Raw genomic sequence first — 72,089 nt, forward strand, 5'->3', positions numbered from 1 at the left:
TGACTGTCTCCAAGCCAGCAAGTCTGCTATTGCCAAACACTGTATTTCTACTGGTTATTTGATGAAATACAATAAATGACAATCGTGGCTTATAATTAAAACTGCTGGAACTCCATTATCAATGAATCAGTGGAAATATGATAGTCTGAAGACGTTTCCAATGGGTATGGAGCTGCCAAATAGATACTGCATATAATATTGTTATAGAAAAATTTTGTGCTCTGTGTAGTTGGCACTTTACTGTTCAAAGATGAGCATTCTGATATCAATGAGATGAGATTCCTTCACAAATGCCACTGTGAATAGCACACTGACATGCAGGAGGAATTGATGCACTGAAGCGACACTTCTCCAGCAAGAACAGGGTATACCATGCATGCACTGGTGAGGTCTTAAATCGCCAGTATACAACTGAAGATACCCATAAAACTCTGCACCAAACTAAAATGGTACCAACTTACAGACACCTGGCAGTTTGTCTGAAATTTCATGGAACAATCTATGCACAAAAAAAGTTTTAAATTTCACAAACAAATGCTATATTTCTGCCATGTATTACTAGTGATAATAGTTTCAATTATTTGGCATTTAATCATTTACAGTATGGTATTTGATACACTTTGTTTTTACATAAACATGTACGAATATTGCAAACCTAATTATAATACATGTATATTACCCAATTTACTCTCTCCCACATGCACATGTGTTTTTACACCATCTCACTCATGCCACTTTGCACAAACATAATGCACTATGGTTATTTCTGTGTAAACCCTTTTAAACAGTCTGCTGTGTACTTTAAGATAAGTGAACAAAAATGAGCAGCACAGATATTTCCATACAAAACATATCATTTATACTGCCTTTTATTTGTCTCAATGTGTAATTTTTTTTAAATGAAGATGTTCACATTCAAGAAATATCACTCTATATTAAATAGTCTCTCACTTTTTATACTATTTAGACAGGGTGAGATTGTACACACTTTTAATTTACACTGCCTGACAAAAAAGTGAAGCACTCAGAAGGGGAGGAGGAAATGAAACTTCATGGGTTGAGAGAGTATGTGATATTATTTCAGTTATTACAAAATCGAGTCAGTTTGCAAAGAAATTGGCAGTATAAGCTCAATTATCAGTATGATGTTGCACCCCTCTGGCCTGGGTGCCTGAGCTGATTCATTTGGAACGGGTGCCATAGAGCCATCTTATCCACTCCTGAAGCCAACTGGTCCATAACTGTTGAAACTTTTCCTTTATATACTGGATACTGGCACTTGGATAGAGTTGAAATTGGAGATGGTCCGACACATGTTCTTTTGGCAACAGAATTGGGGATCTCACTGGCTATGAAAGTACCTCAACATCATGCAGATTTTTTTTTACAAAAAACAAGGCTGCTTGATTCAGTGACCATTGCTAAATTAAAATTGAAACAAATAAGCCCCCAGTCACTATTATTTTTAGTCTTATTGACCAGGTTTCAACACTTCTAAGAGTGTCTTCATCAGAATTAAAACAATTAAAATGGCCTATAACATAGTTACAAATTTATAGGAAAAGACACTTTTTATATAAAAAGTGTAAGTACTGACTAACAATAAAAGACAGAGGCAATACTTACATGTCACATAGAAAATAATTAACAGACCAAAAGGGCTTTAGTCACAAAATATATGAAGGCGAGCCACTATGGGCTGATCGTACCTGTACAGCCACAGGCTGCAACAGACTGAGGCGCCCTCTTTTATTGTTAGTCATTACTTACACTTTTTATATAAAAAATGTCTTTTCCTATAAATTTGTAACTATTTTATAGGCCATTTTAATTGTTTTAATTCTGATGAAGACACTCTTAGAAGTGTTGAAGCCTAGTCAATAAAACTAAAAATGATAGTGACCGAGGGCTCAAATGTTTCAATTTTAATCATGCAGATCATTCATAGAGACATGTGCCATATGTTGATGAACATTGTCTGTTCAAGAATGGCACCAAAATACAGTTACACTATGTGATCAAAAGTATTGGGCACCTGGCTGCAAATGACTTACAAGTCTGTCGTGACCTCCATCAGTAATGTTGGAATTCAGTATGGTGTTGGCCCGCCCTTAGACTTGATAACAGCTTCCACTCTCAAAGACATATGTTCAGTCAGGTGCTGGAAAGTTTCTTGGGGAATGGCAGCCCATTCTTAATGGAGTGCTGCACTGAAGAGAGGTATCGATGTCAGTCAGTGAGGCCTGGCATGAAGTCAGCGTTCCAAAACATCCCAGAGGTATTCTGTAGGATTCAGGTCTGGACTCTAACAGATGCTCAATCACGTTGGAAGATGCAATCACCATACCCAAATTGCTTTTCAACAGTGGGAAACATGAAGGCACTCAAATCATCAATGTAGGCATGTGCTATGATAGTGCCATGCAAAACAACAAGGGGTGCAAGCCCCCTCCATCAAAAACACAACCACACCATAACACCACTGCCTCCAAATTTTACTGTTGGCACTACACACACTGGTAGATGATGTTCACCAGGAATTTGGCATACTCACACTCTGCCCCCAAATAGCCACATTGTGTACTGTGATTCGTCACTCCACACAACGTTTTTCCACTGTTCAGTCGTCCAATGTTGTTTGGTATTTACTGGCAAGATATGTGGCATATAAGCAGCTGCTTGATCATGAAATCAAAGTTTTCTCACCTCCCACCTAACTGTCATAGTACTTGCAGTGGATCCTGATGCAGTTTGGAATTCCTGTGTGATGGTCTAGATATATGTCTGCCTATTACACATTACGACCCTCTTTAACTGTTGACGGTCTCTGTCAGTCAAAAGATGAGGTTGGCCTGTACACTTTTGTACTTCACATGTCGCTTCATGCGTCCACTTCGCTATCACATTGAGAAAGCATCACTCCTGTGAAATGCAACTCTCCCTTTTTTCACATGATATCTTGCGAACCATGTATGAAGGGTATCAGATGGATGCCATATTCCTAGACTTCTGGAAAGCGTATGACTCGGTGCCCCACTGCAGACTCCTAACTAAGGTACGAGCATATGGGATTGTTTCCCAAGTGTGTGAGTGGCTCGAAGACTTCTTAAGTAATAGAACCCAGTACATTGTCCTCGATGGTGAGTGTTCATCGGAGGTGAGGGTATCATCTGGAGTGCCCCAGGGAAGTGTGGTAGGTCCGCTGTTGTTTTCTACCTACATAAATGATCTTTTGGATAGGGTGGATAGCAATGTGCGGCTGTTTGCTGATGATACTGTGGTATACGGGAAGGTGTCATCATTGAGTGACTGTAGGAGGATACAAGATGACTTGGACAGAATTTGTGATTGGTGTAAAGAATGGCAGCGAACTCTAAATATAGATAAATGTAAATTAATGCAGATGAATAGGAAAAAGAATCCTGTAATGTTTGAATACTCCATTAGTAGTGTAGCACTTGACACAGTCACATTTGGGAGTAACATTGCAGAGTGATATGAAGTGAGACAAGCATGTAAAGGCAGTTGTGGGGAAGGCGGATAGTCATCTTCGGTTCATTGGTAGAATTTTGGGAAGATGTGGTTCATCTGTAAAGCAGACCATTTGTAAAACACTGATATGACCTAATCTAGAGTACTGCTCGAGTGTTTGGGATCCCTATCAGGTCGGATTGAGGGAGGACATAGAAGCAATTCAGAGGCGGGCTGCTAGATTTGTTACTGGTAGGTTTGATCATCACGTGAGTGTTACGGAAATGCTTCAGGAACTCAGGTGTGAGTCTGTAGAGGAAAGGAGGTGTTCTTTTCTTGAATCGCTACTGAGGAAATTTAGAGAACCAGCATTTGAGGCTGACTGCAATACAATTTTACTGCTGCCAACTTACATTTCGCGGAAAGACCACAAAGATAAGAGGGACTAGGGCTCATACAGAGGCATATAGGCAGTCATTTTTCCCTTGTTCTGTTTGGGATTTGAGAGTGGAACAGGGAGAGAAGATGCTAGTTGTGGTATGAGGTACCCTCTGCCACGCACCGTATGGTGGACTGCGGAGTATGTATGTAGATGTAGATGTAGATGTATATGAAACAGTGGACCTAGGGATGTTTAGGAGTGTGGAAATCTCATGTACAGACCTATGACACAAGTGACACTCAATCCTCTGGCCACGTTTGAAGTCCATGAGTTCAAGGTGTGCTCCAGTCTGCACTCTCACAAAGTCTATTGACTACTGAGGTTGCTGATATGGAGTACCTGCCAGTTGGTGGCAGCACAACGCACCTGAAATGAAAAACGTCAGCTATGCAGAGCATGAAGTTAGTGTATGATAGGATTACATACAGTATCTAACTGGAAATCATAATCCTAAATAATAAGGGCTTCAGATCATTGTATTTCCATTATTGCATTGATAATGGCGTTCCTGAAACTTAAGTATGGGCTGTAATTTTTGTTTCATTGTACTTCAGTACTGTCCTGGGACTTGCTGGATGGTGTGACACGAGACAAGATGAACTTGATCCACAGTAACGGCATATTTTTGGGAGTGTCTGGATACTTTTGATCACATAATGTATATGAGAGGTAACACATGAGGATGTAAGATGTCCATGATGTACCATTTTGCTGTCAGAGTTCCCTCAATTGCTAGAACTCATGAACTCAAGTCTTACTCAATGGCTCACCATACCATTACAAGGAATAACATCCCTGTGCCTCTCCAAACCATTGGGAGAATGGGACATCCCTCAGATTGCCACCAAACTCACCAACAAAGGTAATCCAGGGTAGGCCAGAACTACACTGAAAAATGAAAGATAACACATGAGGATGTAAGATGTCTGTGCTGTACCATTTCGCTGCCAGAGTTCCCTCAACCACTATAACTCATGAAGTCAAGTAATACTCAATGGGTCACCACACCATTATAAGGAGTAAGACCCTTAAACCTCCCCAAAACATTGGAAGGATGATACCTTCGTCAGTTAGCCACCAAACTCACCGACAAAGGTCATCTAGGATGGTCCAGAACTGCACTGAACACAATTGCACTTAACAGAATAGAACAGAACTCAATATGATGTCATTCATCAGGAGTCAATGCTTTTGAGTCATGGCATCATTCCAAGCACAGCTGTTGGTGTTGTGGTTTCAACCGCAGCCTGTGTGTGGGTTGATAATTTCCTAGTCCAGCTGCTGCTAGTTTCTGAACAACATTTTGAAATGACAATGAATGTTGCAGGAAGTCCATTATTTATTCTCAGATGGCAGGTGCAGTTGTGAAGATCTTGTGATGTGCAAGGTGCACCATATGACAATCCTCTCTTTTGGTGTTCATATCTGGTTGACTGGAACCTTGACGATGAGTGTGGCTGCCCTTATTTTCTCAAGCAGTCCAACATATGGCTGCTGTCACATCCAAATTCCCTATAAATCTGGATACTGCACAATTTGATCATTCAGCCAAATGTAGACCCACAATGAGGGCCTTTTCCAACTCTATCATGTGCTAATACTGCTGTCCCACATGCCTCCACAGTGATGACTCAACATCTGATGGTGTTCATGCCCGTTATATACCCTTCCTGGCCTGGTAACAACACTAAACACAAATTACACTATTGATCTCTGACACCTATTCTATCTGTCACAGAGAATTGCATCACTAATCAGCTTACATATCCACTGATGGTATATACATGTACATAGTTGCACTGACATTTGACTGTGTCTTCTGGATGCTTCACTTTTGTTATCAGGAAATGTATTTCTGTGTATGTTTGTCTTTTCTATCCTTTTAGTGTATATCTTAGTTTACTGATGTCCAACAGAATGAAGCAAGTGTGGAAACAGCAGTGATTTAGCCAGGCCCTGCAAAAAGTGCTTGCTGACATGTAAGTACAGATTGAGCACGTACTTCATATTGTTTCATTATACGATAAAAAATTTCATTTAATTCAAAAGTCTTCAGTATGAACAGAGAATGATTTTCATAATGCATTTTACAAAGAAACATGAAAAGATAGATACAAACTTAACAATGAAAAATAAATACAATAGAATTAAAATCAAATGATGAAATCAGAAATATAAACTGAGTGGTTTTTGTGATTATATTAAGAATGTAAATGGTCCCAAGAAAGGAACACTTAAATATAGATGACCAAATTCAAATTGAAAATTCGTTGAATGGAGGAAAAAATAAGTTGAAAAAATTGATGGAATTTATTGAGAAATGAAACCATTAACAAGCAGAAAACACTCTAGAGATAAACAATTAAAATTTTTTTATGTGGAAAACTACACACACACAAAAACATCCATCACTGTGATCATTTGACTGAAAAATACAGATATCCATTATGTAATAACTGTATTCTAGAACTAAAAAATTCTAGTTTTGTAGCGTTTTATTTACATGATTTATCAGAGTATGATTCACATTTAGTTATAAAAGAACTTGGTAACAATGAAAAAGAAATACATTTAATACCAAATAATAAAATTAAATATATGAATTTTGATAAACAAACAACAAATCTGAAAATGAGTTTTATTGATGTATTTAGATTTATGCCTTTTAGTCTTTATAAACTTTCTTCAAATTTAAAAAAGTATCAAACGAAAAATATTAGAAAGTTTTTACCCAGAAAAACAAATAAATTTAGTAAGCAAAAAAGGTTTTTAACTTTGTGATTGTATGGGTAATTGGGAAACATCAGAAGAAATAAAACTTCCACCTAAAGCAGGATATTTTAATAAATTAAATGGTTCTAATGTTGGTGAAGAAGATTATAAACATGCACAATTACTTTGGGAAAAATTTGATTTAGAATATTTTGGTGAATGTCAGGATTTATATGTTAAAACACAGTGATCACAATTTTTAGCTGGTGTTTTTAAAAATTTTAGAAAGACTTGTACAAATACTTAATTTAGTTCCATCTTCATGTTGTAAAGCACATGACTTCTTTTTCGGTGCTGTTTTGAAATAACTAAACAACCAATTCAATTATTGCACGTTTACCATACGATTTTAATGATTGAAAAAGGAATAACAGGTGATACATACAAGTCAATGTTGTAAAATATGTGTTAAAGCAAATAGTAAATATACAAAAACTTTTGATAAAAATGTGACATCAAATTACTTAGATTATTTAGGTGCAAATAATTTAAATGGTAATGCCATGAATCCATATTTACCATATAGCAGATTTAAATGGGATGAATGAAAAAATTTCGATAAAAAAAAGTGAAACGTTAAACACTTCCAAAAATGGTTATATTACTGAAGCAGACTGAGAACAGGCAATATATGTACCAGTACATGATTTACATAAAGATTTACCATTTGCAACTGTCAATGAAATTGTATTAGGAAATAAAGAAAAAAATTATAAACTGCTTATAATAGTAAAATAATTATGTTGTTCATTAAAGAACTCTTAAACAGTCAGTCTCTAGAAATCAAAGTAAAAAATCTACTAAAATTTAAACCATCTGATTGATTAAAATTGTTTTAAAAAGTTTAAATATCTCAAAGAATGGATAACAGCCACCTTATCAGAGAAAGAAACCTTCATATCACACATGAACAAAATGGAAACAGATTCCATTTAACCAAAAACATCTACAACAAAAGACCAGTATTGTGCATTGCAAAGTTAAAGCATTACTGCAATGTTATCCATCTGGAGGTCTTGTGTGCTTCTGAATGGCTAGTAATGAAGAAAAATGGCCTAATAAAAAAACTGGAGGCCAAGGAAATGAGTATTTTGAGAAAGATCTTAGGTACCACCAAAGAGAATGGGGAACATAGAAGACGTCATAATCATGAACTTTATTCCCACATAGAGAAGATAACTGATACTATCTGGAAAAGAAGGATTATGTTTTATGGACATAAACCTGAATGAGCCCTGGAAGACACACCAATCGTATGACCACCTACTTTCAGGAGAAAAAAACAAAATGGGCCTGTTTCACAGAGGTAGAGAAAGATCTTATAGGAGTGGGGATCACCCATGTTGACATCTTGGAGCATGTCCCACTCAAGAAGAAACTTAAGGCGTGGCAGGGTTTCCAAGAAAAGACAAAACTAAAAACAGTAAAGGTTTGGACCCAGGAGAGGAAGAAGCATCACGGAGAACGAATGCGGGAGTGGTCCATAGATGGCCTATACAAAATGAATGAATATATAGATTTAAATACAGAAATGAGTGTAAAAGCAAAAAACGATTCTGAAAAAGATTTCTACAAATTGATAAATACTCCTGTTTTTAGAAAAAAGTATGAAAAATATAAGAAACTGAGTAGATACGAAATTAGACTAAAATGGCAAAAAATATAATAAATTAATAAGGAAACTGCATTTAATAACACAACAGTAGTTAACAAAAAGTCAGTTGATACCCACATGAATAAAACTAAAATTTGTTTTAATAAACCTGTTTATTTGGGATGGCTATACTTGATCTATTGAAGGAATTTCATTTTCACTGTAATGCTATGTAACTCCAAAATATAAAGACAATATTGAACTTTGTTATCAAGATAGGGATAATTACATCTGTAATATAGAAACTGAAGATTTTTAAGAAGATACAAGTTCAATGATTGATTATTTTTAGAAAGTCAATATGCAGAAACTAATGTTTGTAATTTATTTCAATTTAATAGACATGTCTTGGGAAAAATTAAAGATAAATGCAAAGGAAAATTATATGAAGAATGTTTAGGTTTAAGAGCGAAAATGTATGTTTATAAAGTTGATGATTAGGAAGAGAAAAAGTCAAAATGAGTAAAGAAATTTGTTGTTAAAGATAAAAATATGTTAAGATTATAAAGGTTGAAACTATATGTTCTTTCATTCAAAAGCTATATTCCCAGCCACCATAATTTTCTTTTAAACTCATAACATCAATAGAGTCTCAAAACATTTTTATCATCATTCTCAATGTGTATGTGATAAATAACATTTTCATAGCATTTTCATATAGCACTTTTGAACTTTCTTTTAATATATATTTTATCATATAATTTTCTAACTATTCTGACATGTTAAAAAACTGATTTACATAGTATTAATATTTTTTTTTACTTTTGTTATGTTCTACAACACGCTTTTTACATGTATTTGAGTACCTGTTGTTGTTGTATTTCTACAAAAGAAATTTAAATCTTTAATTTCTTGACAGTTTATATAGTTTTTCCGAATTTGTGTCAGATAAAGAAGAATAATCTTTTTTATATTTTCCAATGATAACTATATATTTGGATGTTGTTCACTTGGAAATCGTTTGAAACGTTCTTTTATGATAATACTTAGAAACAAGTTTTCTACATACATGAAGAATTTGATTTTGATTGTATATTTTTTATGATATTCATTTAAACAAGGTCTACACATTGTTGTATAACTGTCTATTGTATTGCCCTGTGAATTAAAGTTATGAACTGATTTCTCAAGTAGAACAGTTATTATGAATCTTGGAGGGATAACTTCCACTTATATAGACAAAAATGTGTTTATATTCCTTTAATTTAAAAAGTGTTTTAGAAATAGTTAGAAAAATAAAAAATGGAAAGAATAAAAGAATTAAAACATAAATTCAACAAGTATTCATCAGTGAAAATAAAAATGAAAAAAATCTTTGCATTTTTAAATTAAATATTAAAATACTTAAATTTTTCTGACAAATACAAATAAAAATGTTTTATCCCACCGTTGAGCATATTTACATGCAATTGGTGTCATCAGTGTTAACATAATAATAATAATAAGAATAATAACAATGTTAATAATATAAACTTTGACATGACAAACGTTATTAACTACAATACAGTAATCCAAGATGGATACAATACATATTTTTTCAAATGTCAATAACATGAAGAAGTTTCCAGATAGATTAATTACAACATAAATGAACTACATAGTTCAGTGAATGACAAATAAATAATCAAATAGATAATTAACAATAAGTACATGAAACAGTAATAAAATGGTTGCACAGTGTGGGATATGTATAGTTTGCTATTAATTTATAGTCTATTCTCACAAGGAAAATGGGTCATTTGTCATGTACTCAAAGAACTCTTGAGTAGAGTAAATTACTTTAGTACTGATCCACCTCAAAAGACTGGTTTTAAATTTATTTACTGGCACTGTTAGGCATTTTCAGGTAATTTGTTTAAGTAGACAGGACAAAGATATTTGTAGCTGTTATGTGTCTTTCCAAGCCTAGCATATAAGCCATATTAATTGTATGTCCACTTCTTATGTTATGGTGTGAACTGTTCTCCTTAAGTAAAATTTAATCAGGTTTTCTTTAACTAAGACAAGGCAGTTGTAAATACACAGGCCAGGCACTGTCATTATATTTACACTACTGGCCATTAAAATTGCTACACCAAGAAGAAATGCAGATGATAAATGGGTATTCATTGGACAAATATATTATACTAGAACTGCCATGTGATTACATTTTCACGCAATTTGGGTGGATAGATCCTGAGAAATTAGTACCCAGAACAACCACCTATGGCCGTAATAATGGCCTTGATATGACTGGACATTGAGTCAAACAGAGCTTGGATGGCATGTACAGGTACAGCTGCCCATGCAGCTTCAATATGATACCACAGTTCATGAAGAGTAGTGACTGGCGTATTGTGACGAGCCAGTTGCTTGGCCACCATTAACCAGACGTTTTCAGTTGGTGAGAGATCTGGAGAATGTGCTGGCCAGGGCAGCATTCGAACATTTTCTGCATCCAGAGAGGCCTGTACAGGACCTGCAACATGCTGTCGTGCATTATACTGCTGAAATGTAGGGTTTCGCAGTGAACGAATGACGGGTAGAGCCAAGGGTCATAACATATCTGGAATGTAACGTCCACTGTTAAAAGTGCCATCAGTGCGAACAATAGGTGACCGAGACGTGTAACCAATGGCACCCCATAGCATAATGCCGGGTGATACACCAGTATGGCGAAGACAAATAAATGCTTCCAATGTGCGTTCACCACGATGTTGGCAAACACGGATGCCACCATCATGATGCTGTAAACAGAACCTGAATTCATCCGAAAAAATGACGTTTTGCCATTCGTGCACCCAGGTTCGTCACTGAGTACACCATCGCAGACGCTCCTATCTGTGATGCAGCATCAAGGGTAACCACAGCCATGGTCTCCGAGCTGATAGTCCATGCTGCTGTAAATGTCATCAAACTGTTCATGCAGATGGTTGTTGCCTTGCAAAAGCCCCCATCTGTTGACTCAGGGATCAAGTCGTGGCTGCACGATCCATTACAGCCATGCAAATATGATGCCTTTTATCTCAACTGCTAGTGATATGAGGCCATCAGGATCCAGCATGGCGTTCTGTATTACCCTCCTGAGCCCACTGATTCCATATTCTGCTAACAGTCTTTGGATCTCAACCAACGCGAGCAGCAATGTCGCAATACGATAAACTGCAATCACGATAGGCTAAAATCTGACCTTTATCAAAGTTGGAAACGTGATGGTACACATTTCTCCTCCTTACATGAGGCATCACAACAACATTTCACCAGGAACACCGGTCAACTGCTGTTTGTGTTGGAAACTTTCCTTGCGTCAGCACATTGTAGGTGTCGCCACCGGCCCCAACCATGTGTGAATGCTCTGTAAAGCTAATCATTTTCATATCACAGCATTTTCTTCCTGTTGGTTAAATTTCGTGTCTGTAGCATGTCATTTTCATGGTGTAGAAATTTTAATGGCCAGTAGTGTAGTTTCTTAAAATAATCTCGACATGATTCAGAGGGTCTATGTTCTGCTATGCACCTTATGGTTTTCTTTTGCCATTTAAACACTAATTTTGAGCCTATGGAATTACATCATAATAGTATTCCATAACTCAGGTGTGAATGGAAGAATGCAAAATATGCATATAACAGAAGTTCTTTATTGACACTGCTCCTCAGCTTGTACAGCCGATATATGACATGTGCCAGTTTACCACATATCTTCCCTGTGTGGTATCCCAGCTGAGCTTTTGAGCTATAAGAAATCCTAATAATTTTACTGTTTTGTTATCATAACTGGAAGCATTGAGGTTGAATACAATAGCTTCAGTTTTACTATCATTCTTCTGCAGTACATTTGCCTCAAATCAAGTAGTGCACCTCTCCACTGCCACAGCCATGCACTGTTGCACATTTTCAAGATCGGTATCACATGTGATGAGTGTTGTTTCATCAGCATATAGCACTGCATCACGTGATACAACTGCAGGCTAATCATTTATATAAATAATGAAAAGGAAAGGTCCAAGAACAGATCCTTGAGATACTCCCTTTACAACTAGGAGACTTCTGATATTTGATTATTTACCTTAACTAAATGTTTTCTATTGTCCAAGAATGACTGCATTAGGCATAGGGCATTCTCTCTCACTCCATAATTGTAGAGTTTTTTTATGAGAATATTGTGGGAGACCATATCAAAAGCTTTCCTGAGGTCTAATAGTGTTGCACAGATAATATCTTTATTTTCAAAACAATTGTATGTTTTTGCTACCATACTCTCAACTGCTTTGACTAGAAAGGCTGGATCTGAAACCATACTGTGAAGAGGTGAGTATATCATTATTTTTGAAATATTGACTTGTCTGTTTATGCATGCAGTATTCTATTATTTTTTATATTATGGGTATAAGTGATATTGGTCGATAGATATCTGGTGATGCTACGAGGCATGCTTTTTAAGTAAGGTCCATTTGAACATAAATACACAACAAAAGGTTATTTCAAAAAAGTAAATTTATTTTTAGAAAGTACATACTTCGCTCTATTTTTTGACATAGTTGCCAAGTTTGCTGAAACACATATCATACCTCTCAACCAATTTTAAAATACCGTCTTCATAAAAACTTTCCGCCTGCTCCAATAATCAAGAGTTTACTGCCGTTTTCATGTCATCATCATTGTAACGGTTGCCACTGAGGTGGTGTTTGAGATGGAGGAACAGGTGGTAATGCTCAGTGCAAGATCAGGAATGTAGGGTGGTTGGTCTAAAACTTCCAGCCAAAACTGTCCAATAAATCGCGGGCCTGACCTGCGGTGTGAGGTCTCGCATTGTCATGAAGAAGGACAATTCCCTTTGTCAGCATGCCACATCTTTTGTTTTGAATCGCTCTGCGTAGCTTTCTCAGGGTTTGGCAGTATGCTTCTGCATTGATAATGGTTCCTCAATGCATGAAGCTGACCAACAGAACACCATGCCTATCCTAAAACACCGACGCCATGATTTTGCACTGGGACAGAGTTTCCTTGGCCTTCACCTTTACAGGTGAGTGTGTGTGTCTCCATTCCATGTTCTGTTGCTTTGATTCGGGCGTGATATGCGAAACCCATGTTTCATCTCCAGTTATGATCTGACTCAAGAAGCCGTCACCTTCTTCGTGTTAACGAGTCAAGAACTTCATTGCACACTCAGATCTTTGGTTTTTGTGGTCCCCTGTTAGGAATTTCGGGACCCAACGGGAGCACAGTTTCCTAAACTTTAGGTGTTCAGAAACAGTGCTGTAAAGTACTGATCTCGACACATCAGAAAATTTGTTTGAGAGACCTGTTATTGTGAAATGCCTGTTCTCACAAATCCGCACTTCAACTGAAGCCACCAGATCGTCTGTAACTGAACGTAGGGTGACTGCAGTGGTCCTCATCATGGATGTTGTCATGGCCATCTTTGAATTCTTGTACCCAATCACACACCTTGCTTTCACTCATAATAGTATCACTGTACACTTCACAAATCTGTCGATGAATATCTGCAGCAAACAGGTTCTTTGCTGACAAAAAGCGTATCACTGAGCGAACCTCACATGAGGCGGGCGAGTTGATAGTCTTAAACATTTTGAAAGCACAGAACAGAACAGTACAGGTTAGCTACAGAGCTGGAACTGTGAACAGTTGTTCCCGAGGCATGCCGGTACATGATGCACACACTTGTTTTGGTATGCACGCGAAGTACTAGTGTCTACAACAAAACGGACCTTCCTTAAAAAACACGCCTTGTGTATCTCCTTTCTTATGTACAGGTTCAACTACAGTTATTTTTAAACATTCTGGATAATTACCTTCATTTAAAATTTTGTTGATTGTCTTAGTCAATGGTTTTACAATTTGATTTCTGATATATCTAATAACATAATTTGAGAGACCATGGTAATCCTCTGCTCTAGAATCACTGAGCTTAGTTATTGATTCATTAACCATTTTCTCAGTTACCAGTGTGTGATTTGTGCTTTTACCAGTGGGGGGGGGGGGGGGGGGGGATGTCTTAGGGGGCTAGCATAATTATATATGTTACTAACTTGGGCTGTGGTGTTACCCATGGTTAAAAAGTTATTTATAAATAGATGTTAATGCCAAAACTCACTACTCACGCATTTGCACTGTTAGAAAAGCCATCCCTTGTTATATCTTTAAAAGTACATTATAGGTAAAGCTTATTTACAAAATCATCTACATACAGGTATACGAGGGGAATTCAAAAAGTAAAGGCACATTGGTGAAAAGCTGTACTTATTCTGATGATAGAAAACTGAAACATGCGTTATTTTTCAATGTAACCTCCCTGGACTTCAATGCAGTTTTCCTGATGTTCTATGAGTTTTTTTTTTTTATTTCATCAGAAAATACTTTTTTCGGTTGCATCTATAACCAATTTTGCACCGCAGCAATGACATCTTCATCACATTCCAGTCTTCTCCCTGTAGTCCTTCCGTTAAGGGTCCGAACATATGAAAATCGCTTAGAGCCAGGTCTGGACTGTATGGTGGATGTTCCAGCACCTCCAATCTCAACTCCTTTATTGCGTCGGCTGTCCATTTGGTAGAGTGTGGGTGAGCGTTATCTTGCTTCAGGATGACACCTCTTCACAGTTTTCCGCGACGTTTGGATCTGATTGCAGTTTTTAGTTTTGTACACAACACATCACATCCACCATACAATACAGACCAGCTCTAAAGCATCGTTTATGCTGGGGCGATGTCTTGCAACATTGTGGCATGCTACGGAAATGTGGCGTGCGTCGTCTTGTAGTATGCTACAACAGGCAACATCTTGCGGCATATGTGGCATGTGGCAGGTTAATTTATACCAGAGCAACAGAATTTGTGCCACACGTATGTCGGTCTTGCAGTATAATGGATGATAAAGTGATCGCAGCGGCGGCCTACTTGGTACTTACACATGCAGCTGACAAAGGAAATGAAAACCAAAGGAAAAGAAAACGATGGTGGAAGAGAAGAGTATTTAAAGAAGGTCCATAAACTAGTATCCTAGGAACTGGAAGCAGACGATGTTGCATTATTTAGTAATTTTACGAGAATGTCGACTGAAGGCTTTAAATTACTTACTGCAGTTAACTACACCTCTTATTGTAAAGAGAGATAACAACTGCCAAGACAGTATTTAACCAAGAATTTGATGGGTCATCACATTACGATTTTTAGCCACTGGCGATTTGTACAAGTCACTAATGTATTTGCCGGCCGAGGTGGCCGAGTGGTTCTAGGCACTACAGTCTGCAACCGTGCGATCGCTATGGTCGCAGGTTCGAATCCTGCCTTGAGCATGGATGTATGTGATGTCCTTAGGTTAGTTACGTTTAAGTAGTTCTACGTTCTAGGGGACTGATGTCCTCAGAAGTTAAGTCCCATAGTGCTCAGAGCCATTTGAACCATTTTTGAACTAATGTACCTATTTAAAGTATCATATTCTGCTATTTCCCTCATAGTGCCAGAAGTATGTGAAGCTATTTCATTGGTGTTGAAGAATTACATAAAGGTAAGCACACAATATTCAATACTGATTTCATTTAAGTAATGTTTTATTGGCATTTTTAAGCAAATTAAAATGGATATTAAAGAGCTGTTAAAAAATACTTATTTCTAAAATCGAATTAATTCAAGCTCTTCTGTTTCTGTTTGAACAAATTCGTCACAATTACTATTGTCCACATATACAATTTCACAGCTAGGATTTGCAACCAATGTTTCGATGCTCGGAGTTTGCTGTTCATACTCCCCCAAAGGCCGCTTTAAAAAGAATATTTGAAACTATGTGCTTGACATATGTGAGAGGTACATGTTCTTCAAGAGCTACATCGCCATCATCTTTTGATACTGCATCCTCTGTGTCATCAGTCTGAAAAAAATAGGGAAAGCAATGAGTATGTTTTACTTTTCAGATTCCAAAGGATACTGAAGAATGGCAGAAGGTAGCAAGAAATTTTGAAGTGAAGTGGAATTTCCCTCACTGCATAGGGGCCATATATGACAAACATGTGCAAATTATGTGTCCTCCGAATACTGAAAGTGAATACATCAACTACAAAAAAACATTCAGCATTGTCCTTATGGAACTTGTAGACGCAAATCACTGCTTTCAGTATGTAAATGTTGGATGTCACAGGGACAGAAAGAGAGGGGAGGAGGAGATTGACTTTGAGGAGGAGAGAAATTGACCTTAGTGAAGGGGAGAGTGACGGAGGGGGTAGGAGGAGATAGAAAAGAGAAGCAGATGGACAGAGAGAAGGGCAGGAAAAGATGGGGAGTGGGACAAGAAGAAGATGGAGATAAGGGGAAGGTAGAGACATCCGGGCAATGCCGAGTTTATTTACCTCATTTATAAAATTAATAAATATTCATATGTTGGTGATTAACAACTTTGTAAATGTTTCATGTAATATACGATACTCAAACTATACTAAAATATGAGATGAATAAAATGTAAAATTAAAATTTTTGTGTTGTTTTGTGCTTAATTTTAACACTCTAAAATTATATTATTTGTTAAATCATTGTATTATGACAAAGCCATAGCAAAGGGTGGCTGGCGTCAAAGGCGCTATGGTGCTGAGACTTGATCCACCTTGCTGCACTTTTTCTGCATTGAAGTAATGCAGTGGAGATCCATTTATTGAAATGAAAAGTAGGTTTAAAAGTGTCGGAATTCGTAAGTGATTTCTCAGATCAGTCAGAGTTCAATTCATGGCACTAAATCCACATTCACATTCAGCCATAGATATAGATACAACTTCAACTGCTTTCACAAGTTCCTTCACAGAATTGGGCATCTGTTGAGGATTTTCTTTATAGATTCCAAATCTTTAACTAGTGACGCACACGTGCTTTCACGTAATTTAAAATCCACATTATTACACAAGTGAGAAATTGACATGTCACCATAAAACACACGTTCATAATCATCTGAAGGCCATGTATCTGAATTTAATATGGCTACATCCTAAAAGAAATCCAGGTCCTCAAAGCGGTTTTTTATATTGTCTACCAAAGACAGAAAAAATTTCTTCCGAAATGTCTGAAATCTGTTATATTCATCGCAAGATGGTTCTTTAACTAATACCCCTTTGAATGTGCACTTTTCCTCCAACTCTTGTACTATCATCCTAATTCGTGGTGACCATTTGTTTTCAGTGTTTCAAGAGTTCTTATAACCACATCAATTTCCTGTTATGCTTTAAGGACTGAAGAATTTCTGTTCTGCATAATGAATGATAATACTTGCAGAACTTCCAGGGCCTCATAAAGCATAACTAATTCCATTACAAGCAACCACTTTGTGAGATGTTTTAGTAAACCTTCAAATTTAGATCCCTCCTGAGTTGATCGGGAACCATCATGTCTCAGTTTTTCAAAAAGATGGACAAGAGAACTGTGACTTTCAAGAAGAGCTCGAACAGCATTAAATGAGGAAGCAACCCAACCATCATGGTCTGGGATCAGACCATCATCAGGCCTAAAAACCATCTCAGCTATGCATCAGCGTAATTGGAACAACAGCTGTCAGGTGTACATTGTTCCATCATTGATATTGGATGTATGTACATAACATAATGTCCATTTAGCCTCACTAATACTTTATTGTGTGGTATACTTATGCACTTCACAGTCCAAAATTGATTGTTTCTAATAAACTATTCTGTAAACAGCAGAGTCTTGCATTCATTAAAGCTGTACACCACAACCTCCATAAAATAAATGCTGAAATGCTTAACACATATTTGTTTACAATGTGAGAATTGTCAGTCAAAGGTAAAGTAAAAAGAAAAAATTTTGGTATATTTTGATGGCTTTTACCCAATAATATCAACCAATATCATATGTTGGGGTAGCTCAAGTGTAACAGGCTTCATTTACCATAACATTTTATGGTCACCTTGGAGAAGATTGTTCAATAAACTGGGTATATTAGCCACTGGTTCTAAATACATCTGATGATTAAATTTTTCTAAGGTGTTGTGCAGCCAGATCAAGCGTCCAGATAAAGGTCCCCATTTCTATCCCCCAGTGACCAATTTATTTATGGAAGATTTTGAAGACAGGGTGCTGAGGACAGAATTTGTAAAAACTTTCTGATTTTGGAGGTATGTCAACAATACATTTATGGTATGGCCACATGGAACAGATGCTCTGAATTGTTTCCTGGATCATTTTGATTGCCTTCATTTCAGCATAAGGTTTTTGATGCTGAAAAGGGTGGAAAGCTTCCATTTCTAAATGTAATGGCCTACAGAAAGGACAATGGGACACTGGGACACAGTATCTATCAAAAACTGATGCACACAGACTGTTGTGTGAAGTGGTATGTACTGAGTAGTTTTTAGGTTAAAAGGTCTCAGGAAACAACAAATAACATTTTAGTCTCTAAAGGTGCAGTTCGTACACAGGACAGGAGTTAACATAGGAGCCATAGGTATTATAGTCTTGAATTTTTGTAGCTGTGTTGGGAAAAAATCAGAGCTGCGTGCACTGAATCAAAAATTGTTACAGGTACTGACACCTGTCTAAAGCTGGCTACAACTTCAGCTGAACAGTTTGCATAGGACCCTACGGTGTTGAGAAAAGATAGCTTAAATACAGCTGAGGTGTCATGTTTGTTGCTATCAGAAGTAGTCTGTCTTGCACTGAAAGTGAAGTAGATAGTGCATGAGAGTTAGTATGCGTAGATGACGTACTTGACAACCAGAATAAATTAATAATTTGTTCCCATTACCAACCTCCAAACTCAGATGATACAGTTACTGGAGAGTTCAAAGAAGACTTGAGTCTCATTTGAAATAGGCACCTCCCCCCCCCCCCCCCCCCTCATACAATTACACTTGGTGGTGACATTAATCCACCCTCAATATGTTGGCAAAAATACACATTTAAAACCAGATTTAGGCATAAGAAACTGTCTGATTCATACTAAATGCTTTCTCCAAAAATTATTTTGAGCCACTAGTTCAGAAGCCCACTCAAAGGGTAAATGGTTGCAGAATTATTCAACCTCTTAGCAACAAGTAATCATGAGCAAATAGAGAACATTATGACAGATACAGGGATTACTGACCACAGAGTAGTTGTAGTGGGACTGAATGCTATAACATCCAAACCCAATGAAAATAATGCAGAATAGATATATTAAAAAAAAAATTCTTTGATGTCTTCTTGAGAGACAGCCTCCATTCCTTCTGAACTAACTATGAAAGTATAGACAACATGTGGCTCAAATTCAAAGAAACAGTACTGACAGCAATGGCAAGATTTATACCAAATAAGTTAATAAGAGATGGAACTGACTTCCCACCACTATGGTCTGCAATACAGGTCAGAACACTATCGCAAAAGCAACAAAAGAAGTATGCCAAATTTAAACAAAAGTGAAATCACCAAGAGTGGTGAAGTTTTAAGGCAATTCAATCAATGCGTGATGGAAGCCTTTAAGAGTTTCCACAATGAAAATCTGTCTTGAAATCTAACAGAAAGTCCAAAGAGATCCTGTTTGTATGTGAAATGCAACAGTCGTATGACATAATCAGTATCTTCACTGTGTGATAGTGATGGTAATGTTACTGACGACAGTGTCACTAACCAGAGTTACTAATTATGGTTTTCTGAAATTTCTTCACCAAATAAGACAAAGCAAATATTCTAGGAATTGAATCAAGAACTGCTGCCAACCTGAGTAACTTAGACACAGATATCCTCAATGTACCAAAGCAGCATAAAACACTTGATAAAGGCAAGTTTTCTTGTCCAGGTTGTATACCAATTACATTTCTTTCAGAGTGTGCTGGTATAGAGCTCCATACTTAACAATCAGATACAACTACTCCTTTGATGAAAGATCCATACCTAAAGACTGGAAGGTTGCACAGGTCATGCTAATACTCAAGAAAGGAAGTACAGTAACCTCACAAATTACAGTCCCATATATGTAGTAGGATTATGGAACACACACTTGTACCATTACAACAGGGTGGACTGAATTTGACACGTCAGCTGTGGGCTGGGGCGAATGTATGTTGGGGCAGCCAACTGTCAGATGGACTGTGAAAGATGAGCAGAGTGCAGGAAAAGTGACTAGCAAGCCACAAGGCCCAGTGGTCACTGGGGTTTTCCCACATGGAAAGAGGTGTGTCCTGGCAGCATGGTCATGAGATGAGCTAAGACTGAGGGGCCTGTGGCTTTGGATATCATCACTAATATAATTTTAATGAAGATACGTAAAATTCCTTACAAGTATGCTAGAAAGAAACCAGTGGCAGCAAAATTATTAATGTTATTACCACTACTGTTTATAATAAATTGTAACAACTGAACCTACCACAAAAATCACTCTTATAATATACCAGATTAAAGAGGATAATGATATAAACAATTTATTTACATAAATAGTTCCATAAGTGTGGAATCCTCAACAGAGACACACATGATCTTATTGGCATTGGTTTCCTTCTTTCATATTCCCATAACTTTCAATGTATATTTAATTATGGTTTTGATTAATAGAATAGATCAAGTCAGTGTTTTGACTCAAATGCCAAATGTAGTGGTCTAAATGTTTGAGATTTGTTTAAAACTGTTGAAAAAATACATGAGTAAGTTTATTATTAGGTGATGGTGTTTTTGTAGGTTGTAAGTTATCTTTCAGTGTATTTCATGCAGGTGTTTTAGGACATGGTAACGTTTGGATAACGGATGTTATTGTCAGGTGTATTTCTGTTGCAATGGCTTGTCTTGAATGTTTCAATGAGAGAGATGTGATCGTGCATAAGATCTTCCACATTCCTTAATTTTCCAATAAAGACTTTGATGAATTTATGTATCAGAGTGATGCTCTGCACGTGCTGTTTCCTCAAATAGGAGAGTTCGTAGAGCTTAGAGTGTTTCTCGTTGGATGAAGGGTCATAATACTACACAAGAATTTACATTAATTGTAGATGTGCCAATGTATTATCATTATTAATAAAGATTAGTTCCAATAAAGAAAACAATACATTGATCTCAATAAAAGCTGAGAAATGATTCTTCTTGGAATTGTAGCTCTCTGGGCTGACCTGGAACAGAATGTGTATCCATAGTTGATTCAGTAGCAGCTAGTATAAGTTTTTGATATAAACATTATTATGTTCAGTTGTTGGGCTACAGAAAATCAATGTACAGTCACCCACTATTGATGATAGTGAGCCATATCCAGAGATAATGGCCACACATTGGCCAGACTCTAATGGGATTACTATTGCATCATAATTGTTTGTGCCTAAAGAGATATAGAATGTGAGCAGGAGCAAGAACCCCAGGAGTAATGTTGCAATTGGGTTTGTTTGTCCTGGACTAGACTGCATTTCTATTCTATTGTGAATTATTTCAGAACTGGTTGTCCCAATATCCAAGCCACAGTAACGAGCAATTACCACGTGGGATCACAAGTTTCTTTGTAGCATGGATATGTCCAAAGCAGGAGCAGTAACAGCACAATTGGTGCAGACAATAGACCTGACAGTGCTTGTTAGTAACAGCAGCGGCAGATGATGGCTACACCATACATTGTCAGTATAGCAGTTCTCATGGGTAAAGTCACAAACCTGTAGAGGCAGCGTCTTCACAGTGTAACATGCAGGCAGTGTTGCACTGGAACCAGGCAGCAGAAGCAGTATCTTCAAAAAACATCACACATGGGTGGCATCACATTGTTCCTAAACAGCAGAAATGGTAGCTTCACACAGGATCATATGAGGCAGACAGCAGTCCATGTTGTGGGCAGTATTGCACTGGCACTGGACCAAACACAGAGCAGCACAGGTGGTGTACGTCGGCTGCAAAACACAAGTACAGTCAGCAGCTGCATTGTAAATTTGTTTTCTGATCATCAGCCATGGCTGATGAAATTAATAATTTGCAATGTGAGGAGGTGATATTAGTAGTGTTATCATGCCAAAGAGAAGAGAAGAAATAGGGTTGTGCCAAGAAGTGATCCGAATGCATTTTTTAAAACATTCAGTAAGAAAGTAGAAAAGACAGATTCGTAAATGGGGAGATAGTTGGCGATACAGATTCAAAAATGGAGAGTAAAATTTGGGAGTATAAAAACCGAAATAGTTGGGAATATTGATACAAAATTAGGGGAAATGCAATCAGAGCTTGATGATAAGTGGAGCGAATGGGAAATTTGAACAGCTAGGTATCCAATTCACTGAGCTTTGAAATAAAGTAGAAAATAATGTTAAAATGGTCATTGGAGTTAATCTTAGAGTTGATGGTCAAAAAGGGATTGGTACCAAAGGTGGGAATTGTCGAAGATCATCCTGAGGCACAAGAAGAGAAGTACATAAATTATAAATTACAAACAAATTTAGAGTTTAAATCACTTACTGTAGGCATTGCTGAACGTTATAAAAGTATAGGTGAGAAGCTAGAAGGTGATTTTAGCAAGAGAGAGAAACAGATACATGAATTGAAGGAATCAATAAGTAATGTACCAGTTGAACAAGGGAATTTAATGATGGGGCATCCCATGGGTCAAGGATTCTGTACAAAACCATTCAGTGGAGAGGGTAGGTAGCCTGCAGTGGACTTCTTGACTACATGTACATTCACTGGAGGTGCTTGCCAAATCTCATCAATGGAAACACAAATGGTTCTGGGCTAAACTATTACTGTAAAGTAACATTTTTTGTGGTTAAGTGCAATTATTTATAACAATCATAATAAACGTTTAGGAGTGCACAGCTCCCCACCTCCATCCTTGTGACAACAGGTCCTGCTATTTCTTCTGGTACAAATGTGGTTGCTGTGTTCCTGCCTGTAGAGAGATTACTTTGACAGGACAAAATGCCAGTTTACAGTAGAGGAAACGAGTCATGGAAGACATGGAATCATTTCGTGCATTTAGAATATTTCATCCAAAAAAAACATTCCATTGATACGGAAGTTTGAATTAATGTTCTTTCTTGGGCTTTAAATTTCTTGTACCGTATGGAATAAGTGCAAAAACATATTTTTGCATGGTTTTGAGAATCATAACATAAGCTGCTGCAAAGTCCACACACATTCCTGTTTACGAATACGATTTATAACCTATCTGCTACGTGCACTAATGTCTCGACTACATTTTTAGTCACATGATGCAGAAAGAAAAGTGTTAATGCCAGCAAAACTGGAGAAAATTACACTAATCACTTAGGCTAACCTTGTCTGAAGGTAAGTTTGTTTTCTGGTTTGAGTATATTAGGGCCTGTTGTTGATTTCATAGTGTTGTTAACTACCTGACCCACACAACTACTTTCATTAGTGGAAAAATTTTCAGTTCTGCACTGAAAGTAACATTGTTACTAACAATAATAGTAGAAAGTTATAATACCCCTTGTGATTTTCCAGGTATAGTTCGCACTCAGACTGCAGGCTCGTATCCATGTCCATCATCATCTGGAAGAGAACATCCCATAGGTGTAGATTTAAGGTAACACTTACAGTACTTGTATTCAAAGTTGGAAATTGTTATAACTTAAACATAGGTGTTCAAGCTGTGTATATAAACTAAATTCATTGCGTGAACCGAAAAGGATGATAAATAATTGTTAAATATGTTGTGAGTCACTTGTCCAGCATAATGAAAATTCCATTTGTCTCTTGACTGTGATACAATACCATAGGCTACCCCAGAATCATCTGCTATATAGTTATTGGTAATAACTAGGTTATGAGGAGAGGTAGATATGTTAAGGTTGATTATATCCTAGTAAGTACAACTGCGTTGATGTAGATTAGATTCCAGAGAAAACAGTGTGGTACAGATATTCCAGTTAAAGAGATTGCAATTTGAATATGATAGCTTAAGTGTTGTAAGGCCTACTCGAGGAAATAAACAAGAAGTTTAACTGTGCACATTATTGAGGTATTGAAGAAAATGTCCTCCTGGGTTATACACTAGACATACTGTAAAACAGCTGCCAGATAAATAAGTAAGCATACAAATTTTGCAGGTGAAATTACATTGTTGAACTGCTGCAGAAGTAGAGTGAAGTATACATTTGATTTGACAGTTTCAGGTTAGTTGCTTCATTCCATTTCACCATACAGAAATTTCTAAGTAATAGGCCCACTGCTATGGAGCCACTGCCAAGTCCTGTAAACATTCTCTCATTTTATAGTAATTTTGCCACTGCTGTTATATTGGGGCAGAATCCAACACACTTTCAACAGTATTTGTCTACAAAACTGAAATGCTCAGTGGAGAAATGGCACTTGTTAATTGTTTACTTTTTAAATCAATGTCATTATGAGTAAAATTGACAACCAAACATCTTGTAGAAGCCTCTTCAGGGACCTAGGGATTCTTACACTTCTAAGCCAATATATATACAAGATGCCCCAAAGTATGTATCCATTTTTATTTTCCAGATGGGCTACAACAAAATAAACATTATATTTAGAGACAGTAACTAATACTGTTCAACATGTCCACCTTCACTGGCAACACAAATCATCTTGTGGTTGTGTGGAATGTTTGAGGGGTTATTAGCAAGCATGCCTCTCATATACACCATTTCAGTTCATTCAAATGTGGTACCCTGGTAGCATAAACTTGGCTCTTGATGAAACCCCAAGTAGAAAAGTCCAGGTGAGTGAGGTCGGGGAAGCGAGCAGTCAACAGGCAACTTGCAGATCTTCCTATCCACCTGTTAGGAAAGGTCTCGTTCAGGTAGTACCAGACAATATTTGCATATGGGGTGGTGCCCCTTCTTGTTGATACATGACAGAGGCAAGGATACCATTCTACTGCAACTGTGGCTCCAAGAACAACTGCAGCATGTCCAGGTAGGTTGCTCTGGTAATTGTCTTTCCAGCAAACATAAACAGCCCATAGATCCTATCTTTCATGAGACGAAGCCACACATTGACATTAGGGGAGTCCCTTTGCCACTCAGTGCATTCATGGAGTTGCTTCTCTGGCCAGATCCGGCAATTGTATTTGTTGACGACGCCACAGACATGAAATGTTGCCTCGTCGTCGAACATAACGTAAACGATGTTCCAGAATTGTGATTCTTTCGGCAATTGTTAGCATTGTGATGTGTCTTCACAGTACCTGTAAGAGAAATAATCCACATGTATGTTTCCTGCAAAATGGATACTTACTTTATGAGCACCCTGTAGGCCTACAACCTAGTGGTATAACAAGAGCGAATTTAGGATGAACTAAACAATTCACAATGACAAGACTAGAATTAGAAACAATTTTTGTGTAGATGTTGTAATGAGAATAGAGTTTTATATTGTGGTGCAAAAGTCTACAGCAAGTTGTCACCACATTGTAGGTGGGAAACTTAACATCCAAGATATTTAAAAACAAAGTTAAAGAATATTCCATTGGTCACTTCTATAACTCATCAAAATATTTATACTTGAAAATCTAAAATCTGCATAACTCTTAAGACAGGGTATTCCACATAAAACTTTTACACCTCATGCCTGAGATTCAAGAAATAGTGAAGTAACTAATAAAGAATAGATAATAGTAATGTTAAAAAACATGTAGGTACCTGTTCATAAGGGAAGCTGAAAATGGTGACCATGGGCATCCAGGCATCACTGACTTTGTATGACGAAATTACCAGCAACACACTATAATTCTGCAGGTTTGATGTTAATTTCTTCAGTAATGTTCTGTTTAATATTGTCTATTGTGTGGGGATTGTCAGCATATACTTTAATTTTTAGTGTTCACCATAAACAAAAATCACATGATCTTAATTTCAGAGACCTTGGGGGCCAGAGGTCTTTATTGACAAATCTGTGTTCAAGAAACATGTTGGTGATGTGGGCCATATTTTTGGTTGAATTTGTGAGCAGTTGCTCCATCTCGTTGGAGTCATGCATATAGCTTCTCAGCATCTGTTAATTGAGTCTTTTTTGACACAGCGCAGTGAGCCTTGAGCAGCCGCTGGTGAAGTATCAGTGCAGCAGCAGTGCAGTAGTGAGTCGCATATTTAGCTTTCATATTTGTTTTGTAGTTTGATTCTTAATTTCATTCTGAGTGTTTGTGCACTTGCATATTTAATTACATAAAATCCTTGCATATTCCCATATTTGAGAGGAGTTATATTGCTTATTGATAGCTGTAAAGTATAAATTCTCGGAGTCGTTAGTCAGTTGTTTGTTTTGGACAGCCAGTGCTTTCTGTTTATTTTGTAGAGTCAGTTAGCAACAGACAGAGGCCAGTGCAGTTTCATCTGTGCTTCCAGAGTGACGTGTGCAAGCAGCAGTAGCAGAAACTAGTCGTATATTCAGTTTTTCATATTAGTTCCGCAGGTTTAATTCAAATTACTTTGTATGTTAGCGTGGTGCAATTTTTCGGATCTTTCGAATTGGAAAGGGGTAGTATCAAATTTTAATAACAGTAGAGTGTAAAATTGCATAGGCGGTTGTCATTTGTACTAAGACAGGGGTAGGATCGCATTGTAATATCTGTATGGTGGCGTAGTCGTGGTCATTTGATTGCTTAGTTCGTAAGTAATTGTTCATATATCACAGCTCAATCTGGCGCTGGTGACACAACTGTGCATTCTCATATTCCTGTTTTATTTGTCGCAACTCTATACATCCAGATATTAGCAGTAGGATGGATAGGGTGTGTGCAGGCACAGGAGGAACTGGCCGCGGTTCACGAGCAGCTGAGGGTGCTGTTGGCCACGGTGAGCTGCCTTCAGGCTGCTGCCTCAAGGCGCAGGGACGGTGGAGGGTCTGGCATGTTGCTTGAGACACCCCAGGTGTCCCTTGCTGCATCCACTGACTCAGCCACCGAGGCTCCTTCTAGTGTACCCGGCACACTGGGGCGTCCCTCACCTCACGGTGAGTGGCGGACTGCAACGCATTCGCGTCACTCGAGGCGGAGGGTCAATGTGGAGGCTGGCCGGCTGGCCTCGCCTGTTCATCCTGTCAGTGGGCAGGTGGCCACTCCTTCAGCAGGGCCCGAGCAGGCACATGGGAGCAAAGACTTGCTGGTTATTGGGAGCTCCAATGTTAGGTGGGTGATGGAGCCCCTCAGGGAAATAGTGTACAGGGCTGGAAAGAATTCCAATGTGCACTCAGTTTGTCTGCTGGGGGGTCTCATCGAAGATGTGGAGGCGGCCTTGCCTGCGGCTATCGAGCATACGGGGTGCAGTCGTCTGCAAGTAGTTGCTCACATCGGCACCAATAATGCCTGCCGCTTGGGTTCTGAGGCGTTCCTCAGTTCGTACAGTCAGCTGGTGGATTTGGTGAAGATCGCTGGCCTCGCATGTGGGGTGCAAGCAGAGCTCTCTATTTGCAGAATTGTTCCCAGAGTCGATCGTGGTCCTTTGGTTTGGAGCTGAGTGGAGGGTCTCAAACAGAGGCTTTGTCGATTCTGTGATGGTCTTGGCTGCAGATTTCTAGACTTGTGCTATTGGGTGGGGAATTGTAGGATGCCCCTAGATAGGTCAGGGGTGCACTGCACAAAGGAAGTGGCTACTCGTGTAGCAGAGTACCTGTGGGGGTTTTTTAGGCTAGGCAGTAGTGCGAGGTAGTCCGCCCCCGGTAACTGAGTGGTCAGTGCGACAGACTGTCAATCCTAAGGGCCCAGGTTCGATTCCCGGCTTGATCGGAGATTTTCTCTGCCCAGGGACTGGGTGTTGTGTTGTCCTAATCATCATCATTTCATCCCCATCAACGTGCAAGTCACCGAAGTGGCGTCAAATCGAAAGACTTGCACCAGGCAAGCAGTCTAGCTGACGGGAGGCCCTTGTCACACGCCATTATTATTATAGTAGTGCGAGGTGTCCTGATGAACACTCACCAGTCGATGAGCAGGCAGGGAAATCAGGACACACTCAGTGTAAAGACACTTCAGCTATCAAGATATTAGCAGTAAATTTTCAGAGTGTTCAGAATAAAGTTCCTGAATTTACTGCCCTCCAGGAAGCGTGTGGCACGCAAATTATTCTCGGGACGGAGACCTGGCTGAACCCTGAGATAGGAAGTTCTGAAATATTTAGTGAGGGTTGGAATGTGTATTGGAATGACAGATTAGACACTGTAGGAGGTGTAGCAGTTGACAAAAATATTGTGTCTACTGAGGTTGAAGTAGAGTGTGATTGTGAAGTTATCTGAACACGTCTAACAGGGCTAGGAGAAATAAAGTTAATTGTTGAGTGTTATTACCAGCCAACAGGTTCCGACCTGACAGTTCTACAATCATTCAAAGGGAGTCTACACTCTGTATCGCAAAAGTACCTGGATCATGCTATATTAGTCCGAGGCGACTTCAACCTACCTAGTATAGACTGGGATGTCTATGGATTCATTACAGGTGGTACAGACAAGCTGTCATGTGAACTACTTTCGAACACATTATCTGAAAACTGTCTTGAGCAGCTAAATCAACAACCAACGCGTAATGGAAATATTTTAGGTCTGGTTGCCACAAACAGACCAGACCTCATCAACGGTGTCAGTGTTGGGACAGGGATTAGTGATCATGATGTTGTCATTACGACTATGGTTACGAAAGTTAAAAAGTCAGTCAAGAAGGCTAGGAGAGTATTCTTGCTAGAAGGAGCAGATAAGCAGTTGTTAGCATCCCACTTAGTAAATGAATCAACTTCATTTACCTCTGGTAGAATGGATGTGGAAGAATTATGGGCAAATTTTAAACACATTGTAAATCATGCATTGGAGAAGTATGTTCCGAAAAAGTGGGTTACGGACAGAAAAGACCCACCGCAGTTTAACAGCGCAATTCGGAGAATGCTCAGGAAGCAAAGACAGTTGCACTTCCAGTACAAGGAAGGTCAAGAGAATGAGGACAGGCAAAAGTTAGAAGAGATTTGTGCTGCTGTAAAAAGAGCAATGCGCAAAGTATACAACCACTACCACCATCATACATTAGCAAAATATCTTGCTGAAAACCCAAGGAAATTCTGGTACTATGTAAAATCGGTAAGTGGTTCGAAGGCTTCCATCCAGTCACTCACTGATCAGTCTGGCCTACCAATGGAAGACAGCAAAACGAAAACTGAAATTTTAAATTTAGCATTTGAGAAATCTTTCATGCAGGAGGATTGTACAAACATACCGCCGTTTGAGTCTCGTACAGATTCCCGTATGGGGGACATAGTGATAGACATCCCTGGGGTTGTGAAGCAGCTGAATGGGTTGAAAATAAATAAATCGCCAGGTCCTGATGGGATTCCAATTCGGTTTTACAGAGAGTACTCTACTGCATTGGCTCTTTACTTAGCCTGCATTTATCACGAATCTCTTGCCCAATATAAAGTCCCGAGCAACTGAAAAAAAGCACAGGTGACACCTGTATATAAGAAGGGTAGAAGGACGGATCCTCAAAATTACAGACCAATATCCTTAACATTTGTTCTTGAACATATTCTCAGTTCAAATATAAAGAATTTCCTTGAGACAGAGAAGTTGCTGTCCATGCATCAGCACGGCTTTAGAAAGCATCACTCCTGCGAAACACAACTCTCCCTTTTTTCACATGTATCTTGCGAACCATGGATGAAGGGTATGCGACAGATGCCATATTCCTTGACTTCCAGAAAGCGTTTGACTCGGTGCCCCACTGCAGATTCCTAACTAAGGTACGAGCATATGGGATTGGTTCCCAAATATGTGAGTAGGTCAAAGACATCTTAAGTAATAGAACTCAGTACGTTGTCCTCGATGGTGAGTGTTCATTGGAGGTGAGGGTATCATCTGGAGTGCCCCAGGGAAGTGTGGTAGGTCTGCTGTTGTTTTCTATCTACATAAATGATTTTTTGGATAGGGTGGATAGCAATGTGCGGCTGTTTGCTGATGATGCTATGGTGTATGGGAAGTTGTCATCGTTGAGTGACTGTAGGAGGATACAATATGACTTGGACAGGATTTGTGATTGGCGTAAAGAATGGCAGCTAACTCTAAAAATAGATAAATGTTAATTAATGCAGATAAATAGAAAAAAGAATCCCATAATGTTTGAATACTCCATTAGTAGTGTAGCACTTGACACAGTCATGTTGATTAAATATTTGGATGTAACATTGCAGAGCAATATGAAGTGGGACAATCATGTAATGGTAGTTGTGGGGAAGGCGGATAGTCATCTTCGGTTCATTGGTAGGATTTTGGGAAGATGTGGTTCATCTGTAAAGGAGACTGCTTATAAAACACTAATAGGACCTATTCTTGAGTACTGCTTGAGCATTTGGGATCCCTATCAGGTTGGATTGTGGGAGGACATGGAAGCAATTCAGAAGCGGGCTGCTAGATTTGTTACTGGTAGATTTGATCATCACGTGAGTGCTACCCAAATGCTTCAGGAACTCGGGTGGGAGTCTCTGGAGGAAAGGAGGCATTCTTTTCATGAATCGCTACTGAGGAAATTTAGAGAACCAGCATTTGAGGCTGACTGCAGTACAATTTTACTGCCGCCAACTTATATTTCACGGAAAGACCACAAAGATAAGACAAGAGAGATTAGGGCTCGTACAGAGGCATATAGGCAGTCATTTTTCCCTCATTCTGTTTGGGAGTGGAACAGGGAGAGAAGATGGTAGTTGTGGTATGAGGTACCCTCCACCACACACCATGTGGTGGATTACGGAGTATGTATGTAGATGTAGAAGTGTGGAAGATCCCTGGATATCTAGCACTGTTCAAGGTGTAATTGACGAATATGTGGTCAGTAATACACGTCAGACAACACTCACCAAACTCTTATCTTCTCTAAGTGGGGAGGCTCTTCATGGAGGATATGTGGGTTGTCCTGCAACCAGTATCTGCAATTCTGGGAGTTAACATGACCTGACAAACAAAACTAGGCCTCATCTGACATGTAGTAAAGTAATTGTTAGCAATTGATTTTAACAGCCAGTTACAATAATGAACTGTTTTTTTCCTGATACTCAAATTTCAACTCTTGCACCACACTCACATTATGGGCTTTTAATTCCATATCTTTTAGTACATGATGACACAATGTATGAGATCCACCAACCTGCTGTGATAATCTCGTTACAGGCTTACAGGGATGTCTTGTAGTGTGTGTGTGAATTCTGTCTATAGTTTCCGGGCTCTTCACTGCAATGTGCCCATTCCTCTGCACATTCTGAATTGATTCTACAACCCTCCATTTCTTGTACATATCTTGAATAGTCCTGGTCGTGGGGAATTTCCTACCAGGATACATCACTTGAAACATTTCTGTACATTGCTTGATGGAGCCTGTCTTTATTTAACACTCCACAATATCAATTCACTGTTCTTATGCAAACTGGTCTATTTCTGTAACAACTCAACAATATGAGCTTCTCACAACTGATGATGAACACACAGCTACACTCAACTTTCTGATAAAATTCGGCGTAGCCAACTTTTGACACAGTGTCGCCTGTTCACAAGTGTATATCTGGTGGGCTTGAATTAATGTGCCAAGTGGCCTGATTGGATAACTTCAGTGAAAATTAACAAGGAAATGGTGCAGTGTATTGAATTTTTTTCAACATTTGTTTCTCAGCGCAATCTACCCTGCAACACCCTCAAAAACTTTTCAGACTGTTTCTAACCACCCTGTATAAAGTATTATAGAAGTAATTACCACAATTATTAGTTTGAATAGATTAGCACTAGTCACGTTTTGTTGTTAGTATAGTTTATAATGTGATTTATGCATTTGTTCATCCAGGGATCACCTTACAGTGCTATAGGATGAAATGAAAATAAATATCTCAGAAATACACATAACCGCAGAATATATAAGTATGCTTTTATGAGGATATCAGGGGTGGTTGGCCATAGCCTTGAGGAAGGAACCCTACTGGCATTTGCCTGAAATAATTCATGAAAAGCAAAGTTGGAATTGCCAGACAGATAAAGTTCCATCCTAACAAACATGAGGCCAGTGTCTTAACAGTTGCACTTCCTCATTTGGTTGGTCCCTATTGACAATGTTCTTTAATGTATGCACAGTTTGCTGCAGATAACATGTAATATGAAAAATTGCTTTAGTGCAACCACAATGGAGAGGCCAGAGTAACCTGTGCTTCATGGAGAGAGGCAACAGCTTTTGAGTAGTTGTTAGGGGCAACAGTCTGCATGATTCACTGATCTGACCTTCTAATGTTACTCAACATGGTCTTGCTGCACTGGTACTGCAAATGGCTGAAATCATGGGGAAACTACAGCTGTGACTTTTTTCTCCCAAGAGCATACTTCTGCACTGTATGGTTAAATTGTGATGCCATCCTATCAGGTAAGGTATTCTAGAGGTAAAGTAGCCCCATTCAGATCTCTAGATGAGGTGCACTCAGGAGGATGTCATCAGGAAAGACAAATCTTGTATTTTATGGGTCAGAATGTGGAATGTTACATCTGTCAGTTGGTAGGTAGGTTAGAGAATTGATAGGTTGAAGCCAGACATAGTCGGAATTAGTGAAATGCAGTAGCAGGAAGAACATGAGTTCTCGTCAGGTCAGTAAAAGGTTGTCAACTCAAAATCAGATAGGGGTAACGCGGGAGTAAGTCAAATAATGATTAAGAAAAAAGATAGAGATATATGTTGCGTCTGTTCTTTCAGTAATAAGACACCACACACCACTAACATAATTAAGATGTTACTGGCCAATAACTATTCCAGTGCAGATGCACACCATGCTTGAACTCTTACGGGAATCGGTGAAACTCCATGAGCGATGAGGATAATGGGCAGGAGTACTAACATCAGTAGGGTATGGATAAGTTGAGAATTATGGTCTGATGGAGGGCGTGCCAGGATAGTCTGTGCAGTTGCGATGACTGCTCTGTCTGCATGGATTAGTGGTCAGAGCACCCGTCTGGTGAGCAAGAAACCTGGGTTCAAATCCCAGCCTGGCACAAGCTTTCAACTTTCCCCATTGATGTAAATCAACACCCACTAGCAGCTAAATGTCATTAATTCTATGTAAAATTGAAGTTAGTGGGGTGGGGGGAAGGGAAGGAATTACTGATGTCAGCGGCATTGGGACATTATGCAGAATCAGTGAAGACAAACGAAAATGTATACCGGACCAAGACTCGAACCCAGGATCTCCTGCTTACAAGGCAGGTGCATTAAGCATTGTGCCATCCAGGACAGTGTTATTGCAACTGCATGAACAATCTCAGCATCCCTTATAGCTGACTCACATTCCCACAGAGTGCCATTTATTCTCAGTCCTTGTCCATTCCCTCCATGCTCGCTACTCTGACATTGCTACAGGAGGTTGGGCGTACTTGTGCACCCGTACTGTAGAAGGTAAATGCATTACCCATCTAGACAATCAATTATATGAATGCATTGTGTCTGTCCTTTTGGACATGTTTGGCTGAATTTAAAGAGGAGATCACAAATGATAGCACAACGCAATTTGTAGAGCAGCACTAAATATTGATCCTCTTCCTGCCAGAATGTGATGATACACAACATGATCAGATTAACCTTCACTAAATTGCAGGTTAGCTCTTTCTTCTGTGAACTGCTTCAGTTGACAAAAAGAGAAAATGTAAAAATGCAGCAAATGAAGCAGGCAAAATGAAATATAGACACCTAAAATATGAGATTGAAAGAAGTGCAAAAACGTGAAGCAGGAATGGTAAAGGAAAAATGTAAGACTGTAGAAGCATACATAACTAGAGAAAAGACAGGTACTGCCTAGAGGAAAACTAGAGAGACGTTTCATCATGAGTTCAGATAGCAAACCAACACTACACAAAGAATTGAAAGCTGAAAGGTGAGATGAAAATGAAAAGAAAGGCTATCCTACATTTATTGTGTTTGTAGATTTAGATACAACTTTTGTTGATTTGGACTGGACTACAATTTTTGAAGTTTTAAAAGTAGCAGGGATAAAACACAGGAAGTGAAAGGTTACTTATAACTTACACGGAAACCAGACTGCAAGTATAAGACTTGAAGGAAATGAAAGGGAAGCAGCATCAGAGATGGGAGTAAGACAGGGGGTAGCTTATCCCCGATGTTATTCAGTCTGTACTTGAGCAAGCTGTCAAAGATCCTGAGTTCTCATTTAAGATGTTTTTAACAGGAAACCAATGTAGGAATGGAAAGTAACATGTAGGATTTGATTCCCACCTCATTTATTATCCAATCAAATAATTTTAAATGCCATAGCTTAAAAAATTTCACTCCAGCCCTCAATTGGCAGAAATCAACAAAGAAACCTACGTGGTGCCAGTTCAGTAGTAGTAATTTCTTTATGAAACAGTGAGTGTTTGTCTCGGGCCAAGAAAAATGCATCATCTTCCCAGACATACTCAAGTACAGCTCCCAGTTAATTCTTAAACCTCTTTCTTGTCCAGAATGAGATTTTCACTCTGCAGCAGAATGTGCGCTGATATGAAACTTCCTAATATATTAAAACTGTGTGCCAGACTGAGACTTGAACTTGGGACCCTTGCCATCCGTGGGCAAGGACTCTACCAGCTGAGCTACCCAAGCACGACTCATGACCCGTCCTCACAGCTTCAATTCTGCCAGTAGCTCATCTCCTACCTTCCCGAGGCAAAGGTCCCGAGTTCGACTCTCAGTCTGGCACACAGTTTTAATCTGTCTGGAAGTTTCTCTTTCTTGTCCTCCTTTTTCTGTACTGGAGCCCTAAGTGGGGACCAATTTCATCATGTTCTCAGTACAACCCTGTATACCTACATCACTTGAATGATGAGTTCTATGATGATGGTGTTTACCTTTATTTTTTGTAAAAATATGTAAATGTTCAAGAGTGAAGCATATTGTTTCACAAATATAGCCACACAGCAGTGGAAAGACATTGTTTTGCTTAAACAAATGTAAGTGGTGGAAGAGAGAGGGATTTGTTTCATTATCCATTTCATTCATTAGTCATGAGACTAATGCCTCCAAATTTCTTATGTGAAAACTCTTAAAGCCTTTTTAAATAACAAAATTGTTATTAACACTTAGCATATTTATTGTTCATGTCTACATAGTCACCCTGGCAATGAACACATTTCTCCCAGTGAGAGATACTGTCACTGTTGAATGTTTGTTTTGTTGACAGCACCATGACCTCACCTCTGCTTGCACCGCTTCATTGCTATCAAAGTGATGTCCTCAAAGATGTCCTTTAAGTTTTGGGAACAGATGGAGATCAGATGGGGCCAAGTCAGAACTGTATGGAGAATGATCAGTGACAGTGAACACAAGGCACTGCATTGTTGATGTCACAGTGCTTGTAGATGGTCTGGCATTGTCATACTGATGGATAGGGTGCTCTATGTGTGGACAAACTCTCTGAATTCAAAACTTGATTACATCACACTGTTTCTCATGTAGTTACATTAGATACTGCCACATTACATGCTACAATTTGGAGCCATCAATAGCCAGTTGGCTGAAGATTTAACATGTAGAATGTTAAAAATTCTGGAATGTAAAATGTTAATGACATTTGTTTTATTCAAAAAGCATTAAGGGTTTTCAAAAAAATCTCTGAGGCATTAATTTTCAACACACCTTCGTATTTTTGTGAGTGATACCCCAGAAAGAAATGCAGTATAGGATTACTAAATGTACAAGGCACATTTTACTGATTTTATGTCAGATACTTTCCTGAGAATACTAACAGCTTAGTACAATCTAGTCAATCTGTTTAATTACTTTTCTTTAAGTATTTCCCATAGTAAAGTAACATCTGTCCACACTACAAGGAATTTTGAGGTTACTTTTTGGTGTTTGTGCACATTTTCCATCCTGGTGTTACCTATTACATGTTTTGTGATTAGACCAAGTTTGTTAACAGTTTTTTCCTTATTCTGTTACAGCTTGTTTTTATTTAACCAATTTACCAGCATGTAGTTTGTATCAGCAGAGTTTTGAGTTGATGAAAACAGTTTCTTAGTATCATCCCCAAATATTACTGGCACACTTTTATGAATAGTTAGGGGCAGATTATTGCCAGATATAATAAACAAATTTGCACCAAGTGTGAAAAATTTAGGAATACCTTGTCTTACTACGTGCTCCTTTGACTGAATGCTTTCACCATAATTTTTAGGTGGTTATAGTGTTCTGGATTCTGGACTCTTGTTATGATCTGAACCAGTTGTTGTGTTTCCCCCAACTCCTTACAGCCATAGTGTCTCAAAAAGTAATGCATGGTTGAAACAATCAATGGCCTTTGTCAGATTGAGGAATACATCTGTTGTATGATTTGTTTCATTGAGTCCACTATAGAATTAACTTCAAACGAATAAAAAGACCCATTTATCGATATGCTTCCCCAAATTCCAAGACACTATAAGCAATAACTTTCCAGGAAGCCCTTCATAACAGTTGTTGTGCATGCACCTCGCCTACTGGCAGTAGTTCACATGGCTTGCTTGTACTGGGGCATTGCATTTAATTTAAAGTGCACTAGTGCAGGAATTAGTTGTCAAAAATTAACAGAATTGTTGAAAATTATTAACAACAGTCCTTTATTATGTTTGAAACATGGTTAATCACTTAAAATGAACTTTGAGTGTTTTAAAGCAATCATAAAAACAAAGACCTACAGTACAGGCTCTTCCTGTGAGTTTCCAATAGTTCTGTTACAAGAGACAGCTTCAAATTTGTATGTGTTTCCTCATTTCCTTTTTCAGTGTCTTCATAAACAACAAATGCATTATGCACTAAATATTTACTATTTTTCTAAATATTTTCACACATCGCTTGAAACATATTTTCCTTTCCATGAGAACAACTTGTAGTTCCTGATTTCTTCTGACTCGCTCACTTCGTGATAAAGGTCTTAACAATACATTGTGGTGTAACTATTAGGCTGTGCCATGTACTCCAACCACTGTAATGTACACTGAACACAATAAGACAAGGCAAATATATGCAAGCAGTTATAACATGATAACTGAGTGTGAGCATAGCGTGGCAGGATTTAAATAGCCACTTGCCCATGGTGGGCTCTATCGGATGTTCATAGTATTGCTGTTTTGCGACACTCTTTCGCTAATGACAACACAGTGCTAATGCATGTGGCTTTCAAGCGTGCAGTTATTACTTCATTCCTCTTCCCTTGGGGAAGAGTTCAAATTTATGAGATGTCCATCGCATCTTCCTTCACAAAGCTCTGACTGAAATGTTGTACTATTACTGGGGCATATGATCGCAAGTACTTGGGGCGGGCAGCATCACAGTCCGCCTTCTCATGTCAACCCATATGGTAGGATGGGTGATGTCAACGCAAGCTCCATATCCACATCAGGTCCAAAGCCTGGTGTTGTTGATGCCCTTGCAGTTGGTGGTTAAGATGGAGAAGACAGCTCTGGTGTGGACAGCAGCTGCATTGGTACTGGTAGTGGTGCCAGCAAAGCAGTGCTAGGTTCATCCACCAGTCACGGGGGACCCCTCGTATGTTGTAGCAGGGACCCAGCCACATCAGGTGATCCAGAAAGTGACACAGACTGGCGGGATGACTTTTGCATCTTGGCTGGGGTTGTTCAGGCCCAACTGGTTGTAATGACATGCACAGTGGCCCTCATCCATACAGACGTCACAGAAACAGTGGCTGCGGCATTTGGAGATGATGGTAGGGATCCATTTTGGACTAAGACCAAACCCGTATACTCAGACAGACAGCCCGGGCCAGGAATAGGATGATGGTTGCATGGGTTGACGTATCTGGCTGGGCTGCGGGAGATTCAGCACTGTCTGGTGTTTATACCTGTGGAGCAGTTCAATGGGGCTGTTGTCATCATATGGTTTGAACCAATAGGGAGGCAGAAGTCGATCCAAGGCAACATTGGATGGGGACTGTGTCACATACTTTTTCATTTGTGTTTTGGATGTTCTAACTAATCTTTCAGACTCACCACTGGACTGCAGGTGGAAGGGTGGGTTGAAAATATGGCGAGTGCCATGGGCATTGTGGATAGTGGATAGGCCAGCCATAGCTTGGTTCCCTCATATTCGGCAGCTTAAACGAATGTGCTGGCGGCATCTCAATGCTCTTCGTTGCTTGAATCACACCAGCTGGGGTGCCGATTGGTCTACCCTTCTATGACTGTATCAGGCATTGATTCAGTCCCATCTAGGTTATTGGAGCCTGGATTATGGTTCGGCATCGCTTTCCGCATTGCAGTTGCTTGATCCCATACTTCACTGCGGGATCCAACTTGCAACTGGAGCTTTCCACACAAGCCCTGTTGACAGTCTACTTGTGGATGCTGGTGTCCCTATAGTGTGGATCCGGCACTGACGACTACTGAATGCTTATGCTGCACATGTTTGTAGTTTGCCTGGACATCCAAATTACCATCTCCTACTCCCCAATTCAGTCGTCCATCTTCCAGACCGGTGGCCCCAGTCAGGGTGTATGTATGATTGCGGTTTGCATCCAGTCTCCTCTCTGTGGGCTTGAGTTTTTCCCTCTCCCAGCTCTTTTCTGGGCTCATTTACGTATACCCCCGTGGTGTGTGCGCTGCCCATCTTCAGCTGGATTTGGCACAAGGCCTGAAAGACTGAGACCCTCCTGAGACCTTCCGCTGACGCTTTATTTCCACCCTTTCCGCATTTCACAGCTCTGACGTAGTCTTTACTGACAGTTCTATGGTTGCTGGTCAAGTTGGTTATGATTTTACTCTTGGGGATCAATCTGAACAATGCTCATTGCTGGATGGCTGCTGTGTTTTCACTGCAGAGCTGGTTGCCATCTCTCGCGCCCTAGAGTATATCCACTCTTGCTCAGGTGAGTCCTTTGTTATCTGTAGTGACTCCCTAAGCAGTTTAGGAGCTATCAACAAGTGTTTTCCTTACTCTTGTCTGGTGACGGCTATCCAGGAGTCCATCCATACTCTTGCCCGTTGCAGCCACTCCATGGTTTTTGTGTGGACCCCAGGTCACGCCGGCATCTCGGGTAATGAACGTGTTGACAGGCTGGCCAAACAGGCTATCAGTGAACCAACCCTGGAGATTGGCCTTTCGGAATGTGATCTCCAGTCATTATTGTGGCAGAAAGCCCTTGGTACCTGGGGTGATGAATGGTGCACCCTGCCTTCACCCAACAAACTTCGGGTCATCAAGGAGTCTACAGGTGTGTGGTGCTCCCCTATCCAAACCTCTCACAAGGAGTCTGTTGTTCTCTGGCGGCTATGCATTGGCCACACATGGCTGACACATGGTCATTTATTGCATCGTGAGAACCCACCTCTATGTGGCTGCGGGTCAGCATTGACAGTGGTCCACATCTTGTTAGACTGTCTTCTTTCAACTGCGCTCAGACAGACGTTTGCGCTGGCTGATATGCTCCCTGGTCTTTTAATGGATAACTCTGCAATGGCAGGCTTAGTTTTGAGTTTTATTTGAGCAGCGGGCTTTTATCGCTCAATCTGAGGGTTTGTCTCTTTTTTTGTGTTGAGTCTGGCCTTTGGCCTACAGTGTTAGATTGTCGTTTTTAATGTGTCTCTTGGTGGTTGGATTTTCCTTTTTTGTTTCCATGGTTGGCCAACCACTGTACAACTCTGTGTGCTTTTAATTCCTTTTTTGCTGGTCTTCGTGTCTTTCTTGTTCTGTGTCGTCCCTTGTTATGTCCGTTGCTTGTTTTTATTCCTTGTGGATTTTTTTTCATGGTTGTGGATACAGGGACTGATGACTAATGACTGATGACTGATGACCTTTGCAGTTTGGTCCCTTCAATCCCCCAAACCAACCAACCATAGGCCAGCCATGTTGTATTCAATGTATCACTTTCCATAAAATCAGGTCAGTTGTCCAACCCTGTGTGACCCAAGTGCCAGTGATTAGAAAACCATCAATAGTGTGTTCAATGCATTTGTCAGAGTGGATACAGAGTAACTCCTTGCAATAAGAAATGAGGTCCTGACCAGCTGAAATATGGGGAGCACCTCAGCATTCACATGTTTAGCTGTGGGGCGGAAGTGAATCTCATTGCACCAAGAGAGGAACATCACCCAATATTGAAGGCGATGCACTGCTTTGTCTGCCAGCAATGCTCAGGGGCTAAAAAGTGAAACTAATGGCTTATGATCCATGATGAGATCAAATTTTGCACCATACAGGAAAACGTGAAACTTCTTTACGATATAAACAATGGTGAGTGCTTCTTTCTCTATATGTGAATATCCAGCCTGAGCCAAATTAAGTTCAAAATGGTTCAAATGGCTCTGAGCACTATGCGACTTAACTTCTGAGGTCATCAGTCGCCTAGAACTTAGAACTAATTAAACCTAACTAACCTAAGAACATCACACACATCCATGCCCGAGGCAGGATTCGAACCTGCGACCGTAGCGGTCGCTCGGTTCCAGACTGTAGCGCCTAGAGCCACATGGCCACTCCGGCCAGTGCCAAATTAAGTGTTTTCAACAAGTATGCAACAGGCCACTCAGTCATCAGAATATTTATGAGCTAACACCATACCCAGGACTTTCTGGGATGCATCTGTTGGCAGCACTAAATGTTGATAGGTTATGAGGCAATGTGCACATTGTAATATAGACCTCTGTTTCGAAAACACCATTTCAGTTGCCTGCAACCAGTGGAAAGATGTTTCCTTATGCAGCATGGCATGTACTGGTTGTGCAGTTGATGCCACCCCCAGAAAAAATGATGATGATGATAACAAGCAACCTTACCTCTGGAGTTCCTTGATTGACATAGGATGTGGAAGAGCCACAATGGCAGAGACATTCTAATGAAGGGATGTGATACCAGCACTAAAGACCTTGAACCCAAGATAAAAAATTAAAGGCTGAAAGAAGCAACACTTTTCCAAATTGCATTTTAATCCAGCAGCCTGTAACACCAAAAAGAGTATACCTAAGTTGGTGAGATGTTCAGCAGTGGAGGAGCCAGACACCACAATATCATCAAGATAGCTGGTGCAGCCAGACACAGATCATGTGAGTTGCTTGAGAAACTGTTGGAAAATCGCCAGGGCACTGGCCATGCCAAATGGTAGCTGCAAATATTGATACAAACTGGAAGGCATGTTAACCACCAAGAGCCATTGAGAATCAGCATCAACGGAAAACTGCATATATGCACCAGAGAGGTCAATCTTGGGAAAATACTGATCACGATCGAGCTTAGCAAAAAGTTCATCAGGGCATGGTAAGAGGTATGTGTCAATAAGAGACTGAGCATTGAGAGAAACTTTAAAATTGCCACAAAGATGTAACCGTGCTGACGGCTTCTTGACAATGACTAAGAGGGTAGCCCATTCACTGGATGTGATCAGTTGGACAACCCCAGAGGCTGTGAGGCAGTGGAGCTCTGCCTTAACTGAACCACGGAGTGCGAGCAGCACTAGGCAAGCCTGAAAGAAGCAAGATTTGGCTGAAGGTTTCATGGTGATGTGGACCTTGAAATTATTGGCACAACCCAAACCCACAGAAAATGGGGAAAATTCAGAGCATAAAGTGTCAAGTTGTGTATAAGGCACGTGATCAGAGACAAGATTAACTTCATTGGAAATAGTAAACCCAAAAAGCTTAAAGATATCAAAACCAAACAAATTTTCAGTGCATGCATTGTTCACCACCAGAAAAGTTAGCAGACAAACAACAGGTTTATTTGTGACTGGGGCAGAGAAACAATATCGGAATGGAATACTTCGATTATTGTAGGTGACTGATGTATGCTATACTGGTGCTCAAGGTGGTATGTTTGCAAGTTGAGTAATGACACAGCAGCACCAGTGATTCCTTGCATGTGCAAATCCTTTTGATAAACCTTGACATTAATAAAAATCGTATTGGGTGAAATGAAGATTGCTGATACATTACTTACATCCATTCAGTGTCTGCAATAGGTTGCTGGAATTTTGCATTACACACAGCAACAGTGTGGCCCATTTTGTTGCACTGGTGGTAAATGGCCCACCACTTAGAACAATCTAGCCTATCATGAATGGCAAAACACAATGGACAAGAGGGAAGTTTGGAGCACTTGCGTTTTTGTTCATTACCAAGCTTGCTGTGCTGCTGCTGTGGCCATGGCTGCCGCATTGACTTGGTTTGCCTGCCGTGATGTTTTGCTTGCGTGTACACTACTGCCATCATATTGGCCCCCTGTGAACCTACCGACAATTGGCACATGGAAGCGGGTTGAACTTCTGCAACTTCGTACTACAATTCAATTTGAGTACCTGCAACCCTGGAATCCTGAAACGATTGTGCAATAGTCAGAATGTCAGAGATGGATGTGTTATAACATTGAAAGGCCCACTCACAAAGCTAACAATTGGGACAGACCAAATGATTGCATCACGAACCATTTGGTCAGCATACAACTCCTTATATACATCAGTGACAAAGTGACAATGGAGGCTTAAACCATGAAGCTAAGCTGCCCAAGTCTTATAGGAATGTTTCAGTTTCTTGCAACAGCAACAGAACTCAACTCAAGTGGCAATTACCTTCATCTATTTACAGTAGTATTTGGAAAGAAAGTTGCACATATTAGCAAAAGAGTGTGAATATGAATCCTGCAGGAGGGGAGGGGGGGGGGCAGTTGGCAAAGGAGTTGATATATGAGAGATGATTATCAAGACAAAAAGAAAGCTTGGCATAAGGTAACATCAATCAATTCAAATACATGAAAATGCTGCCACAACTATTTTTTGCAGGACATTTTTCAACAGACTCATAGCAAGCTGGAAATGGTGGGAGATAAATGCTGGGTAGTGACAGGTGACATAGATTGAGACAGATACAAACTGGCCAAAACAGAGGCAAGTGTTTGCAATACCTAGGTTTGATTGCATTGTGCTGTGGCAAACACCGCCTGCTGTTGACTGAGACGCTGCAGTAAGAACGCCTTGCTGATAAACCAGCCAGTGGAAAAACTCATCAGTAGCACCACCAGGCATCTTAGACACAAGGGAGGATCAACCAGAGACTGAAAATCATGTGGAGAACAGTCCCACACTTGTTGTCACTTGTGTTGTAACTTCGACACACAACTCAACCAAGAATGTAGTACAAATTTATTAGGCTGTGGCATGCACGGCAACCACCACAACATACACTGAACACAATAAGATAAGCCAAAGGTATACAAGCAGTAATGGCATGATGACTGAGTGCAAGCATAGCACAGCACGGTTTAAATAGGCACTCACCCATGCCAGGCTCTATCAGAAGTTCAAAATATTGCTCTTTTGCGGCACACTCTCGCAGATGACAACACACTATTAATGTGCGCAGCTTTCAAGTGTGTGTGCATTACTTCACATTACAAGTGTATGACTTCACTTAGCTGAGAAAATAGTAAACAAATGGTAGAGCAATACGCTCTCACCTTCAATACTGCAAATGGTGTGTACATGGCCGGATTATTGTCAGTCGAGATGCTCAGTGCCACACAAGTAGGCACTTAAGTTGTTGGCTTGAGAGGTTATAACAAGGTCATATACTGCATCCTTTACAACTGGAATACGTTAGACAGAGTATAAATGGACCTTTAGTTATTAACATGACTACTGTCAGCTACTTTGAACAGGAGAACTTCGGCTACTTTGAAATTTTTGAAGAAATGACCTGTCAATGAAGAGTAGACTCTTATATCTGGCAGGCAATCAGCCACATGTCACTCATTTCAGAAGATAATCAGCAATATTACCCCAAACACAGGCTTGATTGTTTGGTTTCTGTGTTGCAATACTTCAGATTTCGCTAGCTGTGACAAAGTGAAGAAAAAATTAACTTGGTAACAGAACCATATCTGGAAAATGACTGGGTACAGGAAGACTGGTAAAAGAAGAAAATTTGTCACCAATATTTGTGAAGTGATTGTTGAATATTTCACATAATTATTTATAGTCAGAGATAACACAGTCTTCGTTCTTAATGCATATTACTGAGTGACTCTTGCCTTTCTCACCAATTATCTCATTGATGACTTTCCACATGGCTTTGAATGTATTACTGGACTTGACTATAGTCTGCCAGTTGTACATACTCTTGGCTTCACAATGAAATTGTTTGGAATATTTTTTATATTGTTTGAAACCATTATCAAATAACTTGCTGCCACTACGTTCATTGTAAGCAAACAGCAGTCTTCTTTTGTACAAGAGGTTTACATTTATTATAAGACATTTTGCAATATGTTTGGCATTGATCTAAATTATATTGGAAGTGCTACAGAATACTCAAATTCATCAAGCTTACTGACAACACCATTAGCACAATAGATGCCCCCTCTAGTCAGCTTTATGAAGCACATGTGTGAAAGTTACTATACTGTTTTTTCAATCGTTTATATACCAGTGCATGTTGGAAAATTTCTTTCTGTTTGGTTATACCTAGCACTACTGTACTCAATATCAACCAGTTGTGATCTGATATACCATTAGAAATTAGGTACACTCTGTAACAGGTGACCTGCTGTTTTTTTTTTTTTTTTTTTTTTTTTTTTTTTTTTTTTTTTTTTCTTTTTTTTTTTTTTTTAAAAATCAATTGCAGAAGTGCTAGTTGTTGTTCATGTAGGTTTATTGTTCATGTTCTACATGTTACTATCATTTTAGCCTACTGTGTTCACAATTTCCTGCCAAACAGCTGCTTTTCTATCTTAAAGTCTCCACATAGCAAAATACTGGGGTATTTTGAACTGTCTAGTTTTACAATTATGTCTAGTTTTGACATAAATATTGAAATGTAACCAGTAGGATGACATCAAGGAAAGGAAAAATCTCACAGTAGCTCAGAGACAGACAGCTCCATTGAAACTTTCTAAAGCACATACTCCAATTATGTTGAGGTAGTAAGCTGCACACAAAATGTAATGTATTTAACCAGTTGACATTGGTAATGCATTTGTAACAACATGATACATTTGATGCATGCCATTAAGTTGTCATTATAACAGTCACATTTGCTTAGCAACTTTACTACCTCATATAACAAAATACCTGATTAGCACATTTACTTGATGAATGAAACATACATTATGGGCTGAATGAGCAGTCAGAGAAAGTTTTCAGCTTCCTATGGAAATTGTGGAAAGCAAACAGGACAGCTTGTTTTGCCTTCCATTACCATAGTTGGCTTAATGAGAACCTGGTAAATAATCTTGTCCTCCACTTATCTAAAATTCCCAAGTAGTTGACATTATATTGAGTAAAAAGGAGTTCAGTAGCATCAAAAATTGTGCTTCTCTTGCAGTAGCCACCAGAAAGATCACGGGAGGCGCACATCAGCACGGCGCGGCCACAAGTAAAGTTCCGTCCACCGGAGGGCACACGAGAATTCGGCTTCGTCCTTTGCCGGCGGAAAAACAACAACTCAGGCAGCATGGACTGTGCCCAGTCAGTTTCACATTGGGCATGCCTAGCAGACAGTTTCTGCCTACACTATGTGAAGTGCGACGGAAAATGTGAATCATGTTAATACACAATTGGTGATGAGTAGGGTCGTTCTTTCGCATGTTGCGTCGTTGTTTCAGTTTTGCAGCTTATCCGTGGCATGGAGGAGATAGTGCGGCTTTTGGTTGAGCAGCAGGCGGAGCTCATGGCAACCATGAAACAAGCGCTTCCGGCGTTGCTCTCCACGCAGTCTGCTCCAGCGCCGTTCCCTCCTCCCTTTGACCCGTATCACGAGACAGCAGAGGATTGGGATGCACATGAACATTGTCTTTGGCAGCATTTCCAGGCATTTCATGTTGTCGATGCGGAGGTGTGTCGTGCTCTTTTCTTGTCTTGGATATCTCCCTTGCTGTATCAAGTTTTGCGGCAGCTAGTGTCGCAAATGTAATAAAAAAGGCCACATTGCTAAAGTTTGCCGCTCAGCCTCAAAAGAATTGAAGGAAGCAGGTACAGCATACATGGACGTTGACATTCAGGAAGTTTCATCGGGCCAGGCTCCCTACGCATTGGCACATAAACTCTTTATCAAGGTGTCGGTTCGGTCGCGCTGATTACAACTGCAAGTAGATACAGGCATGGCAGTTGCCTTGTGGAATGCACAAACTTTCTCCGACATTGGATTGGCGCCAGTTTACCGGCGTCTCCGTGGTTATGGTAAACAGTTCATTCCCCTACTGGGTCAATTCACCACCAATGTTACTTACAAATCAGTCACTCGGCCTCTTACTTTTATTGTTGTAAGTGATGCGAGCTCCACTAACCTTTTTGGATTGGATGCCTTTCAAGCTTTCAGTTTTTCTATCGCAGACACCATACAGTTGGTCTCCAAAGACATTCCCTATCAGTCATTGGAATCTTTGAACTCTGACTTTAAGGATATCTTTGAGTAGGGCCTGGGGTATGTTTCAGACTTTGAAACTCACTTAATGTTGAAGGCGTCAGCTCGCCCGCGTTTTCTACGCACGAGGCAGTTCCCCTTGGCTATCCGCCCTCAGATAAAAGCAGAGCTAGACCGGCTGACAGCCCTCGGGTTTGTTCTTCCCATTTCTTCTAGTGAGTGGGCTTCACCCCTCGTTATTGTCAGGAAACCCTCGCGAAAATTACGTCTTTGTGGCGATTTCAAGGCCACCATTAATTCCCAATTGGTTGTAGACACCTATCCCTTGCCCCCTTGCCTCGTTCTGATGAATTGTTCTCCGACGTGGCGAGAGGCCAATATTTTTCGAAAATCGATCTTACGGAGGCTTATCATCAGATACCACTTGATGAGGACTCCAAATGGCTGTCGGTCGTCAACACCCCTTTTTGCCTTTACCAATTCCAGCGGTTGGCCTTTGGAATATCCAGTGCCCGGCAATATTTCAGCATTATCTTGAGCATGTCACATCAACAATCCCTCATTGTATTAATTACATGGATGACATAATTGTCACAGGCTGCAGCACGAAGGCCCATTACTCCCAGGTGGAAAAAGAGTCTTTGGCCTTTGTCTACGCTGTTACCAAGTTTCACCCTTTCTTGTATGGCATGAAGTTTCAGTTAATCACTGACCATAAGCCATTAATATCGTTATTTGGCCCCACCTCTCAGATTCCGGATAGGGCGGCCCACAGACTGCAGCGCTGTGCCTTGTTCCTCTCTAAGTACCATTATGACATTCATTTTTGCCCTACCGGACAGCATGCCAACACCGACGCTCTTTCCCGTCTTCCGGTGGGCCCAGATCCTAAGTTCGATCGGGAGGAGATTATGTTTTCATTTGGATGTGGCATCCCACCAACTGGTTGATGGCTTCCTGATCACTAGTTCTAGAGTCGCCAGGGAAATGGCAGCTGACCCGGTTCTCCGGCAAGTAGTTCGCTTTGTTCAGCAGGCCAGGCCTCGGAGCCTCTTCATAATCATTTTGTACTACGAGACCGCCTTTCAGTCTTGGAAGGAGTTCTCCTTCTGGTTACTGATGATACAGCTCCTTGCATGGTTGTTCCTGCAGGTTTGCGAAGGGAGGTCCTCACGTTAGTACGTGAGGGGCACTGGGGTGCGTACTGGCCCAGTATTGACAGAGAAATTGAGCACTTGGTGGCTGCCTGTCCCCAGTGTGCGAGCCAACAGGTGTGTCCCAGGTCAGCGCTCTCTTCATGGCCGCCTGCAACCCAGGCATGGGAACGTGTTCACATAGATTTTGCGGGCCCGTTTCTCAGTGGCTTTTGGCTCATTGTCATTGATGCTTATTCCCGATTCCCATATGTGGTTCGCTGCTCCTCGACCACTTCAGAAGTTGCAATCCAAGCACTCGCAAAAATCTTTTCTATCGAAGGTCTGCCAGTCACCCTGGTTTCGGAAAATGGACCTCAGTTTATTTCGCAGACCTTCCAGGATTTTTGTAGGCGCTTCAGTATTCGGCATGTTTGCTCTCCCCCCTTTCATCCACAAACGAATGGGGAAGCCGAGTGCATGGTGCGCACATTTAAGACACAGATGAAAAAGTATGTGCACAAATTTCCTGCGGAGGAGGCGTTGACGTTTTTCCTGACGGCATACAGGACCACACCGATGGGAGAATGCAGCCCACAGAGCTCCTCCATGGGCACCAACCTAGGACTCTGCTGCACCTCCTCTGGCCTGGTCCTCGCCAGTCTTTGTAAAATGGGGTACCCGGCTTTCCACCGGGTATGTCAGTCTGGGCATGTGGGTTTGGTCACAATCCACGTTGGATACCAGCGGTGGTCCTGAGCCGCAATGGCCGCCAGCTCTATACCTTGCAGGCGGGGGACCGGGAGGTATGTTGTCACCAAAATCAACTACTTCCACACTTGGGCACCCACCCTCTGACCCCTCAAGCGCCGGCTTCCCCATTGCCAGAACCTGTGTTGTTTCTCAGGGGATGCTACCACTCCTCCCACCTGTGACTCTGCCACACTGCGATGGTTCTCAGCCTTGGCGGCCTCCAGTAGCACCAGCATCACGATCGTTAGAGATGGCCCGGTGAGAGGCGGCCCCCCTCGCAGTCCCAGTTTCTCAGGAGGCTGGTTCACCTGTGGTCATGCCTTCCCCATCATCCCCGCCACTGGGTCTTGCCCCTCTCAAGGTGGAACGGGATCTGGAGTTCGACAGCTTGTCATCCATTCTGTCCCGGGCTCCAGTGGTGGGACGATGGGGGCCTCTTCGTGTGGGTCACTTCCAACCGTATTCGAAGGTTCTGGCTCGAGGGTTGGCAGATCCCCCCCGACTCCAGCATTCCAATGGACGTGGAGGTCATCGCTACTGCACGATGCTCTGCCTTCTGACGCAGTGGATCATAGTGGCTTCACCCCCCAAAGGAGGAGGAGAGCAGTAGCCACCAGAAAGATCGTGGGAAGCGCACATCGGCACGGCGCGTCACGGACTGTAGTTGCCGCAAGTAAAGTCCCGTTTACCAGAGGGCACGTGAGAATTCGGCCAGCAGAACAACAACAACTTGGGCAGCACGGGCCGTGCCCAGTCAGTTTCACATTGGGCATGCCTAGCAGACAGTTCCCGGTCTACACTATGTGAAGTGCGACGGAAAACATGAATTGTGTTAATACATCTCTTATAACTTATTTACCAGTAAAATCAAACATTCTCTAATATTTCATAATAACTATACAGAAATGTTTTCTTCATACAGAGAAACAATGGAGGAGTATATTCCATAGTTAACATCTTGATGTAAAATATGATGCCTTAAGTGACATAGCATCATTGGCATAGATGCAATTTCTGACTTCAGAGAGCATCAGTACATAATTAGCTTCTGTTGACTTCCACCTTCAGTTTGATAGGTAGTGATGTGAAAAGACATATGTGAAAACTGTTCAGATATGCTGAACCCGCAGAATAACGAATATGTTGTGGCAGTTAACAGTTTGTGCTCAACTATGACTCAAAACATAGATTTATTGCTGTTTGTGAGCAGCCACCTTGGCCATTAAACTATCTGAGCATGCCTGTAGGCCTGACTCAAACTTTTGTTGTCAACAATATTTCTGAAAATTAATGCCACAGGAATTTCATGGCAGATTAAAACTGTGTTCTGGACTGGGACTCAAACCTCAGACCTTTTCTTTTCACAGGCATGTGCTCTACTGACTGAGCTATCCAAGCACAACTCATGACCAGCTTCACAGCTCCACTTCTGCCAGGGGATAGCTCAGTCAGTAAAGTAATTTTTTGCCAAAGACAAAGGTCCCAGTTTTGAGTCTCAGTCTGGCACAGTTTTAGTCTGCCAAGAGTTTCAGATCAGTGAACACTCTGCTGGAGAGTGAAAATTCATTCTGGTAATATGACAGTTTCTTGCACTGGGTATGTGGGAATGGCACTGCCAGGGAAACAGAGGTGGCAGGGGACCAATGCTCACCCTGACACAAGGGATACATATGAAATGAACCTAAAGTAATAAAATGAATTTTAGTGTCAGAAGGCATTCTCATATACCCTAGTGTTTAGGGCAACCAAAGAAGGAAATCTAGGTTTGAGTAGGGATCTGCTACAAATTTTCATTCAGCACAGCATATTGATTACATTGTGGGTTTGGCATACCTGAAAGATTTCCAAAGACACCATTTCATGTCAATCTATCTTTGTTGCTCTTATTACCACTGATCTATTAATTTAATTTAGTTTGTTTGAGATACACTCCATGTTACAGAGTAAGCCTCTGGAATTATTGCTCAGAAATCATAGGTGAAATATGACTGACAATTAGTAGGAGTCAAGCCTTTACGCATACACACTTATCCTAATGGCTCACGTGACTTCTCACTGAAAAGCTTAAAACCATGATTTGATTCCCATTGTAGCATAAATTTTCAGTTATCACAACAAATTCATTAAAGAACTTTTTATTAGTGACTCAGTCTTACAATACAGTCTGTTTACAATTTTCAAACTCTATATTTATGTCAGCGAAACATCAATTACTGTGCAGAAAAACTGACTCCCTTATAGCAGCTGCAATAACTTGTGCAAAATGAGATACACTAGAGATGTATTTTAAGTTTCATCAGTTGTTGCAAGAAGACATGATCAATACAATGAAAATCTTTTCCCGCATACTTAAACCACATTTATAATTATTATAGTATGACACAGGGGATCGAGCACTTCACACTGACTAATGGATGACATATTGTAGACTGCTAGAATGGTAAAGAGGGACTCCAGTGAAACATAAAGCAAGTGGACGTGCAGATAAAAATAATTAGACCTCAAGAATTCCAAGATAAGAGGCATTTGGTTAGAGGTCTTAAAGTTACTACAGTGAACAGTTTTTGTTCCAGTACCACTTGTTCCCCAAAAGGATTAACTGCTGCTTTGGACATGCCAACATATCCATAATCCTGTTTTCCCCCCTCTGTCAGATGTCAGTTCTTGTAACTTGTTTTGCCACTCGGGGTAAAGCTTGTCACATATATGTTATTCTCAGTGAAACCATCTGTGTGCCTTATTGGTCATTGTAAATGGTGAATACCTTGGGTGCTTAGCCTTCATTGGCTTCTTGAGCCCACATTTACTGAGCTGGGAACTTGTAGTCACTGCCATTTTCCCTTGCTTGCTGAATGCAAATAGAGACTTATTCTTTCTAAGAGAAACTCTGCCAGAGTTGTTGGAACATGTTTCGCTCAATGTGCGACAGAAAATGTAGTACCAACACAATGGTGCACCTGCACGTTTCACACATGCAGTGTAAATGCATGTGGATGAAACCTTTGGTGAGATCTGGATAGGATGCAGTGTGCCAGTGGCATGGCTTGCACATTCCTCCAACTTGATGTCCACTGATTTTATCTTCTGAGGCCACCTGAAATCTGTTGTCTATGAAACATCCATTGAGTCTGATGAAGAGTTGATAGCACACATTATGGCAGCTTCCGATGCAATTTCCATTTTGCCAGGAGTATTTGAAAGAGCATGACAGTCATTCCAGCGTCATTGTATGGCTTGCATTCAGGCTGGAGGATGTAGTTTTGAGCACTTTTTGGAACTGTTTTCAAATAAAGGTTATAAAACTTCACCTCTACTTCTCATTTACCTTGATTCCACAAGTACATTGAAATTGTTGCCCTGCAGACCTGCTACCATGAAGTCTCAGATGACATGTTGTGTGCCAACCATCTTGGCGGCATATGACTATGTTTGATGATGCAATATATATATAAGCAAACATGCTCTTCTCCCTGTCTCTGTCCATCTCCTCCTCCCCCCCCCCCTTTCTATTGCACGCAATCACTACCCTTCTATGCCTTGCCCAAGACTTCTGCATTCCCCCTCCTCACCTCCTCTCTGGCCATTTGTGCTTCCCCTGTCTCTGTCCACATATTCCTCCTCCCTCTCTCTCTCTCTGTCCATATACATCTCCTCTTGTCCCACCCTTCCTCTCTCACTATCCACCTCCTGCTTCCCACTTCTCCCTACTGATCTCCCCCATCTCCCTTTCCTTATCCATCTCCTCCAATCCATCTCTCTGTCCTTCCCCTCCTCCCCCTCTACCCCTTACCTCCCACCCTCTGCCTTCCAACAAAAAGAACAATTTACCTTGTTCACACAGTCAAATACCTTAGATCACAGAAGAGAGCAGCCAGTGGTGTTTTGTTATTTAACGATTGTAAATGGCATTCGCAGGAGAGCAGTTCTTGTGAGATCAAAACTACTGAGGATATTATTGTTGCTAAAGTTTTCTAGGATTCATCACCACCTCAAAAGTTTTAGAAAATTTTCAGTGGTGAAACAAGTCAGTAGTCATTGACATCTCTTCTGGCACCTTTCTTATAATGGGGTTTAATAATTGCATATTTCAATTTCTCCATCGGAAACACCATCAAATTCAAATGAGCTTTCATTTATGAGGGACTATATAATTTCCTTGATTGCATAGGGAGAAGTTGGTGATAAGTCATATGACTGAATTTTATCAGAGTTGCTTTTTTTCATTATACTGCTGTGCTTCTTCTCTTGGACTGTTTGTCCTGATATTTTCTACTACATTTAAGAAATGGATATTAAATGCATTTGCTACATGTGACTCGTCATTTATGGCCCTTTCAATTTAAGTTAGTAGTGATGTTATCCTGTTCTTTTAGTCATCTTGCCAGGTGTGGCCATGTACACAAAAGTGAAATACAGCCCCAGGCCATAGACTTTGAAACACACAAAATACCGAATTTGACAGTGTATAAACCCTCAAAGGAAATATTTTCAACTTCATTAACAATTAAAGGGTGCACTCATAAGGTTTACTGTCACTACCTGAAGGATTGTTATATATGGAGATTTCAATAATGGTATTGATTTTATCTTTATTGGTACTGATTAACTGCAGTTAAAGATAATAATGTCTAGCATTGGTTATTTAATTTGTTTCTAAATTCAGCAGTTTTTTTAAATGGATGTGAGCCCCATAATTAATGGTTTATCTGAATTTGATGGTCAAGAGGTAGCAATAAAGTATCTTCATCAGTCAGCTTTAGCAAATAAATGGAAAGTATATGTTTACAAAAGCAATATATATCAGTTCTGTAATATTATTCAGACAGAATTTGCAGGATGAACAATGGGAAGACGTATCTCATATTGAGAATTAATATGGAGTTATACCAAGAAAATGGGAGAGGACAGGGAGAAAGAAGAATCACAGAAATGGGTACTGCAACTAACAGGGTAAATGGCATATTTGAGATGATGACATTAGTTTACATTAAACACTAAACTAGCAGTGTGCCCAGAATTTGTAATGACTGTTTCTACAATTAAATGGGCTACCCATAGTTTATTGACTGGAAGAAAATTTCGAAGGGAAAAAAATGCATATGAAACTCATCCATTGGACTTACAGTAATCGAAAGCATTCATTTTCACTTTGTCATCTTCATAGGCAGCAAAGAGATCAAACTCCACTCAGTGCAGTAGTCACCATTACCTGCCCCCCACCCCCTCCCCCCGGGTAAGAATAGGCCCGAGGTATTCCTGCCTGTTGTAAGAGGTGACTAAAAGGAGTCTCACATGTTTCAGTATTTATGTGATGGTCCCCTGTAGGGTTTAACCTCAATTTTTTCAAAATTTTCCTGAAGAGCGAGACAATTGGGGAAGGGTGCCTTACATGGTGCATCATACATTGAGACCTTCAGCCCACTTTCTTATCGTCGCATAGCAATCCTACCCATTCTCCATCTCTTGGATGAGGACACCTTACTGGGTGCATTTTCCACCACGCACTATGCAGTGTCACTTTCTGTGCTGATGATGACCATGGACTTCTTTGCACCTCATATCCAGCATGGTAGCCAGTCTTTTGTTGTGGGGCCACCATGTACCCTGTTGGTTGTAGCCCCCTGACAACACACTGCTGATGCCTGTGCCATTAACTCCCCACATATGCCAAGGAATAGATGTCCGTCACCCTGTGGCATTGGGACTCCAGGCAATGGCCATCCTGCCAAGTGGCCTCTGCTGCTGCTGGGTGGCGCCTGTGGGCAGGGACCCTGGTCAGAATGGGTGGCATCAGAGCAGATGACATGCCATGAAGTGTAGTACATGATCTCTTGCTGGTGGTCTACCGCCAGCAGTCTCTAAGCGGAAAAAGTCTAACTTTAATGCTAACAAATATGACCCCAAGTCATTCCCCTCTCTGACCACACCATGGGGGGAATGCCAGGCTAAGGATGGCAGTGAAGTTTATTCACCCCAGTACCTCGTATGTATGAGAGTTGATGGGGAATCTTTCATGTCCATGAAGCCCCAGTTTTTTTTGGAATATTTGGAGGAGAAGATTAGGGAGGAGGACAGCTTGTCCAAAATGAGCTCTGGGTCAGTTCTGATGAAAACAGCATCCTCTGCCCAGTCACAGGTATTACTTGCTTGTGGCAAGTTGAGGAATGTTTCTGTTACCATCACACCTCGTAAGAGCTTCAATATGGTTCAGCGTATTATATTCCACAGGGACCTTCTTTTGCACTCTGATGATGAGTTGCGTGCCAATTTAGAGTAGCACCTGGTGCGTCCGTCAGAGGGATAACCAGGTTGCCATCGGTGCCTTCATCTTGGCCTTCGAGGGTGATACATTGCCCGAGAAGGTGGGTGACTGTCTACCGCTGTGACGTCAAGCCATATATCCCTTCCCCGATGCAGTGTTAAGTGCTGGAAGTTCGGCCATGTCTTCCCGCTGTACTTCCTGCCCACCTGTCGAGATTGTGGACGTTTGTTGCATCCCAATACTCGGTGTGCCCTGCCTCTCATTTGTGTCAACTGCAGAGAGCATCATTCACCTTGCTCGCCAGACTGCAGGATTTTAAAGAAAGAGAGGAAAATCATGGAATAAAAGACCATGGAGTGACTGACCTACACTGAGGTTAAGAGGAAATTTGAGCGCCCACATCCTGTGGCTATGACCTCCTCATATGCCGCCACTACAAGAAGAGTTGTAGCCCCATCAGTTCCACGAATTACAGTCGGCTCTCAGAGCCAGAAGGCTGCTCCGCCCCATTGATGGTGGTAGGCACTTCCCCCCCTGTTGCTCACCACCTTGGGAACACTGCCCCTGCAACCATCGGGGACACTAGTCCCCACTTCCTAGCCAAAGAATCGTAAGTACTCTTTGGCTCCTCTCGCCAGGAATGGGTCCCTTGTTTCACTCCCTTCCCAGGTTTCTGCTGATGGGAACGATGACGCCCGCCAGTGGCTGAAGAGCCCAAAAGGAGCTCGTTGTCGGGCTTCATGCTCATTCTCAGTCATGGAGACTGATTCAGTGAAGTCCTCCCCACCAGGGAAACGCAAGGAACAGCGCGAGAAATCGAAAAAGAAGACCCCTAAGAACAAGGAACTTGCGGTGGCACCCACACCACCACTACTTACAAGCTCTGCGTCTGCGGATGGGGTGGAGATTCGGGCGTCTGATGAGGACCTGGGTCTCGTCGGACCCTCAGACACAATGGATATAGACTGCTCAGGCAAAAAGTCAGTGGCAGCAGGTGACCCTGAGGCATAAACTGCCTCATTGAAAGTTCCATTCCTTCCCAGTCTCACGATGATGTCATCCTCCAGTGGAGTTGCGACGGTTTTTTCCACCGCCTGGCTGAGCTATGGCAACTGCTAAGCTTTACACCTGCTTTCTGCATTGCCCTCCAGGAAACCTGGTTCCTGGCAATGTGAACCCCTGCCCTCCAAGGCTCTAAGGGATATTACAGGAACCATAGCGACTATAATCAAGTGTCAGGTGGAGTTTGCGTTTATGTCCTAAACTCAGTCTGTAGTGAACCCGTGCCCCTTCAAACCCCTCTTGAAGCTGTGGCTGTCAGAAAACGGACGACAAATGAAATAACTGTCTGCAATGTGTATATTCCTCCAGATGGTACAATACCCATGAATGTATTAGCTGCACTGATTGATCAACTCCCTAAACATTTCCTACTTTTGGGAGATTTTAACGCCCATAACCCCTTTTGGCGGGACACTGTGCTTACTGACCGAGGCGAAGATGTCGAAACTTTACTGTCTCAGTTCCATCTCTGCCTCTTAAATACTAGGGGCGCCACACATTGCAGTGTGGTTTGAGGTAGTTACTCGGCCATTGATTTATCAATCTGCAGCCCAGGAAGTCTCCCATCTATCCACTGGAGAACACATGACAACCTGTGTGGTAGTGACCACTTCCCCATCTTCGTGTCACTGCCATGACGTCAGGCCCACGGACGCCTGCCCAGATGGACTTTAAACGAGGCGGACTGGGAATCTTTCACGTCTGGTGTCACCGTTGACTCTGCCCCACATGGTAACATCGATGTGATGGTTGAGCAGGTGACTACCACAATCGTTTCTGCTGCAGAAAAAGCGATCCCTCGTTCTGTACGGTGCCCCCAGCGAAAGACAGTCCCTTGGTGGTCGCCGGAAATCGCTGAGGCAATTACAGCGCATCAGCGAGGTCTACAGCGACATAAGCGACCCCCTTCCCTAGAGCATCTGATAGCCTTTAAGCGGCTCCGTGGCTGTGTACACCAGCTTATCAAACGACGGAAACAGGAATGTTGTGAGAGGTATGTGTCGACTGGCTGCCATACGTCACCTTCCCAAGTCTGGATGAAGATCAGGAAGATCAGACGTCTTTTTGGGTACCAGACTCCAACAGGTGTCCCTGTCGTTACCATCAATGGCATGCTATGTACCAATGCAAAACCGATTGCTGAGCACTATGCTAGAGCCTCTGCAATGGAGAACTACCCCCAGCCTTTCGCACCCTCAAACGGCGGATGGAAAGCAAAGTCCTCTCATTCACTACACGCCACAGTTAACCCTATAATGAGCCATTTACGGAGTGGGAGCTCCGCAGCGCACTTGCACATAGTCCCGACACTGCTCCTGGGCCAGATCGGATCCACAGTCAGATGATTAAACATCTCTCATCAGACTACAAGCACCATCTCCTCGTGATCTTCAACCAGATCTGGTGCGATAGTATCTTTCCATCACAATGGCAGTAGAGCACTATCTTTCTGGTGCTCAATCCTGGCAAAAACCCGCTTGATGTGGATAGCTATCGGCCCATCAGCCTTACCAACGTTCTTTGTAAGTTTCTGGAACGTATGGTGTGCCAGCGGTTGGGTTGGCTCCTGGAGTCATGTGGCCTACTGGCTCCATGTCAGGGTGGCTACTGCCAGGGGCGCTCTACCACTGATAATCTTGTGTCCCTTGAGTCTGCCATCCGAACAGCCTTTTCCAGATGCCAACACCTTGTTGCCGTCTTTTTTGATCTACGCAAAGCATATGACACCAAATGGCAAAGACATATCCTTACCACATTATACGGGTAGGGTCTCCGATGCCCACTCCCGATTTTTATCCAGAATTTCCTGTTGCTCCGTACTTTCCGTGTCCAAGTTGGTGCCTCCCATAGTTCCCCCCACATCCAGGGGAATGGGTTCCTGCAGGACTTTCTGTTGAGTGTACCACTATTTTTAGTGGCCATTAACGGTCTAGCAGCAGCTGTAGGGCTGTATGTCTCACCCTCTCTGTATGCAGACCACTTCTGCATTTTGTACTGCTCAGCCAGTACTGGTGTTGCTGAGTGGTGCCTACAGGGAGCCATCCATAAGGCGCAGTCATGGGCTCTCGCCCACGGCTTCCAGTTTTGGGCCGCTAAGTCGCATGTTATGCACTTGTGTCCGTGTTGTACCGTTCATCCGCTCTGGAACCAAAACTTTACCTTCATGATGATGCACTCACTGTAGTGGAGACATATCGATTCTTAGGACTGGTTTTCGAGGTCCAATTGACTTGGCTACCTCACCTTCGTCAGCTTAAGTGGAAGTGCTGGCAGCACTTCAATGCCCTCCGCTGCCTGAGCAACACCAACTGGGGTGCAGTTCCCTCTACTCTGCTGCAGCTCTACAAAGCTCTTGTTCAATCCCGCCTTGACTATGGGAGTCTGATTTATGGTTTGGCAGTGCCCTCAGCATTGCTGTACTCGACCCAGTGCACCACTGTGGCGTTTGCCTAGCGATGGGAGCTTTTAGAATGAATCCTGTGACCAGTGTCCTGGTGGAGGCCGGACTCCCTCCAAGGCAGATCCGACATGCACAACTGCTCGCCAATTACGTTGCATACATTCATAGTTCTCCTGAGCATCCGAATTACCATCTCCTTTTTCCTACCGTGGTAGTTCATCTCCCGCATCGGCGGCCCAGGTCAGGGCTAACGACTGTGATTCGCATGTGATCCCTTCCGTCTGAACTGGAGTCCTTCCCTTTTCCACCTCCCATCCAGATCCATCCACATTCACCTCCATGGTGTACGCCTAAGCTGCATATTTGTCTGGACCTTTTGCATGACCCTAAGGACTCAGTTACTCCTGCTGCTCCCTGCTGTCACTTCCTCTCCATTCTTGACATGTTCTGTGGCTCTGAAGTGGTTTACATTGACGCCTCAATGGCTGATGGTCATGTTGGCTTCACCTACATCCACAGAGGCCATTTTGAACACCATTCCGTGCCTGATGACTGCAGTGTATTCACTGCAGAGCTAGTAGCCATCTCTCGGGCACTTCAGTATATCTGTTCATGACCTGGGGAATTGTTTCTTCTGTGTACTGACTCCTTGGGCAGCCTACAAGCTATCGACCAGTGCTACCCTTGTCATCCTTTGGTAGCGTCCATCCTGGTGTCAGTCTATGCCCTGGACTGGTCCTGTCATTCAGTGGTGTTTGTGTGGACACCAGGACATGTCGGCATCCCAGGCAATGAACTTGCCGACAGGCTGGCCAAACAGGCTACGTGGAAACAGCTTCTGGAGATGGGCATCTCTAAACCTGACCTGCATTCTGACTTGCGCCATAGGGTTTTTCAGCTTTGGGAACTGGAATGGCCTAACAGTAAAACTGCATGTCATTAAGGAGACAATGAATCTGTGGAAGTCTTCTACACGGGCCTCTTGCAGGGAATTGGTTGTCCTCTGGCAGCACCGCATTGGCCACGCTTGGGCAACCCACGGTTACCTCTTGCACCATGAAGACCCGCCTGTATGTCGGTGCAGTGCCTGGTTGACAGTTGCTGTGTTCTGGTGCACTGTCCCACTTTGACTGTCCAGTGACGAAATCTTGGGTTACCGGACTCATTGCCTCTAATTTTGTCTGACAATGCCTCGTTGGCTGATTTAGTTTTATGTTTTATTTGTGAGGATGGGTTTTATTATTTGATCTAAATTTTAGCGCATGTCCTTTGTCCCTCTGTGTACTACACCCTAGTGCTTCTAGGGTGGAGGTTTTAATGTGTTGCAGAGTGGCTGGCTTCTCCTTTCTTGTTCTCATGGTCAGTCAGCCATGGAAACCTGCTTTGTTGTTTTAATCTCTTCATCCCATTTCTTGTGTTTCTGTGGTTTTCTTGTCCTCTTTTGTCCATTTACATGTTTGTTGCCCTTCATTGTTCCTGTGGTTTTTCCTTTCATTCCATTTTGAGTTGTAAGTCTCGTTCATTTTATTCTCACACTTGTGGCATTGTTTTATTCAGGACAAGGAACTGATGACCTCATAGTTTGGTCCCTTTCCCCCTCTTTTAATCCAACCATCCAACCAACCAACCATTACCTGCTTCAGCAAATGCATGAATGTAATTTACTATGTAATTAATGAAAACAATAAAGATTTCTTTTGAAATATGTCCTATGTCTAGTGACAAAAAATGATTTCAAAATTATGTTAAGCAATTGAATCCTGTGCTTTCAACTAAAAGTGTCACATTTTAATTTGTCATTGTGTATGTGCTTATATGTGCTAATTAAGAAACAGCTAGAATGAGGAGGATTCTGAAGGGGTAGGATAAGGGTAGAATGGCCAGCTATGCGCATCAAATGTACTACTCTTCACCAGCCTCCCTAGTAACAAATGAGTCGTCAGATGCTGAAGATAAAAATGCAGGAAGTCCTCATATTTGAAATCTCTAGGCATGCTTCAGTCTCCACGGTACAGTGCTGTGGTGCAACAGATTGTTTGGTTTAAGTGCCTGGGTCATCAAGATGGTAGAAACCTCTATAACAAAAAATCTCAACCTCAATGTGTGCCACATGCTGATGAAGTGGACGACTGTTAAGGCTATATAGTTGTTAGTGGGCAGACTCTGGGGAACCTGTCACACTTCAGTTGTGTGTGACTTACCTGAGTCAGTGGTACTCAGGGTGGACGTTTTCACCCCCAACTGCTTGTGGGAACGCCATGACATCCATAATTTCCCAAAATACCACTTCCAGTGATTTGGGTGGCAATTTGGGCAATATAAACAACGTCCAACAAAGAGAGCAGGGTAGGGTAGTCCTCCTGAGAAGGAATCCTTCAACTGAAAGCTCTGCATCACAATAGGGCATGTCCAGTGAGTCAAAATATCTTTTCATCATAAGAAGAGAGTAATGTATATCCATATCCAAAGCAGCCTTGAAAGTCTGGCTTGGACCCTAAAATCTCTTGAGCAACCATGCACTGGATTATCGCTGATCGAAACAATGACATCATAAAAAGTTACCAACGCCCTGAAGTGACAACAGTTGGATAAATTTTCCATTGTAGTTGAACAGCACCATATCCATAACTTCAGTCAAGGGGTAGTATCATGCAGTGACATCATGCCTGTAGAATCTACAGAGCTTAAGGAGGGTTGGGATGGTAAAGGGGTCATTGAAATCTGAAAGCTAATGTATCAGGAAACTGAAACACTAGAAAAGTGGAATAATTTACTGTGACATTTGATTTGCCAATTTTGGCAGATTGCACCAAAGATGAATTTATAAGACTGAAAGTAAGACCATATATCCCCAACTATATGAGGTGATTCAATCACCTAAAAGATAGCAATTACTCTTGCAAAAATGGACTGAGACCAGAAATAATGGACAACACAGTCATAAGTGTCAGCACTTGCTCCCACACCCTCCCCTCCCTCTAACTGGAATCTGGATTACATAGTTTTTATTCATATATTGAGCGGTAACTATCAATCCTCTGGGATATAATAAGTTTTTTGTGTCACCTAGAAAATATTGTTCTTATGGCACATGTCTTGAAACTTATCAACTCATTTACATGAAAATAAAATTGGCAGCGTTAGAATTTTTCACATGCTCAGGGGCAATACTGGCACCAAAACAGAAAATAAGAGAGTGAAGGCTTAAATACTTAATTCAGACATCCGAAATTGTTTCACCATGGAATATCACAACACAGTTTCTTCTTTGAGCTATTTCTTAAACGGTGAAATGGAAGCTACTGAGATAAGTGATTGCAGAACACTAAATCAACTAGAACTGCACAACAATGGAAAGGCTACTGGACTGGATGATGTACCTGTAATATTCTACAGTAATTATGTGAAATAAATTTCCCCCTTCTAACATAATTTTTTTATAGGACACTAGAGCAACAAAGGGTCCCTAGAATTTGGAAAAATGCACAGGTCATTCCAGTTTTCAAGATATCATTGGACAGACACATATAATTGTGGGCCCTTATCATTAATTTTGATCTGTTGTAGAGTTATGGAACATGTTTTTTGCTCACACATCATGATGTTTTTGAAGAAGAAAAGTCTTCTATAGAGACCAATGTGGACTCTGCAAACTTGGATCTTGCAAAATTCAACTTGCCTGTTCATCCATGATGTACTCACATTGAATACTGTTTATCAGCAAAGCCAGATGATGAGCCTTACACTCATTGGAATCTCAACATAGCCAGATGATGATGAGTATAGCATTCACCAAAATGTAGTCTTACCATAATGCTGCCAGCTTGCTGGAAATCAGAGCCTGATGACCTCAGCAGTTTGGTCCCATAAGACCTTGCTGTGCTGGCAATCAGAGAGCTTATGTATAGGTAATTTTGGGACTGTCCCAGATAAGTGTTGTAGGGCTCCTTCTATTTACAGTTTATATTAATGATCTACTGGATAATGTTGAAGGCTCCATGAGGTTATTGCAAATGATGCTGTTGTCTGCAGAACAGTTGCAATGCCATAGGATTGTAGTGAAATGCAGGAAGACCTACAGAGAATCAGTGAGTGGTGCAGAGACTGGCAGTTGAAAATTAATGTAAATGAATGTAACATACTGCACACAAACCAGTGAATAGATCACATACTATTCTATTACACTATTGGTGACAAATCACTGGAAACAGTAACTACAGTAAAATACTTATGAGTAACCATCCAGAGTGATCTAAGTGGAATGAGCACATAAAACAAAGAGTAGGAAAAGTAGATGCCATACTGAAATTCATTGGAAAGATCTTAATAAAATTTAATTCATCCACAAAAGAAGTGGCTCACACAACACTCATTCAGTCAATTGCTGAATATTGTTCCTCAGTCTTGGACCCTTACCAAATAGGATTAATGGAAGACATCGAGAAGATCCTACCAAGACCTGAACATTTCATCAGGAGATTGCTTACTTAGCACAAGAAGGTTAAAGCGATGTTCAACAAACTCCAATGACAGATTTTGTGAGAGAGGCATTGTGCATCATAAAGAGATGTTCTGTTGAAATTTTTAGAGCATAAATTCCAAGAAGAGTTGAGCAACATACTTCTTCCTCCCATGTATGTTTCATGAAATGATCATGAAGAGCAAATCAGAGAAATGAGACATCATAAGCAGGTTTAACAGCAATCATAATTCATGTACACCATTCTTGATCAGAACAGGAATGAAAGGAAAAATAGTGGTACCAGAAGAACATTCCACCACAAACTGTCAGGCAGCTTGTGGGGTATAGACATGCTACCTTGGATGGTCAGTCATTGACAGATGTAGGAGCAACTCTAGGTTCACCCTAGGTAAGTGTGTTGAAACTCATGCTGTTCATGTTGTATATTAATGACATGACAGACAATTTTAACAGTAACCTCTGACTTTTTCAGATGATGTAATTATCTGTAATGAGGTACTATTATGGAGAAGCCACATGCACATTCTGTCAGATGTTGATAAGATTTTGATGTGATGCAATGATACAAAACTTGAGTTCTATAAAGTCAGTGACACACAGTTGGAGTCTGTAAAGTATACAAATAAAATAACAGTCTGTAAAGGATATGCAATGTAATGATCACTTAGGCTCAGTCATAGGTAAAGCAGATGGTAGATCTCAATAAAAGTAAAGTCACATGGTGTGGTTGGTTGAAAGACCCCAAAGGACAGGTTGAGCCATGTAATTTGACATGTTGTTCCCCAATGCAGCCACTGAATCCAGTGGACGGATCAGTGTCAATAGCGTCACATGTCCTCACTTCATGGGACACTGTGGAGAGGTTTGAAATTTAATCCATGACATTGCTGCAACAACTGCTGATCAGGGACTTTTCACCAACACCCCTTTGCCATATTGGCAAAAGGGCCACATCTGGCATTGCTTAAATTCAGTGATCTCAGGATAATCTCCATTAATTTGTAGGATGCTAGTACAACCTACACAGTTCTGCCAAGGAATTTCCTTACATGAAACTCATTCAACTCATCCTAGAACATTGCTCAAGTGTGTGGGAACCATACCAAATAGGACTAAGTGGAGATATTAAATGTGTACAAAGAAGGATCACAGGTTTATTTGACCCAGGGGAGAGTGTCACTAAGATGCTGAAAAGTGTGAACTGGAAGACATTTGTAGGCAGATGCCAATTATCATGTGAAGGCATATATATACAGGGTGGTCCAAAAGTCCAGAAACACCCTCATAAAATTCAAATGGAGTAGCAAACAAGGAAACAGAGTCCCTACACATGAGGAACGGGAAGGGGGAAACTTTATAGGCTATACCACCAACATGGCGGCCATCTTGAAAGCCGCCATCTTGGATTCAGCTCCAAAATTTCAAATGGGAATGTGGTCATGTGACATATCAAACAGATAGAGAATTTCACCAGAAAAACAATGCCATTGTTATTTTAAACATAGCATTATTCATTCTCGGGCTATAGCCAGTTACATGTGGCAGCGGTGGGACGCTCGGCAGCATGTGTGTTATGTGCCGAAGAGACATTATGCCGATGTTACACAGTCCCGAGAGACCACTAGCAGTCATAGGAATGGCTTGATATGTTGTCCATTATGTTGGATTGTTAATGCTATGCTCTGAACCTAGTCCTGATGAACTTTGACCAATACATCTGGCTGAATTTGACCACAGGCATCAACAATGCGCTGCTTTAGATGATGCAAATCCCGTATTTTCACAGAATAAACCAGTGCTTTGACATGACCTCAAAGGTAAAAATCCAAAGGAGTCAAATCTGGTGAACCTGATAGCCACTCCACAGCACCCCTACGACCAATCCACTTTTAAGGGAACTGCACATCCAGGTTTGCTCACACATTGTGCCCATAATGTGGTGGGGCTCCATCATGCTGGAAGAATTCCGGAAATGTCCCGTCCACCATTAACAACGACGAACACACTTCATCATCCAATAACCTCAGATAACTGTTGGCTGTTAATGTACCATCAATAAAAAAAGGTCCAACGTCTTTAGTACCCTACACACTATACCAGACCATCACTTTCTGTGAGTCGACCGTTTTGGAAGCATCACTCCAGTATGGATTTGTGTCGGACCAGTATCTGTGAGTCTGCTTGTTCACTTCACCATTGATAAAGAAATTGGCTTCATCACTGAACAGCACCTGATAGGGGAAACGTGGGTTTATCTGCAGCTGCTGTGTCATCTATTCTGCAAACTGTACCCGACGATCTGGGTCATCCTCGTTCAGGTGTTGGAGCAGCTGAATTTTGTACAGGTGCCATTTGTGCTGCGATAAAATTCGCAGTATGGAGGTATGGCTAACCCCACATTCTTGTGACAGGCAATGAGTACTCCGTTGCTGACTCTTGCTAAATTATGCCAACACGCTCACTGTTGTTGCTTCATCGGTGGCGGATTTTGGTCTTCCAGCCTTAGGTTTATCTGAGACAGAACCTGTTGATCGAAATTTGGCCAAAAGCTTGGCAACTGCACTGTGATTGATGGGCTGTCTGGTTGGGTGACGACTGTTGAAATCCTCAGCAATGACCCGTGTGCTTCTTTCTCCTGATATCAAGATGATTTCAATGCGTTCTTCATGTGTTAAGGACATTTGGAATCTGTAAATAAGGAAACAATGATTAAAACGTTAGCATGAGTAAATTATACCTAACAGTTAAACACATGTAACATATCAGGCATGGGATAGTCACTTTGCACCGTTTCAGACTCCATTTTATGACTTCTCAGTATGTAATACTCACACTGCCGAGCGTCCCACTGCTGCCTCAAGTAATTGGCTATAACTCGAAAATGAATCAAGCTATGTTTAAAATAACAATGGCATTGTTTTTCTGGTGAAATTCTCTATCTGTTTGATATGTCACATGACCACATTCCCATTTGAAATTTTGGAGTTGAATCCAAGATGGCGGCTTTCAAGATGGCCGCCATGTTGGTGGAATAGCCTATAAAGTTTCTCCTTTCCCGTTCCTCGTGTGTAGGGACTCTGTTTCCTTGTTTGCTACTCCATTTGGATTTTATCAGGGTGTTTCCGGACTTTTGGACCACCCTGTATAATGGCGTTTGGACTACAACATCAAATCACCACGAGTAATGAACAGTTGAGCAGAAATGCAAATAGTAGTCAAGCCTGTCAGGTGCACTGTAGTATTTGATCATGAACAGCACCTGTGCAATATCATCAGTACATTGCAAGTACCAGTCATGGTTAGATTAGTGTTCTATGCAGTTTTGACTGCTTAATGTTGAAGCTAAGTGCAGTTGAATGTGGGCAAATTGTTGGTGGTCATATGGTGGGGGCTTTTGCAAGCAAGGTAGCCAAAGTGTTTGGTGTTTCAAGAGTCACCATATCAAAGATATATATCGCTTAATGGGAAAGTGGAAAAATATCACTATCTAAGTCACAACACAGATGAAAGTGCTTCTTGAATGATCATGACCGACAGTTACTGAAGAGGGCTGGGATGAAAAATAAGAAAATGACAGCTGCAGAAGGCACTGTAGAACCTAGTGTTGCTTTCATGAGCCCTGTCAGCACCAAAAAAACTCAAAGGCAGCTCCATAAGCTGAATATTGCAGGGCAACCTGGAATTCCAATATCAATGCAAAATCCCATAAAAGAAAAACATGGTGCTGAAACCATAAAACTTGGGCTGTGGAGTAATGGAAGAATGTTATTCAGTAGGATGAGTCTTGCTGCATAGTGTTTCCAACTACTGGATGAATTTATGTCCCAAGAGTGAAATATGATGGGGGGTTGGCGATGATTTGGGCAGAAACATCATGGTATTCCCAGAGCTACATGGTTACACTGCAAGGTTGTCTTACTGTCAAGGACTGTGAGAATATTTTGACTGATCAGGTCCCATGGTACAATGTTTTTTCCCCAATGGTGAGTCTGTGTTACAAGATGACAGAGCCCCTATTTACACAGCTTGCATTTCCCTATGCATGCCTATACTACTAAACACACGAATTATTGTCAAAAAATAAGTAAATGAATGGAACTTATGGGTATGGACCATGTAGAAGCAGGGTATAGTTTTTTACATTATGTTTCTGCAAGACAAAGAGTATAACAGTATTGTCAATATCCAAACATAAATTAAAATGTTGCCTGACTGTGGCTTTTCACAGCAGTGTATTAAAAATAGTGACACTGAGACCACTGCAACTAAAGACAAATTGTATGTGCTTGTGGGTATATGTATGTCTACAGCTAATATCTAGTGACAGAATGCAAACTAACATCTCACATTTATGTTATGTTTCATTCTGCTGATTTAGTATATGACTGTGGTTTATAATGTCAGATAAACAGGATTGTAAATTTTACTTAAAGGGTAAACCTTGTGTGTGTTTATAATATTGTCTGCCAGTCGGATTTCAATAGTTTTCTTTAAACTGCAGACCCCAATAGTGAGATTCAGGGGCAACAATTTGTGTCTTATCATGCAACATTCTGAGTCCTTTGTTGAGACAGTGCTCTGCAACCCCAGATTTCTCAGGCTGCATCAAGTGTGTGTGGCAATGGTGCTTAGTACATTTGTGTTATATAGCAATCTATCTGGCCAACATATAATTTCTGATAGTAGCAAGACAAACACCAGGCTTCCTCAATCCTATGTCACTTTTAACCTAGCCAAGGAGTTGTCTAATCTTGGCTGATGAGCAAAACACGTTTTTAATATTATGTCTTTTTAAAATTCTTCCTATTTTTGAAGATATACACCCAGCATATGGTCTAAAGGTCACCAATCTACTTGAATCTTCTCACAGTTCTGAGACAGCCCTAAACTCAAAGGCATGATGGATCTGTTTGTCTTTGTTGCCATTGTACGTGAACACAAGCTAAAAGTGATGCAACTCTTGTGTAAATCTCTCTGCATCTGAGATGGGATACACCCTGTAGCCAGTGTCTCCAGGCCCCAGTGCATTGTTACAAAGGATGGCAACTTGTTGCATGTAGATACATGTACATCTACATGACTACACTGCCATTCACACCACGTGAGGTGGCACAGTGGTTGGCATGCTGGACCCACATTTGGGAGGATGACAGTTCAAACCTGTGCCTGGCCATCCTGATCTAGGTTTTCCATAATTTCCCTAAATTGCTTCATTTAAATGCTGGGATGGTTCCCTGGAAAGGACACGACCAGTTCCTTGCTTAATCCAATTGGACCAATGATGTTGCTGTTCAGTCCCTCTAGCAAATCAACTAACCAACAACAACTACAGTTCACACTTCAGTGCCTGGCAGAAGGTTCATCAAATCACTTTCACACTACTTCTCAACCATTCCACTTTCTAATGCTGCACAGAAAAGGTGAACACTTAAATCTTTCCATGTGAGCTGTAATTACTCTTATATTATTACAATGATTATTTCTCCCTATGTAGGTAGATGTCAACAAAATATTTTCACACACTGAGGAGAGCGTTGGAGAATGAAATTTTGTGAAAAGAACTCACTGCAATTAAAAATGTCTTTCTTGTAATGATTGCCACCCCAACTTGCATGTCATAAACCTGACAGTCTCTCCCGTATTTTGTGACAATACAAAATGAGCTTCTCTTCTTTGAACTTTTTCAATGCCCTCTATCAGTTCTCTTGGGTAAGGATCTCAGACTGCCCAGCAGTACTCTAGAAGAGAATGGACAACCATAGTGTAGGCAGTTTGTATAGTAGACCTGTTGCATGTTCTCAGTGCTCTGGCAATAAAATGGAGTCTTTGGTTTGCCTTCCCCACGACATTATGTATGTGATAATTCAAATTTCGGTTGTAATAACTGTAATTACAAGGTATTTCATTGAATTGGCAGTCTTTAGATTTGTGCAACTTATTGTGTAACAAAAGTTTAATGGATTCCTCTTAGTACTCATGTGGATTGCCTCATCATTTCATTATATCGGGTCAATTATCACATTTTGCACCAAACAGGTATCTTGTCTAAATCATTTTGGAATTGGTTTTGACTCTCTGATGACTTTACTAGATTGTAAATGACAGCACAATTTGCTCAGATGGTCTCCTAAATAGTTTATATAGATTAGGAACAGCAGAAGGCCTATAACACTTCCTTGGGAAATACCAGATAATTACTTTGGTTTTCCTCAATGACTTTCCATATGTTACTATGAACTGAGACCTTTCTCCATAGGTAGACAATTTGATTAGAAGCTGCTTGTGAGGAGAGGTACCATAAGGCTTTCAGAAATCGAGAAATTTGGAATCAGTTTGAGATCCCAGGTTGATAGCACTCATTACTTCATGAGACTAAAGAGCTAGTTACATTTCACAAGAAGAATATTTTTGGCTCATTTTCCTTGAGGTCATAATGTTCAAACACAGTTTATAATGTCACTCATGGTGTTCTTGCTTCTTCTCCTTATATCATGCATCCCTTTCGATATAAACAATTAAAATGCAGTAATAAGTTCCACCAGAGTCCAGGCAATGTATGGCCATTAACTTTCAATGTGGCTCACTATCATCAGTATCTGGTGGCCATACATCATCATTCTACAGACCAACAACTGAACAGAATTACGTTTGTATCAAAAGCTTATACTAGCAGTAAGACACATTAGTGAATAACTTAATAAAAGATAAGCTGAAGGTGGATCTGTTGGTTGAAATCGCAAAGGATAGTAATATCAGCCAAAATAGATTGATTTCAACTATGATAGAAATCCCTTTTAGTTTTCAGAAACCTTCAATGATACAAATGGTGGCCACATACAGATAGCTCATGAAATAACTTCAGTATCTATCAGCAGTGGAAAATTTTGGAATTACTTAGTGCAGACAATGCATTTATACCCAGCAGCATATGCTAAATAATAAAGAACATCAATAAACTCTTGAGAACCTTATCTACCTCTGAACAAATTAAAGTCGTTCATGTGAGATTTTGTCACTAACTAAATAGGCTCTAAAATCAGAGTCCCAAGATTTACAAATCATCACACATACCAAGAATTATTGTAAGTACACAAAAGTAACATTTGCAACATACACATTGCCCATAACATTACTGACTCCAGATGAAACCAAGATGAAATTCCTGGGCCAAACCTCCAGACTTAAGATGACAGGCCAAAAGACCTCAAGCTCTGCCCTACACAGTTATTTAAAGGTTCAGTCACATGGCCACTCCTTGCTTCAGTGCAGATACTTTCATCCTGACCATGATTTGTAATTTTCACAAAAATTTCATATAAATACTAGTGATAAAACATATGGAAAATATCTGCAATCAGTTTGTGACCTCATAATAAAATTACTTATACATTATTTCAACAATTTTAAACCAATCTGAAACATATAAAGCAACACATCTAGCACTCGAGTCAAAACAATGACTTGGTCTATTTTATATACCAAAACTATAAGTAAATACACATCAAAAGTAATGTCAAGAAGTCCATAGTTAAGGCACTATTTATGTAAATAAACTCAGTTGTTTATAACATTTTTCTTCATTTGTTTAATTTTTAAAAAAATCTGTTCATTATATTGCTGGCATCATCCTCTTTCATCTGGTGTATCAAAAGTGTGACTTTTATGATGGGTTCAGTTGTAACACTTTATTGTAAACATGAATATTAATAATTTTTTAACAATTACAACTTCAGATATGGATTTACATTCAGTGAGCTCATCCTGTTGCTGCAGTTTCAGAGCTGTCATCGGTTCCCTTCTAACATCTTTCCTTCTAACATCTTCAGCTGGATTCTTGGGTCCAAGCCCATCTTGGGGTGATTGTACATCTTCCACATTATTCAGGGTACAACCAGCATCACTGGGCCACCCTTTGACCAGCCAAGCTATATCCTTTCAAAATATTCAAACAAAATCCCCTATGAGTGAATGCTCAAAAAATTGATCCATGACTCCCCAGTGATAAGACTATAGAAACACCTCCCTGGTTCACCATGTGTCTAGTGTATTTGAGACTTATGAAGACTATAAGACAACGCTTAAATATTGACATGTTCTCATGACCTTGACAATAAACAAATCATTTTAAATTTTGACAGGACTTACTGATATCTCACAAGTTACCCATGATACAAATTGACAATACAAACAAATTAATTCATACTTTCCCACCTGCACAAATACCCATCAAAGTATATTAACATAATCCTAAATTCACTGATTTCCATAATTCTGAAATCGAACATTATATTTAACAGTCATACAGCGTAGTGTACTTCCCACTATTCATCTCACACCAATGCACCAAGCTTAACCTTCATGGTTTATTTTCTATGCCGCTGTTGCTTATTTTCTGCTTTAATGTAAATAGACACATAAAAAAATTTACTCACCAAAGGGTTCAGAAGTCATCCAGAACCTCGGGTCTGGGGAGACTTACCAGACGGGATGAGAAGGAAAGACTGATTGTTGGGTACTGCACCAGATGAGATTTGAAAGCCTGAGAGCTTGAAGGTAGAAGACAGGATAATATGCAACACAGAGATTACCACTAAAACATCATGCAGAAGTTAAAAAGAGTGAAAAGCTAAGTGCACTGTACATAACAGAGGTGGGAAGGGAGGTGGGGGTAGCGAAAAATAGACAAGTCAGAAAATAAAAGATGTAGAAAACTGAAGTGGAGTGAAAGAAGGAGTAGTTACTGTGAATAAATGCTGATAAGACCAGGTGGGCAGTGAGAACCAAGGACATGTTGTAGTACTAGTTCCCATTTACGGAGTTCTGAGAAACTGATGTCTGCATGAAAAATCCAGATGGCACATGTGGTGAAACAGGCACCGAGTCATTAATGTCATGTTGTACAGCATGCTCTACAACAGGGTAATGTGTGTTGCTGGTATTCACCCTCTGCCTGTGCCAATTCATCCTGACCGGTAACTGGGTGGGAATCATGTTGATGTAAAAGGCTGAACAGTGTTTACATAACATAGGAAGTCATGGCCTCCTATCAAAGGGAGAGCCACCTGTAAACTGACACATGTCATATACCAGTTGTTATGTAAACACTGTTCAGCCTCTTACATTAGTATGACTACCATCCAGTAATCAGTCAGGATGAATGGACATAGGCAGAGGGTGTATACAGGCAACACACAATATCATGTTGCAGAGAATGCTGTACAACAGGACAGTCATAATCTCGGTGCCTGTTTCACCACATGTGCCATCTGGATTCTTCCCCCAGACACTAATTTCTCAGAACTCCGCAGATGGGAACTAGCACTACCACATGTCCTTGGTTCTCACCACACACATGGCCTTACTTTATGTTAATTCCTTCCATCTCAGCATTTATTCACAGTAACTGCTCCTTTCTTTACTCCATT

Source organism: Schistocerca serialis, chromosome 3 (genome assembly GCF_023864345.2).
Source record: "Schistocerca serialis cubense isolate TAMUIC-IGC-003099 chromosome 3, iqSchSeri2.2, whole genome shotgun sequence".
Lineage (NCBI taxonomy): Eukaryota > Metazoa > Arthropoda > Insecta > Orthoptera > Acrididae > Schistocerca > Schistocerca serialis.